The 72,089-nt window shown below is 34.8% G+C and overlaps 2 protein-coding genes across 6 annotated transcripts; one reads left to right on the plus strand and one right to left on the minus strand.

Annotated features, from left to right (window-relative positions):
- The first annotated feature begins 25,925 nt into the window (after positions 1 to 25,925).
- Positions 25,926 to 39,577, plus strand: LOC131148346 (uncharacterized). Of its 2 annotated transcripts, none has more exons than XM_058098061.1 (5): positions 25,926 to 26,168; positions 26,328 to 26,398; positions 26,539 to 26,619; positions 26,716 to 26,759; positions 39,207 to 39,577. In XM_058098061.1, the coding sequence occupies exons 1-5, from the start codon at positions 26,129 to 26,131 to the stop codon at positions 39,304 to 39,306; spliced, it is 336 nt and encodes a 111-aa protein (XP_057954044.1). In that variant the 5' UTR covers positions 25,926 to 26,128; the 3' UTR covers positions 39,307 to 39,577. The 2 variants fall into 2 exon arrangements, with proteins under 2 accessions (XP_057954044.1, XP_057954045.1); XM_058098062.1 differs by lacking the exon at positions 39,207 to 39,577 and adding an exon at positions 32,044 to 34,029 and having other exon boundaries at positions 25,960 to 26,168.
- Positions 39,578 to 40,640: 1,063 nt separating this feature from the next.
- On the minus strand, positions 40,641 to 55,437 carry LOC131149252 (histidine kinase 2). Of its 4 annotated transcripts, none has more exons than XM_058099537.1 (15): positions 55,002 to 55,437; positions 54,449 to 54,879; positions 53,228 to 53,503; positions 51,659 to 52,150; positions 49,677 to 49,952; positions 46,967 to 47,136; positions 46,618 to 46,830; positions 46,354 to 46,540; positions 46,109 to 46,160; positions 45,797 to 46,026; positions 45,566 to 45,664; positions 44,426 to 45,093; positions 43,309 to 43,815; positions 41,898 to 42,323; positions 40,641 to 41,226 (listed from the first exon to the last, which is right to left on the minus strand). In XM_058099537.1, exons 2-14 carry the CDS (start codon positions 54,758 to 54,760, stop codon positions 42,074 to 42,076), a joined length of 3,732 nt encoding a protein of 1,243 aa, XP_057955520.1. In that variant the 5' UTR covers positions 54,761 to 54,879; positions 55,002 to 55,437; the 3' UTR covers positions 40,641 to 41,226; positions 41,898 to 42,073. The 4 variants fall into 4 exon arrangements, with proteins under 4 accessions (XP_057955520.1, XP_057955518.1, XP_057955519.1 ...); XM_058099535.1 differs by having other exon boundaries at positions 54,449 to 54,914; positions 55,002 to 55,436; XM_058099536.1 differs by having other exon boundaries at positions 40,641 to 41,229; positions 54,449 to 54,914; positions 55,002 to 55,430.
- Positions 55,438 to 72,089: the final 16,652 nt, after the last annotated feature.

Raw genomic sequence — 72,089 nt, forward strand, 5'->3', positions numbered from 1 at the left:
AAAAGGACTTTCCAAAACAAATCCTGTATAAATAATAACCTATTTAAGTTTATAAATCCTAATAGTTTATCCACAACTACTCAAACAGTTCCAGTATGATCAAAGCAATAAAACAAAAAATCCATCATTAATGTGCAATAGATATAGGAATTATACACACAAGCAATAATCAATATTCACAAAGTCTAAGGCAATAAGACATATCAACAATAATATTAGTTGCTAAGATCTGTAGACTTCACTTGAGAGCTCCCCCTAACTTTATGCAAACTATGAAACGTCTAAGAAGCCTCTCTACTGTGCATTAGATCTAACTCACGTCTAATTTGTATGAACCTATCTTCAACAAGTGATTTAGTGAATATGTCCGCCCACTGTTCATTAGTGCATACAAACTTAAGTGCAACATCCTCTTTCTACACATGATCACGAAGGAAGTGATGTCTAATCTCAATGTGTTTAGTTCGGGAATGTGAGAGAGGGTTTTTAGAGATGTTGATTGCACTAGTATTATCACATTTAATCGGTATTGTATCATTGTGCAATCCAAAATCCATAAGTTGTTGTTTCATATAAAGAGTTTGAGAATAACAACTTCCAGCCGCAATATATTCTACTTCAGTTGTGGATAAGGCAATTGAGTTTTATTTCTTGGATAACCAGGAAACAAGACATTGTCCTAAATAGTGAAAAGTGCCGCTGATACTTTTTGTATCGACCTTACTACCAGCAAAGTCAGCATCAGTATAACTCACAATCTCAAAGGTAGTATGCTTAGGGTACCATAAGCCTAATTCTATAGTCCCAACTAGATAACTAAGGATTCGTTTAACTGCTTTTAGATGGGATTCCTTAGGGGCAGCCTGAAACTTAGAACACATACACACACTAAACATAATATCAGGCCTACTAACAGTAAGATATAGGAGACTCTCAATCATGCCACGATAATATTTTATGTCAACAGGGATCCCTTGCTCATCTTTATCAAGCTTAATGGAAGAGTTCATAGGTGTACCAAGAATTTTATAATCTTCCATATTAAATTTCTTTAGCAAGTCCCTGATATAATTGACATATGAAAGTTTCATGTTTAGCTTGTTTAATTTGTAGCCCTAAAAAGAAACTAAGTTCACCCATCATGCTCATTTCAAATTCACTTTGCATGCACTTGACAAACTCATTATACAACTCATCATTAGTTGCTCCAAAAATGATATCATCCACATAAATTTGAACAAAGAGCATATCATCATTTTTGGATTTGATGAAAAGTGTAGTGTCAATTTTGCCACGGGTAAACCCATTTTCTAGTAGAAAACCACTAAACCTCTCATACCAAGTTCTAGGAGCTTATTTTAGTCCATACAAGGCCTTAGACAACCGGTAAACATGATCTGGATATTTATGATTTTCAAAATCGGGTGGTTGTTCTACATGTACTTCTTCATTAATATAGCCATTTAGAAAAACGCTTTTAACATCCATTTGAAACAGTTTAAAATTTTTAAAAGTGGCATAAGCAAGTAGCATATAAATGGCTTCTAACCTAGCAATAGAAGCATATGTTTCATCAAAGTCAATCCCTTCCTCCTGATTATACCCTTGGGCAACTAGTCTACCCTTATTCCTAGTTACTACCCCATTCTCATCGTTCTTATTTCTATATACCCATTTAGTTCCAATAATTGTGTGATCATTAGGCTTAGGAACTAGAGTCCATACTTTGCTTCTTTCAAATTGATTAAGTTCTTCTTGCATGGACATCACCCAAGACTCATCCTTTATAGCTTCTTTAATATTTTTAAGTTCTTCTTGAGATAAAAAAGCAGAATGATTCACTAGATTTCTCAAGGAGGATCTTGTAGCTACACCACAGGATGGTTCACCTATGATTTGATCTATAGGATGATTTCTAGTGAATTTTAAATCTCTAGGCAACTCTTGATTTTCATTATCTTCAGATGATTTTTCATTTACTTCTGGGTTTTCACTTACATTGTTTTCAATAAATAATTTATCTAAGCATTTTCTAATATCAATATCATCATCATCATCTTTCTTAGAAAATGAATTAGATTCATCAAACACAACATGAATAGATTCAATGACAGTCAATGTTCTTTTATTGAAAACTCTATATGCTTTACTATTAAGTGCATAACTTAGGAAAATATCTTCATCAGATTTAGAATCAAATTTCCCTAGGTGTTCATTGTCCCTAAGCACAAAGCATTTACAATCAAACACATGAAAATAGGAAATATTAGGTTTATGGTTGTTCCACAATTCATAAGGAGTTTTATTAATTGACGGTCTAATCAACACCCTATTCATAACATAACATGCAATATTTATGGCATTGGCCCAAAAATATTTAGGTAAATTATGTTCATTTAGTATAGTTCTGCCCATTTCTTGTAGTGATCTATTCTTTCTTTCTACCACTCCGTTTTGTTGAGGTGTCCTAGGTGCAAAAAAGTTATGTGATATATCCTCTATGTAACAATAGTTTTCTATGCCCTCATTTTTAAATTCTGTGCCTCTATCACTTCTTATATGAGTTATCTTATACCCCTTTTCATTTTGAATTTTCCTACAAATTTTGGTAAACTGTTCACATGATTCATTTTTATGTGCAAGAAATAACACTCATGTGAACCTAGAAAAGTCATCTACAATTACAAAAACATATGATTTACCACTTAGACTTTGCACAGAATTAGGACCAAACAAATCCAAATAAAGCATTTCAAGTGGTCTAGTAGTAGATATGAATTTCTTTTTCTTGAACCTAGATTTTGTTTGCTTACCCATTTGACATGCATCACAAATTTTATTTTTAACAAATGATATTTAAGGCAAGCCTTTTACTAATTCTTTTCTAACAAGTTTCAATAACAAGTCCATGCTAGCATGCCCTAAGCGCCTATGTCATAACCAACTAGTTTCATTTACAGCAGAAAAGCAAGTCACTTATTGTGAAGCTAAGTTATCAAGAGAAGTAGTATAAACATTTTCATGGTGATCGGCAGTAAAAAGTACTTTGTGATCTGATTTATTTTATACTATGCATTTATCATTTTCAAAGGATACTTTATATCCTATGTCACACAATTGACTTATGCTTAGTAAATTATGCTTTAGCCCATCAACTAATAAAACATTATCAATAGTAAGAGAGGAATCCTTACCTACCCCGATGATGCGTCCTTTTGTATTGTTGCCAAATGTCACATAGCCTCCATCCTTAGGAATGATTGAAGTGAATTTTCCCTTGTTTCTAGTCATATGCTGTGAGCACCCACTATCCAAGTACCACCTGTCCTTGGAAGAGGACGATCTTAGGCATACCTCATCATCGTGTGCCATCAAGCACAGGTTAGCGACCTCTGAGTCACTGTGGTCTGATTCTGAGTCAGTGCTACTTAGTTTGTCCCATGATGTCCTAGCCTTCATGGCTTTCTTCTTTTTCTTACCCTCCTTTTTCAGTAGTGGGCAATCTGGTTTGATGTGCCTGACTTTGTTGCAGTTATAACACTTGGGAGCATTTGATCTCGGTTGTAGACTCCCTGTATCTTTTATATGGCTTTCTGTCCTTCTTGAAGAATCCGCTAAATTTTCTAGTTAGCATGGTTATATCATCATCAGTGTCAGATTCACTACATTCACTAGATGTGTTAGTGGAGGTTTTCAATGCAGTCATTTTCTTTGCCCTATTATGTTCATTGAGTCTCTCATTTATGGCCAGTTCATAAGTGATCAAGGAACCTATCTGTAACGCCCCAACCTGGGTCTTCCAGGGAGCACTGCATCTCTCCTTCTCCACCTAGACCAGACAACAAGAGGGCGGGCCTTATCGGACTAATGACTGGCCCCACAGATCAACACGTGTCATTTTCAATGTGTTTTGTCCTCACTCACACACTTCCTGAGAAAACTTCCCAGGAGGTCACTCATCCTAATATTGCTCCAAGCCAAGCACACTTAACTATGGAGTTCTTATAGAAAAGCTCCCGAAAAGAAAGGTGCACCTTGTTGATATGGGTAGTAATATTTAATCTTTTAAGTCTTTCATCCATGGGGTATCACATTCTCCCCCACTTATAGAATGCAACGTCCTCGTTGCGAACCCACATGTCCAATCCCAAGCAATGTGAATCTCATCACACTTCCGGTTGGGTGTTGGCTCTGATACCATTTGTAATGACCCCCCTTTTGGGCGTTGTCACTTTCCCTTAGGGGCCTTGCGCCCATGGCAACAATAGGTACCTATTAGAGCACTCACTGAGATTGAGGCGTTACATATCGCCGTCCCTCAATTCAGCAAGCCCCCAGGCGGAGAGTCTTACGTTGCCACAATCATTCATAAGCGAAAGTTCCTGAGGATCGGGGGTAACTACCCCTTTGCTCTGACACCATCTGTAATGCCCCGAACCCTTAAACCCGAGTCTGACGCGTTATACTTGATAAAATCTCTAATATTCCATAATCAAACCATACATACACAGCGAAAAACACAACTATGAACCTCAATCATACAAATAATACCAGAGTTTCCTAGTTCTATCCATAGACCATAATATCCTTCAACACCTGTATTTCCATAATTACATATATCTCCAAAACATTTCAATATGTTCACAAACTTTCTTTTCTCCATAGACTTAATATATAAGGACATAAAATATAAATATTTGCATCCCAAAATTAACATAGAAATATACCATTTTCTTTTTCTATTCCCCAATAATGCTATAAAAACCTCGAGCTCTTAAAGCTCAATCTCGAGGAAATCCTGAAAAGGATAAATTCATATTCGGGTGAGACACATCTCAGTAAGGGAAGAAACTATATATTAAAATAGTGTGTGACCAACATGAGTTTATATATAACATAATATTTAACATTTAAAAATCCTTAACATAATTTCCGAAATCATTCGCTGATCCTAATCAAACACATGCAAATGTTTAACCCATGAGATTACCCAAGGATAGGGGTGATTACCCGCCCATACAAGTAGCACCCCTCTGCTCTGATACATTTGACAACCCAAAGGTCACAACTAAAGCATATCAGGGCACTCACTTTACTCAGTAAGCCCTCAAGTGATAAATTGATCTCGTACTCACACAGTTCATACAAAAGTTTACCGGCAAAGGCCCTAAGGATAGGGAAATCTACCCGCCCATACAAGTAGGTTCCCTCTGCCCTAATACGTTATGCGGCTACTGCCACATCTTTAGCTACTAGTGCACTCGCCTTACTCAGCAAGCCCTCAGGCGAAAGGTACGCCTCGCCCAATCGTAACATGTTCTACGTACATACATACTTCTAATATCATAATACATCATTCTTTTCATCATTATACATTTATTCCTGTTCATAACTTAACTTTGCATTTAGTTTCACTTTAAGTGACTCTTTCTCATTTGTATCATTCACATTTCACATTTCATTTCATTGCATTGTCATTCATTGTCATTTCATTTCATAACATTTTTATTTCATTCATTTGTACTACAACCGCTCTTTAGCCGTCATTTGTTAGTCCACATAGAAATGCGCTAGAATCTGCTAACCCGGCTTTCAGTTGTTGTACCTTTACATGGTTGCATTTAACATACACAGACAACATTGTCCATATCATATTTTATTCTCATTATTTTACTTACTTAGCTCGCATCTCATACATTTAACATATATTTGCACACAACATTCTATTTAATCATGCCACACAATTTAGCAATAAAATTCATACACTGCCTGTAAAATAAGCCAACCAACATTTAATATTTATATACTGAAAATACCTTTCATTTCTTATATAATTATCCTAAAAATATTTCCCACTTTCATCAGTTCATTTTCGCATATACATATCTAATAAACAATCCTAAACTTGAAAAAAATATAATTTAAACAGTTGGCATTTTACCCATACCGAAAAATTAAACATACATATAACACAATTTATTTTTCATTTAATTCATAAAAATTTTGATTTAATATATATTTTTCTCCTTACCTGGTTTCTTAAATTACGCCAACAGGGACTCCGAAATATACCTGCGGCGCTCACCCGGACCCTGAAATTAAATTCCTAGTTCCAATAAATTATTCCTGAATAAAATATTATTTAAATATTTCCTAGGGCCATAATTCCTAAATAAATAATAATACCCTTAAATTTAGCCAAATTGCCAAAGTTCTCAAATTCCACTCTCGCTTTGGAGTAGGGCCTAAAAAACTCCGATTGGAAAATTACCTACGCCAAAATGACGAAGACGACGACTAGGATCCCGTGGTGGTGTCCGTTTGTCGATTTAACAACATATTAACAGCGAAATTGAGAAAATGGGAAAAAATTACCTTTCCCCAGGAGCAGTGCCTAAGCCATTCCCATGACCAATCTGCTCCAGTAGAAATGTCGGCAGTGGAACCAAGAATCCAACGGCACCTTCCATTTCCCGATCTGCTGCAAATTCGCCAAGAAATTGAGAGAAGGAGAGAGACAGAGACGGAGTGGCTGGCGCTGCGCAAAAACTTGCAGAGAGAGGGGGAAAGTAAAAGAAAATAAGAAGAAGAAGAAGAAGAAAGAAGAAGTAGTGCTGTGCCCCCCCCCTTCTCTCTGCAAGTTTCTGCACAGCGCTAGCCACTCCGTCTCCGTCTCTCTCCTTCTCTCAATTTCTTGGCAAATTTGCAGTGGATCGAGAAATTGAAGGTGTCGTTAGATTCCTGGTTTCGGTGTCGACATTTCTACTGGAGTAGATTGGTCGTGGGAACGGCTTAGGCACTACTCCTAGGGAAAGGTAATTTTTTCTCATTTTCTCAATTTCGCTATTAATATGTGGTTAAATCGACAAACGGACACCACCACGGGATCCTAGTCGTCGTCATCATCATTTTGGCTTAGGTAATTTTCCAATTAGAGTTTTCTAGGCCCTACTCAAAAGCGAGAGTGGAATTTGAGAAATTTGGCAATGTGGCTAAATTTAAGGGTTTTATTATTTATTTAGGAATTATGGCCCTAGGAAATATTTAAATAATATTTTATTTAGGAATAATTGATTGAAACTAGGAATTTAATTTTAGGGTCCGGGTGAGCGTTGCAGGTATTTTTCGAAGTCCCTGTTGGCGTAGTTCAAGAAACTAAGTAAGTGGAAAAATATGTATTAAATTAAAATTTTTATGAATTAAATGAAAAATAAATTGTGTTATATGTATGTGTAATTTTTTGGTATGGGTAAAATGCCAACTGTTTAAATTATATTTTTTTCAAGATTAGGATTGTTTATTAGATATGTATATGTGAAAATGAACTGATGAAAGTGGGAAATATTTTTAGGATAATTATATAAGAAATGAAAGGTATTTTTAGTATATAAATATTAAATGTTGGTTGGCTTATTTTACAGGCAGTGTATGAATTTTATTGCTAAATTGTGTGGCATGATTAAATAGAATGCTGTGTGCAAATATATGTTAAATGTATAAGATGCAGGGTAAGTAAGTAAAACAATGAGAATAAAATATGATATGGACAATGTTGTCTGTGTATGTTAAATGCAACCATGTAAAGGTACAACAGCTGAAAGCCGGGTTAGCAGATTCTAGCGCATTTCTATGTGGACTAATAAATGATGGCTAAAGAGCGACTGTAGTACAAAAGAATGAAATGAAAATGTTATGAAATGAAATGACAATGAATGAAAATGCAATGAAATGAAATGTGAAATGTGAATGATACAAATGGGAAAGAGTCATGTTGGCCTTATGAGGCTTAAAATCTTCTTATCTTATTTTCATGCTAATAAACAAGTGGAATTTAACATATTTGTGTGAGTAATGTTGTTTTAGGGCTCATATATGAGAAAGCAAGGTTAAAGTGCCCACAAGGATTATATATGAGAAAGCAAAGGTCAAAGTGATAAAGCTCAAAATTTGAAAGCTTGAAGAAAAGATGGAAGCTTGAAGAAAGACAGGAATGAGTTGTTGAAAGCCAAGGAATACTAAAAGATCCAAAGAAAGGTAAAGTGATAAAGCTCAAAGAAGATGGAAGCTTGAAGAAACAAAACATGAAGACTTAAGAATGAGAAAAGTTATAAGAGTTTTCATGTAAGTACTTTAAATGTTTAAAATATCGTTTGCAATATTTTGAAGCTCTTAGGTTAACATCTTGGACCTAAATACCTTTTAAAATATCTTTAAAATAATTTTATAAAATCAAAAATTATTTTAAAAGGGTTAGAATCATTTTTGGAATATAAAGCACCAAAAAGGGGTTTTTCTGTTTGTTGTCAATTTTGATATAGCCGTATTCAGGTATATTTTTCACTATAAAAACTTCATTATTTTAAAAAGTGATGAACATAAAAGTTTTAGGATTTTCTCTTATATTTCTTTTGACACCAAGCACACCTAATTTGGAGTTACACATAAAAAGTTATGGCTAAAACACTGAAGGGGGGTCACTGCTGTCACTCAACTAAACACTGTTCACGGGAGGGACTTCAGATGACTGAACAGATGACTTCGGTCGACTGAAGATTAAGTTTAGTCAACTGAAGATTTTTTGCACAGAATATACAGCAGGTAGTAGCAGTTCAGTTGACTGAACTTATGACTTCAGTCAACTGAACACTGTTCAACGGGCAAAAATTTTTTTTCTCATGTTTTAAAATATAGCCGTTTGAGCTCTAAACTTTCTAAAATTTTGGGAAACTCTCAAAGGAAACTTTTGCAACATGGAAACAAGTTTGAAAGCCTATAAATACATGGTTTTGCAAATTAAAACATATCCAAGAATTGAAAAATCTGCTTGTAAAGCTGAAAGCACTCTTGTTCTTCCAAAAGCTCTCTTGCTCACTCATTGCAAATCTATTTTGCTGAGAAATTCTGAAGTGCTAATTATTCCTCCTTTGAATTCCTACTTCTAATCCTCTTCTAAGAAGGATATTGGTGAATTCTACACTTGAGCTTCATTGTATTTCATATTGGTATTTTACATTCAAAGTATATAGTACTAAAATTGTACTAACTTGCTCTTTGAGAGAGTATACTTGTATGCAAATCTTATCTTGTGTTTCTTATAGTTCTTTGACGTTCCAAGGGTCGTTTGGATCGTTGGCTAAGCAAGGGGACATTGCTTAGAGAGGCGGACTCTAGCCTCTGTAAGGAGTGACCGAACGAGGGAATATCGTTTGGAGAAGGTGGGCTCTAACTTTAACCAAGGAGTGTTGTAATCGGCGTTGTTTCACCTGTCAACGAAACTGAACTAGTGAATCCTTTGGTGGTTTGCCCAAGGCGAGGATGTAGGCTGGGTATAAGCCGAACCTCGTAAAAATCTCCGTCTCATTCTCTCTTTCTCTTACTCTTTGTTTTCAGCATATTTAAATTGTGTGGATGGTTTAAAATTTGGGAATCATATAAACTACATATATTTGGAAAAACAAACAAACTTAAGGTTTAATTTTGATTTGGGTTGCGGAAACCGAAATGGAGTACGTTGGTGACACCATATCTTGCGAAAACCTTACGGGAGTACGTTACTTGGTTAACATCCCAAAGATAAATTTACCAAGAGTTTATTTGAGTTCTAAATATTTGGAAAGAGTGATTTGATTCATCTATATAGGGCAAGCATAAATTCTCATTCATTATAGGGCTTGGTTCAAATTTGGCAAATATAAACAAATAACCATCTTGAATTGTTATATTACCAAAGTGTTGAATACTTTATATCTTGGTTTGGTTGTTTGTTGTTTGACTTATACTTGGAAAATAAATTGATTGAATATTGCTTTTAATTGATTGGTTGTTTAATTAAATTGTTGTGTGATTGGTGAAATTAAAAAAATAAGTTAAAGAATTGGTTAAGTGTTTAAAGAAGTTAAGGATTCTTAAAAGAAGTTAAAAGAAAGTTTTAAAAGCCAATTCACCCCCTCCCCCCCTCTTGGGAAGCTATTTCTAATTTCAATTGGTATCAGAGAGGGGTTATAGCAACTCTTAACTAGAAGTTATAAAAAGATCGTAATGGCTAACTTAGGCGTAGCTCCCTTTGGAGAGGGACAATCTTCAATTAAGCCACCTATCTTTTGTGGTTTGAACTATACCTTCTGGAAAAAAAGAATGCAAATATATCTTCAAACTATGAATTAGAAAGCATGGGAAGTTGTCATGGAAGGTGATCAAATTCCCACTAAGATAGTTGATGGAAAACAAGTTCCCAAAGAGAAAAATGATATGACCGACCTAGACTATAAGATGCTACAAGTTAATGATAGTGCCATGAATGCGTTATATTGTGCCTTGAATGCTAATGAATTTAATCAAGTAATGACTTGTAAATCAGCTAAGGAAATATGGGATAAGCTAGAAGTTACTTATGAAGGAACAACGGATGTTAGGGATAATAGGGTTGACATGCTCACAAGCGAGTATGAAGCCTTTAAGATGAACCCGGATGAATCAATTACAAATATGTTCACTAGGTTCACTCACATAATCAATTCCCTAAATGCCTTAGGAAAAACTTACACTACTTATGAGATGATAAGAAAAATTCTAAGAGGTCTTCCCTCCATATGGGAACCAAAGGCTACTGCTATCACGGAAGGTAGAAATCTGAAAAATACATCCTTAGATGAGCTTATAGGTTCTCTCCTCACATACGAAATGGCAATGAATGAAAAGAGTGGGAAAACCAAAGCCCAAGAAAAAATAGCCTTTAAAACCTCACAAGAAAACTCTAGTAGTCAAGAGATGGATGAAGATGAAGCAGCCTTTATATCTAAAAAGCTAGCAAGGATGCTGAGAAGGAGAAACAAATTCAAGAGAAGAATTCAAAAATCTGAATCGGATGAAGAAGAAGAAGAAGTTAGTAAGAAATCAAAGAATAAAACTCCTACGTGTTACAATTGCAACAAAGCTGGACATATCAAACCGGAGTGTCCACTACTAAAGAAAGAATCTAAGAAGAAAAAGAAGAAAGCCATGAAAGCCACTACTTGGGATAGTACAAGTAGTTCGGAGAATGAAATAAATGACCAAGAGGTTGCTTACATGTGCTTTATGGCATGGGATAACGAAGAAAGCTCCCAAACTAAATCTTCAAATAATTCTTGTAATGATGAATCAAGTGATGAGGGTATGCCATCTTATGATGAACTTCAAAATGATTTATTCAAAGTACATAAGATGCTTATCAAAGAAAATAAACGAAATACGTCATTGAAAAATATGAATGAAGGAATAATGAAAGAGTTAGAATCCCTTAAGACTGCAGAAAGAGAAAAAGAGTCTAGAATCAAGAAATTGGAAAGTAAGAATGAAACTTTGACAAAGGAGTTAGAAGCTAAAAATCTTGCTGAAAAAGAGAAAGACTTGAAAATCAAAGAATTAGAAAGCAGGAATGAAAAGATGATAGAAGACCTTCGATCCCTATCCTCTACCATATATGAGAAAGATATGCATATTTCTGAATTAGAGGATAGAATAAAAAAATTATCTCTAGAGTTAGAGAAATCACAAAAGAAGGTTGATAACAAGAAAGAGATAGAAAATCTTAAGAGTCAGATTGAAGATAAAGATAAGATCATTCAAAACTTTACTAAAGGAAAGGAAAACCTTGATAAGATGATTGGCTTACAAAGAATGTCTCTAAATAAAGAAAGCATTAGTTTCAATGGAATTGAAAATAAAAAGAAAAAGAATTCTTACTTGGGATATTTCTCGAAAGAATCCAAAGACTATACTTGCACATCTTCTAATGCCTACACAAACACCATATGCTATCAATGCAAGAAAAAGGGGCATATAAAGTTTGAATGTCCGTTTAAAAGGAAAGGTGTTAAAACCAAGCAAATATGGAAAATAAAAGAAACCTTCCTTCAAAAATCCTCTGGACCCAAGAAAATATGGGTGCCAAAAATGAAATAGTGACTTCACACATATATAAAATAATAAATGGCATTGTTGGCCAAAATCTTAGGATGATTTTTTTTTAAGGCATAACTTAAGGAAATATATAAAAAATATCAATTCTGAGCTTATTATATAAGCACCTTGATGTTATATGTTACATGCTTACTTGCTTATGTTATGTGCCGATATGCTATATGCTACATAAGTATGACTTGACTTGACTTGACTTATATTGATAATTTATGGCTCATTATATTGCAAACTTGAGCATGAGCATGAATCTTGATATAAAGTTAATTTTTGACTATGCATGCTAATAATGAATCAAGTGGATAAATTTGTCTTGTGTTGCTCTTTATGTTGATATCCATAAGCTATGAATGATATTTTTTTTATCCATGAACTATACATTATGTGATATAAAGCTTTGGTATCTATAAAGTATTTTTTTTTTTGGTATCACATGTTAAAAATTTCATCTAAAAACTCACTTGGTATCACAAAGTCAAATTATTTATGAGCATGATATTGGTATTTGATGAGTGTGTTCATGAGAACATACAAGATATGAATCAATATATGAAGCATGAATAATAAACTTAAAAGCGTAATTGGTATCAAATCTGAATGTATTGAATTCAAGGGGAGTGTTATGAATCATTAATTAATTGATATCATGAATTAAATTTTAAATTTTAAATTGGTATCATCTGGTATCATCAAATTAATAAATGCTATGAGCTACACACTGCACATGCTATATTGAAAAACAATAACTTGAGTGTGTACATATGTTTGGAATACATGGTTATTGATATGCTTAAAATAATTTGTATTTGATCATTTCTTTTCTTTTTGATTGATGTCAAAAGGGGTAGAATTTGTGAAGCAAAAGTTGAGCTTAATTTAGCATGAGCATGATTGATTGATAAGATGAAGCTTATTGAAAGGGGGAGCCTTTTAAGGCTTACTCACATTTTTGTTCCATGTTTGTCATCATCAAAAAGGGGGAGATTGTTGGCCTTACGAGGCTTAAAATCTTCTTATCTTATTTTGATGCTAACAAACAAGTGGAATTTAACATATTTGTGTGAGTAATGTTGTTTCAGGGCTCATATATGAGAAAGCAAGGTTAAAGTGCCCACAAGGATTATATATGAGAAAGCAAAGGTCAAAGTGATAAAGCTCAAAATTTGAAAGCTTAAAGAAAAGATGGAAGCTTGAAGAAAGACAGGAATGAGTTGTTGAAAGCCAAAGAATACTAAAAGATCCAAAGAAAGATAAAGTGATAAAGCTCAAAGAAGATGGAAGCTTGAAGAAACAAAACATGAAGACTTAAGAATGAGAAAAGTTTTAAGAGTTTTCATGTAAGTACTTTAAATGTTTAAAATATCGTTTGTAATATTTTGAAGCTCTTAGGTTAACATCTTGGACCTAAATACCTTTTAAAATATCGTTAAAATAATTTTATAAAGTCAAAAATTATTTTAAAAGGGTTAGAATCATTTTTTGAATAAAAAGCACAAAAAAGGGGTTTTTCTGTTTGTTGTTAATTTTGATACGGTCGTATTCAAGTGTATTTTTCACTATAAAAACTTCATTATTTTAAAAAGTGATGAACGTAAAAGTTTTAGGATTTTCTCTTAGATTTCTTTTGACACCAAGCACACCTAATTTGGAGTTATACATAAAAAGTTATAGCTAAAACACTGAAGGGGGGTCACTGTTGTCCGTCAATTGAACACTGTTCACGGGAGGGATTTTAGATGACTGAACAGATGACTTCGGTCGACTGAAGATTAAGTTTAGTCAACTGAAGATTTTCTAGACAGAATATACAGCAGGCAGTAGCAGTTCAGTTGACTGAACTTATGACTTCAGTCAACTGAACACTGTTCAACGGGCAAAAATTTTTTTTCTCATGTTTTAAAATATAGCCGTTTGAGCTCTAAACTTTCTAAAATTTTGGGAAACTCTCAAAGGAAACTTTTGCAACATGGAAACAAGTTTGAAAGCCTATAAATACATGGTTTTGCAAATTAAAACATATCCAAGAATTGAAAAATTTGCTTGTAAAGCTGAAAGCACTCTTATTCTTCCAAAAGCTCTCTTGCTCACTCATTGCAAATCTATTTTGCTGAGAAATTCTGAAGCGCTAATTATTCCTCCTTTGAATTCCTACTTCTAATCCTCTTCTAAGAAGGATATTGGTGAATTCTACACTTGAGCTTCATTGTATTTCATATTGGTATTTTACATTCAAAGTATATAGTGCTGAAATTGTACTAACTTGCTCTTTGAGAGAGTATACTTGTATGCAAATCTTATCTTATGTTTCTTATAGTTCTTTGATGTTCCAAGGGTTGTTTGGATCGTTGGCTAAGCAAGGGGACATTGCTTAGAGAGGCAGACTCTAGCCTATGTAAGGAGTGACTGAACGAGGGAATATCGTTTGGAGAAGGCGGGCTCTAGCCTTAACCAAGGAGTGTTGTAATCGGCATTGTTTCACCTGTCAACGAAACTGAACTAGTGAATCCTTTGGTGGTTTGCCAAAGGCGAGGACGTAGGCTGGGTATAAGCCGAACCTCGTAAAAATCTCCGTCTCATTCTCTCTTTCTCTTACTCTTTATTTTCAGCATATTTAAATTGTGTGGATGGTTTAAAATTTGGGAATCATATAAACTACATATATTTGGAAAAACAAACAAACCTAAGGATTAATTTTGATTTGGGTTGCGAAAACCGAAAGGGAGTACGTTGGTGACACCATATCTTGTGGAAACCTTACGGGAGTACGTTACTTGGTTAACATCCCAAAGATAAATTTACCAAGAGTTTATTTGAGTTCTAAATATTTGGAAAGAGTGATTTGATTCATCTATACAGGGCTTTACATGAGCAAGCATAAATTCTCATTCATTACAGGGTTTGGTTCAAATTTGGCAAATATAAACAAACAACCATCTTGAATTGTTATATTACCAAAGTGTTGAATACTTTATATCTTGGTTTGGTTGTTTGTTGTTTGACTTATACTTGGAAAATAAATTGATTGAAGATTGCTTTTAATTGATTGGTTGTTTAATTAAGTTGTTGTGTGATTGGTGAAATTAAACAAATAAGTTAAAGAATTGGTTAAGTGTTTAAAGAAGTTAAGGATTCTTAAAAGAAGTTAAAAGAAAGTTTTAAAAGTCAATTCCCCCTCTTGGGAAGCTATTTCTAATTTCAAGTCACTTAAAGTGAAACAAAATGCAAAGTTAAGTTATGAACAGGAATGAATGTGCATGAATGTATAATGATAGAAAAGAATGATGTATTATGATATTGGAAGTATGTATGTACGTAGAACATGTTACGATTGGGCGAGGCGTACCTTTCGCCTGAGGGCTTGCTGAGTAAGGCGAGTGCACTAGTAGCTACAGATGTGACAATAGCCGCATAACGTACTAGGGCAGAGGGAACCTACTTGTATGGGCGGGTAGATTTCCCTATCCTTAGGACCTTTGCCGGTAAACTTTTGTATGAACTGTGTGAGTACGAGATCAATTTATCACTTGAGGGCTTACTGAGTAAGGTGAGTACCCTGATATGCTTTAATTGTGACCTTTTGGTTGTCAAATGTATCATAGCAGAGGGGTGCTACTTGTATGGGCGGGTAATCACTCCTATCCTCGGGTAATCTCATGGGTTAAACATTTGCATGTGTTTGATTAGGATCAGGGAATGATTTCAGAAATTATGTTAAGGATTTTCAAATGTTAAATTTTATGTTATATATAAAGTCATGTTGGTCACACACTATTTTAATATATGGTTTCTTCCCTTACTGAGATGTGTCTCACCCGAATATGAATTTATCTTTTTCAGGATTTCCTCGAGATCGAGCTTTAAGAGCTCGAGGTTTTTATAGCATTCTTGGGGAATAGAAAAAGAAAATGGTATATTTCTATGTTAATTTTGGGATGCAAATATTTATATTTTATGTCCTTATATTTTAAGTTTGTGGAGAAAAGAAAGTTTGTGAACATACTGAAATGGTTTGGAGATATATGTAATTATGGAAATACAGGTGTTAAAGGATATTATGGTCTATGGATAGAACTAGGAAACTCTGGTATTATTTGTATGATTGAGGTTCATAGTTGTGTTTTCCGCTGCGTATGTATGGTTTAATTATGGAATATCAGAGATTTTATCAGGTATAACCCGCTGGACTTGGGTTTAAGGGTTCGGGGCATTACACTATCAATTTGTCTAGAGTCATGGCCTTAAGGTCTCTACCCTCAACAATGGTCGTAGCCTTGGCTTCCCAAATAGGAGGTAAGCCTCTAAGGATCTTCCTAATCATCTCATATGTGGGATAGGTCTTTCCTAATACATGCATTGAGTTTATGATGTATGTGAATCTAGTGTGCATGCTCTAAATGGACTCATCTACGTTCATCCTAAAGGCCTCATACTCACTGGTCAACATATCTATCCTACTATCTTTCACATCTCTAGTACCCTCATATGTGACCTCTAACTTATCTCATATTTCTTTTGCAGTAGAACATGCCATAATTCTATTAAATTCACTTACATCAAGACTACAGTACAAAATATTCATAGCAGTGGCATTTAGACTAACAGCTTTCATATCATCATCATCATCATATTCATCATCAGTCTTAGGAACCCTAGTTGCACCCTCAGTTTTCATAGGGACATAATTTCCCTTAGAGACAATCCTCTACACCTTCCAATCAGTATTCTAAAGGTAGATGTGCATCCTCTGTTTTCAGAAGGTGTAATTAACACCACTGAAAATAGGAGGTCTTGTGGAAGATGGTCCCTCAGGGAAAGGGGTCACGGAGCTATGAGCCATATGTGATCTTTTGCAAAATAACAGCTAGTCTATGCTATGTGGCTCTGATACCAATTGTTAGCTTTACTGTGATCCTAAGAAGGGGGTTGAATTGGTACTTTTAAAATTTAATCCCTAGGTAAATATCCTAACAACAGTATATTCACAACCCTATGGTCAATCTAGTGCAAGTAATGTAAATATATATACCAGAAATTAAATAAAGCAAATTTAATTAACAACACATGCATAAGAAAGCAGTAAAGTAAGAGTGACACGTAGAAATGTTATCGAGGTTTGGCTAATTGCCTACATCCCTGCCTTGGCTAACAAGCACAAGGATTACCACTATAATTGCTCACTTAAACGGGTGGAGCGGCACCTAAACAAACGCACAAGGCTGATCTCAACCTTTACAACCAATCCTTACCAGGCTGGATTACCGCCCCCTTAGGCCCCGCCTGGAAACACTCAGATTTTACAATCAAAGAATATTGGTACAGTGATTATGCTTTCATGTAAAGCAGATTTGTACCCAATTACCCGCAATCACATACACCACCAATATGAAATAATATGTAAGCTCAATGTGGTTTATTATATCAACTCTCAAATATATATGCAATCGATGTAATCAGTGCGTGAGAGTGCAAGCAATATACTTTTTGTATCACAAGATGTTCAATCAACGTGGTCAAACAAAGATATCAATCAAATCTTAAATATTTCAATCAGCAGGTTATCTCAATCATATAAAGCTCAAGTAAAGTATATGCTTGGTTTGCAAAAGAAGCTTAATCTTTGTATTCAGCAAATGATAGATAGATTAATGAATATTGCAACAAAGATTTTTATCACATAAACAAATATCTTTTCAAAGGTATGTCAAGATAAATCACACAAGATATTTGAAGATGTATTGAAAAGATTTTGCAATCCAAAAACAAATATAAACTTCACAAGATATTGCAATGAATATGCAATACTCAAAATTTTAATGGAAGTCTTCTTAGGAGAGACTTATAGGCAAAGTCTCATAAGAATACTTAGGTTTGGCTCTTAAGAAAAATTGTATCAATCAATCACAAACTAGGGGAGAGCAAACCTTTAGAGCAAACAATCACTCAAAACAAACTTACAAAGGATTTTGGCAATAGTCATAGTAAAAGGTAAGTATGAGTGAATGGAGCTTAGAAATGAATAGTAGGAATTTTGAAATTTAAGAGAAAATTTTTAATCAAGTTTGCTAATCAAGTTGCTAATCATTCCAAATAAAAGGATATTTATAGACTTCCCCTGAATTATAACCGTTAAGGACATGTTTGGAATAATTAGAAAAGTTTTAATATTATTTAATTATTTTAACCCTGCTTAAACGAGTTAACCACGATAAAAAAATAGGTCCAACCCTCGAGCAGCGGTCGACCAGGACAAGTTCGACTGACTCAAGTTCTTGGGGTTCGATCAACTGAGCATGAAATGTACTGTGGTCTCGGTCGACCGGACATATAAGTCCAAAGGTGATTTTTCAATTCTTGCGAGGTTCGATCGACCAGGGTCAATTTGAACTGAGTCTGTCGGTCGACTAGACCATTGAGTTCCCACACATGGGAACTTGGTCGACCATGTTGGTGCAATGAAATTTTCTCTCAGTCGACCAAGAAGTCAAAATGTTGACTTCCTATGAGGTTCGATCGACCGGGGCCAAATGAACTACAGGATTTCGGTTGACCGGGCTATGGTTAACCAGTTGACGCGGTCCTTGGTCAGGTTTAGTTGCTCATCTCTCACTAATCTCTCTCTCTCTCTCTCTCTCTCTCTCTCTCTCTCTCTCTCTCTCTCTCTATGTATATATGTGTACATAAACGTCAATGTATAATATTTTCAAATTTTCACCAATAAATTGTCATGCAAATAAATTGATCAGGACTTGCTAGTCCATGTGCTTGTGTGTCATTGCCTATGTACTGAAATAGTTTACAATTTTTTATTGAATTTTACATCTCATCTCTTTTCCTTCTTTTTTTTTGGTGTTTTGTATTATCTTTTAATGTTTATACCTTCTCTTGAATTTCATGTCAAGAGCTCTTGATTTATTTTAACGTGACATGTTATCAATTGTATTGCTTTTGCTAATTCAATGTTGTGGCAAACAGTTTAATTAATGGCCAAGTCATGCTTAAGGATAAAAATTATGATGAAATTTGATTTCTTAATAGCCACATTATTGAGTAATGAAGAAAATAATGAATTACATTTTTTGCTTTGCTTGGTTTATTCTCCTTCTAAGAGTACTATGCCTTTATCTCTGATTCGTCTAGACAAAATACAAGAAAATGTGCACAACATATGCATGCATGTTTATATATATATATATATATATATATTATATATATATATATAAATGTATATAACACTAGAATCCATCATAAAGGTGCGAGATTGGTACACTATCACACGAATGTAGATATCTTACAAGATTGTTAAGGCACCATTATATAGAATATCAATTGATTCTAGATTATGATTTCAACAACACTTGTAATTTTTGTTTTCATGCCAAAGTTGCACTATTATAAAATTATTATTCCCTAACATTTTTTTTTATTGTCAATAAAATATCCACTAGAGTGATCATTTTTACCAATGATTTTTAACATACCACCAGATAAAATAAGATGAAAAAGATTCTAAAATAGCAAAAGTGAAAAATAGTAATGAGTTGGGCCCAACCACTTGTAGTCTTTCATTAAATATCAAACGACCCTTTGCGGAGCCTCTTAAAATTCCTAAGAAATCTATTTCAAGAATGTGTGTGTGTGTGTGTGTGTGTGTGTGTATAGACACACGCACACATGTATATATTCGTGAATATATATATATATATATATATATATATATATATCCATTTCTATATAGTTTGTTCAATACCATAGGTATAAGATTTACCATATTTGATTGGATAGGTCACTAGAGATGTGCGTGTCATATTCTACCATAGGTATAAGATTTACCATATTTGATTGGGTAGGTCACTAGCTCCTCCATTGGGACCATGAAATCATTTGTTATGGCTTTCTTGTCCATATCTTGAACATTTCATTTTAACACCTTTCCTAGAGACTTTAGTGGGTTGGATTCCTCTGCCTCCATAACATCTACTCCTTAATTTCTACCTTTTGCCTCATTTGGACCCAACCCTCTGTGGTGGTAGCACTGGTTCTTTCCCACCCTTTTGTCATGTGTCAGAGCCATTGATGAGATTAATAGTATGGCTATATATCCTTTAATTTTCTAAATTGTGTATCATGCATTCATATATGATTTAACACTTCATTTGTTATAAAGCTAGGCAAGAAACTACATATGGACGTGCTATGCTAGTGAGATCCAACTTCCTACATTAGCAAGATTGACTCTCTAAGTCCACCACGTATTAAGTATATGGGCAACACACTTGAAACCTAGGACTGCTATACCATTCTTTGGTGCAAAATAAGCTCTCATTGGCTTTGTCCACCTTTATTTGCACTTTAGGACATAATGGGCAACCTATTTCTTTATCAAATCCCTCTTCAACTATAGCCTACGTATTAACTCGCATCTAGTTTGCTCCAACATGGTGAGAATGTTCTTCTCCCCATCCTCAATAATCAAACTATTGAAACACTCAAAGAGATTGTTCAAAAGCATATCACACTTAGGCAATGTGAAAAAATTAGATGTAGACCATGTTGTGTTGGTCAATAGTATAACAATTCATGAATTGCAAGGAACAGTTCCTCGACCCTAGCCATCCACTTCTCAAATTCAACCACATGGCTAGCCCTTACCACATATTGTAAATAATCTCTCAAGATCTAATCTCGATGCTCCTTTTTTAAGTTAGTGCACAACACACAAAACCTATGTTTTAGCTCTTGCAAACCGCTCCTCTAATATTTGCACTAGTCCTTACATTCATAATGAATAATTGTTGAGGTTAGTTCATGGTATTTCTACAAATTCTACAAGAAAGTAAAAAATTAATAGCAAGCATATATTACAAGTGATGTAAGAAAGCAAAATTAATAGCAAGTATATGTTACAAGTGCTATGAGAAAGCAAAATCAAATTCAAGCATATGCTAGAAATGTAACTATCTTCTACTTATCAAATAAGGAAATCCATAACTGGCTACTTCCAATGCCCAGTTCCTCAATTCCAAGTGTAAGAAACCAAACCCCAACTATCTTTGCCTTCAACTTTAACAATTGCATAAGTAATAGGAAATATATAGTGATTGGCATCTATCCTAACAACTTCCAATAATCGACCTTCATTCCTTCCCTTAAGAAAAGACCCGCCTAGATTGACCACCCTCACATACCTAGCAAGGAAATCCCTTTTGCAAGAACTAAAACACACAATCCTTTGGAATATGGAATTCTTTAGCTTCATAGTTATTGTGCTCCCTAGATTTGTCCTTTATATCTCTCCACAATACTTATTAAGAAAAGCATATTGCTCCTAATTATTCCTGTCAATCATTTTAATAGCTATGTTTTTAGTTCTCTATGTTTTGGTTTGAAACACATATACATTGTAGTCATGTCTCATCCCTCCTATAAAACCTACCCTTGACCATTTTGGGTGAACCTTAAAAGCATTAAAATACCTCTCTGCCATCCATTTGGCAGATGCAGACTTTATTTGGAAGTATTTAGAAGAGTTGTTGGTACTATTCATTGACTTTATCTACGCTATGGGTTGATCTCTCATGTATGATGCCTATAGAATCCATAAAAACCCTTTTTTGCAAACAATTTTCATCCTAGTCTGGTAATTTCTTTCAAATCTCATTGAGAAGGTAGACTTTTAAAAGAATTTCCTAATGGCCTCCTTCAAATCATTAAAGGATATAAAATAGCATCCCAACTTTGAATTAGGGTGCTTAGATGTCCACATCATCATTGAACTTAATCAACCATGTAGATAGGCCAATTAGAGTCAAAGTCAAATGCACTATAGAGATCATATGAGGCAACATAATCTGATTTTAACTCACTAGCAGCCACAATTGCACTAGCATCCACACCCACAAACCTTCCTTTATTCAAGACATGTTTATAAACATTTTCTTCCCTTAGTTGGGTCCACATGAACCTTATACAAATCCTTGTCATCATTTACATCAAAATCACTTCCATTGAAGTTATTTTCTTCATAAACTAGTTCTAGAGCCAAGTAAGGATCCACCACTCCATCCTCTCTCTCTCTCTCTCTCTCTCTCTCTCTCTCTCTCTCTCTCTCTCTCTCTCTCTCTCTCTCTCTCTCTCTCACATCTTGAATCAGATGTTCTCTAGTAGGTCTGCTGCATTATGGAAGGAATAGAAGTGTTCCAGAGCCAAGTAAGGATCATATGGTTATGACTATCTCATTCAACTAGGTGAGCAGTGAATGCAGTAGCTTCTTCAGCTGTCCCCTTGATAGGAATAGTGATTGTACCACTACAATATTGCCAAAACATGGACCCTTAAGAAAATTGTGCATAGCTTGAGACCAAGATAAATAATTCTTAGTCTCCTCCAATGTAGTATTAATGGGACAATAAAGAAAAAATGTCATTTTTATCCATTTAGAGACACAATATGCAAAAATAGATTGCAAAAATGAAATCTACGTGAAAAACTGGGTAAAGAGAACCTAGCTTAGAAAAGTCAACAGTCAATGCTTGGGGGGTCAACGGTCAACGGTGCTGATGTGGTGTGTTGACATGGCAAGCTAGCGTGGTGTGCTGTCATGGCAAGCTGACGCATGGGTGTAGGCGATTGAGGATGCGGTGGTTTGTGGTGTGGTTCCTTGACGGGAAGCTGAAGCGTAATAGGGAATGAGCAACACCAAGAAAACAAGACTACTAAGAAAAAATCAAAGCAGTGGCTCTGATACCATGTTAGAAATACTGAACAAGTATTTTTGTATTTCTTATCTATAAGAGTACACATGGGTGCCTATTTATATAGGAGGCACGAAGTGCTTTACAAGTGTAGTACAAGTGCAACACAAGTATAGTATAAGTGCAGTACAAGTATAGTACAAGTGCAGTACAAATGTAGTACAAGTAAATAAGGAATACACGTTAACACCCTAAATGTTATTTCACAATAACTTGTTGGAGTATTGATAGGGCACAACTTCACAAACCATGTCTTGAATATTCACGAGGGATATTTCATCACTACCAACCCAATCATAAAAATCAGTTCTACCATAACTATAAAATTTTTTACCCTTGGATAGCATTAGCTTACCACCATAGTGAAATTGCAAACTAAAGTAGTCATCATAATTGCCTAGCCAAAAGTAAATAAAACAATGCTTATGAAATACATTGCAAAACATAAGACTACAACATATGTTACTACATTTGTCATTAATATCAACATAATGCTACACCTTATGTTCTTAAATACATATTAAAACATAGGACTACAACATATTAACCATTGTTTTTATTATAATCACATTTTCTATGCAATAATCCTAATTCCCTTATTTCTATACATGTTAAATGCAATATGACAAGATATTAAAATGCATTGCATGCTAACCATCAATAGAATAATTTTAAACCAACTTCGGCATTGGGATTTTCAATTTTCTTATTTTGTACTCTTCTTCTACTAATCCAAAACTTCAAACATTTTTTAGTATAGTAGAAGTAAATGACACTTGAATGGACACCAATGTTATTGTGTTTTGAGGATATTGTGTTTTGAGGATTCTACACTATAAGAGATTGGAACTTACTCTAACCATCAAATTGGAGTCATTTGTAAATGAAATCCCTAATGTTTATCCAAATGCTCGAGTAGGGAGTTAGGTTATGTTTGGTTCCTGAAAAGTCTATTCTTAGGAATGGATTAGTTATAATTGGTTAGCTACAATTAGTTATACAAAAAATAATATTGTTACTATAAAAGAAATAACAAAGTGAAATTTTTCATAAATCCATAACAAGGAATTGATAAAGAGTAGTCATTCTCAAATTTCATTATAAGAATATCTATTTTTTTCTCATTACATGTTGGATAAAATACTAGTGAATATATCAGCAATGGCTATTACCTCTATTCTAATTCCTGATTGTATTCCATTTTGTTTTAAAAAATAAATATTTCCCCAACCAAATGTATCCTTAGGGTTCTTTCAAGATCTAAACTTCAATTACAACTTCTCATTTATTTTTATTATATTGGAATGTTTGACAAAATAAATATTTATTAAATTTTGTGGGATGTTGATTGGAATGACATTGCAGGCTAGCAATATTATGTTAGCCACTGTTTGCGAGCATTTTTTAAAAAGTACTTATGACACTTATCACTCAAAATAAGCATTATTATAAAAATGTGATGTTGACTTGTAACAAACACTTATTGCAAAAAAGTGCATTTCTAAAATCACTTTTTTGTGAATATGAGAAGCAATCTAAAATAACATTTTGCCTACTTATAAGTGATACTGTTCATAAGTAAATATAAGAAAATTTAGTAACTATTTTGTAATTTTAAAAATATATTAGAAGATAACAATATATTATTTTATTTTGTATTATAACATATTAGTTATTGATGAAACATAATTTAATTCTAAAATGAAGAAGAAGAATAACCATCTATTAATTTAAATCAATATTAAAAAATTAAAACTACTAATTTAATTTAAGAATATTATTTTAACATAAATTAATATGATAATCAAATGTTATAAATATACATTAAGAACAAGATTATTGTTAATAAAAAAATATTATATTAATTTTATTAATAAAAATATTTAAATAATTAAAAACAGCAATTAACATAATTTTGAATATTTTACTTAAAAATATTATATTTTTAATTATAAATATATAATATTTATAAATATTAATTATTAATAAAATATAATTAAATTTTAGAATGAATAAAAATAACCATATGAAAATCTAAATTAATATTTTAATTTAGTTATTAATACAATTTTTAACATAAATAAATTTGGCAATCATATGTTATAAATATACATTAGTAGCAAAATTATTGGATAATATTTATTTTTCTTAGTAGAAAATATTGAAATTTTAATTATTATATTGGATAATATTTATTTTTCTTAGTAGAAAATATTGAAATTTTAATTATTAATTATAAAATATTAATATTTTTATTTAAAACAAATTTAAAATAACTATATATTATTTTACTATGTATTGTAACATATTTAGTTATTAATGAAATTAATAAGATAGTAATGTGCTATCACAAATTAATACGATAGTATTATGTTATAAGATGGTTGTTAGTTAAAAATAATAATTTTATATTATTTTATTTAATAAAAAATATGAAAATTTTTAATTAGAAATTATTAAAATTGTTATTAATGAAATTATTGCTTTTAAAAATATCAATATTTTTAACTTATAATATATTTAAAAATAAATATATAACATTCTGTAATAAAAATAAATATCCAAATACCACTTATTTTAAATATACCCAAACATCAATTATAATTTTCAACACTTTTTTAGTTCAATACTTTTTTTTTTCCGAAGTAAATTACATGAATGGTTCCAATTGGCTACTTGATATTACTTAATTTTCAACACCTTTTCAGTTCAACACTTTTGATAAAAATTTCACACATAGCTCTGCTCGGGGAATAATCTTTAATAGCATAAGGAGGATTCTCTCATTGGTCTCATCTTTCATAAATATCAAATTTATCTCAACAACAATCCATGAATATTTCAAAATACTTTTTTAACTACCCATAACTATCCCAGCGTATTTCTATAAATATATCAAATTTATCCCTATAACTACTCATAATTATTTCAAAATATCCTTATAATTATTTATAAGTATTTTAAAATACTTTTATATAAATTTTTATTATTTTTTTTCTATAATAATCCATGAATATTCCAAAATACTCTTTTAACTACTCACAACTATCCTAACATATTTTTATAAATATATCAAATTTATCCTTATAACTACACATAATTATCTAAAAATATTTTTATAATTATTTATAAGTATTTTAAATGTCTTTATATAATTTTTTTTTAAATAATTTTTTTTTAAAATTTTAAAAAATAAAGTCGCAGAGCTGCGTGTCCATGGCGAGTAGTAATAAAAGTATAAATATTTTGGAAAAATAGTCAAAAACTCACGAAATTGATTTGCAGGGAGCAGACTTGGTCGGCAGCTCCAAATCCATTTCGAGTCCTCCTCTTCTTTCCTCTCGGTGGTGGAGAGCGTTGTCTTCAGAACCCAATTCAGCAAAGAGCCGTCTCAGACTAATCGCTAGATTGAAGTAACAATGGATCCTCGCCTCTGGCACAAAGTTGCTGCTGTCTCTGGTCCTCTCTCTCTCTCTCTCTCTCTCTCTCTCTCTCTCTCTCTCTCTCTCTCTCTCTCTCTCTCTCACGCACACGCACACGCACACAGCTCACACCCACCCAGATTTCGATTCTGTGCGGACTTATCGGACAATTCCCCTTTCTGACATATGGAAACAGGGATCGCTGCTCTTGGATTGGGCACCTATGGAGCTCACGTCTTCAAGCCCAGCAACCCCAGCTATAAAGATGTAATTGTACTTTCTTTGTTTATTTAGTATTATTACATTCTTTTGAAGTCTTTTAAATTTATCTTTACTTTGGGGATGGGGGGCGGGGGAAACGGTAGAAACCCTGGATTTAACCCACACTTTGTTGTGAACAATGGAAGGTCTGGCATACAGCGTCTCTCTACCATTTGGTTCACACAGCAGCCTTGCTTGGCGCTCCTTTCACAAAACACCCTAACATTGTGAGTTCCCTTCGCCGCATATTCCCTAATTTTTTGTTCCAGTTTTTTTTTGGCTGTAATTGTGATGATCTTCTTCTATGTATGTTTTTGTTGTAGTTTGGAGGTCTTTTGACAACTGGAATTTTGGCATTTTCTGGAACGTAAGTCCCTATTTCTGTTATTGGATATTCTTGATTCCATTTGAATATAATAATTTGCACGGAGTAGTGCTTTGAATGCATTGGAAGAGATTTTGTGTTTTACCCAAATGTAAGTCTGGAGACGAGGACACTGTTAACAGAACTAGGCATTGACATTGTTCTTTTCAAACTATAGTGGCATGCAAGACTATATGCACTTGTATGCACCGGCAGTATGTCGTAAATTAGATAGCTTTTCAAATGTATAGTTGGTGTAGCGTGCATGGAGGAAAGACAATGTAGAGTAGGATAATTGTGGCAAAATCAAGATCCGCTTGCACAGAAATGCATTGGCCCCGAAGGAGCCACTGGGTGAATCCTCAAACAACACTTCCTAGTTCTGAGGAAAATAATGAACAAATTAGAATAGCTAATTAAAATAGAAAGAGGAAATTCTATACTGCCTTATCATTACTTGGACTAAGATAAATATAAGTTCACGATAACCTTGCACGTTGAATGAGCCTTGGAAACTGAGTATCACTTACTGAACTTTTCTAGACTCAAAGACATCATAAACAAATTTGGAACTAGACTCATAATAAACTTTGTAAATAATAAACTTGGACTTAGGAAATGACACATTTTGTTGGACTATAATAGTGACACACACACACACACACATATATATATAAAGGCCGTACTCAGTGCATAAGGCTCCCACTTTGAGTGGGGTTTGGGAGAGGTGGATGTCGGCAAGCCTTACCCCCTTTTTTGGAGAGGCTGTCTCGAACCTGAGACCACCCGTAAGCGAGGCAGAGGCACTTGCCATCGCACCAAGGCACGGCCTCTACACACACACGTATATATATATGAATAATTATTATCATAAGTAACAATATTAACTATGCTTTTACTAGGGTGACAGTACTGCACTATTCCCCTGAGAAGAAACTCACTGACCGCTGTGCAAGTGGCCTAATTTTGCAGCCGACACTTGCTAGCAATCTCCAAAGATTCCTTTAGAAGTGGCTGAGGGACTTTGAATCTATATTGGATTCTATTGTCTTGGGCAAGCCATGTAACTTGAAAATCTCTCAGACAAATAGGTGTGCTGCATGAGTAGCATCATATGTCTTTTTGCATGGTATGAAATGAGCTATTTTTTGAAGGGATTAACCACCGCAAATACAGAATCAGTACTTTTACTGCCTTTGGAAATCCCTCCATAAAATCCCTACTTATGTTAACCCATGGAATATTAGACTCTGGTAAAGGTGCCTAGAAACCCACATTTTGCTACTAGCTTGTGGCCCTTGAATAGATATCCATCTTGTAGGACAAATGCAGCAAGTACCTTGTTGTCCTTCACTACATGTTCTCCTAAGATGCCTTTGAAATAGGGGTCTTCCATGTATTGCTCCTTTGTAGCTTCCTTTCCAATAATACCGCTAGGCATGATGCAGTACTGCCAGTAAAAGCATAGTAAATATTGTTAGTTTTGATATTTATTAACCACTGTTATCTAGGTGTGATTATTACGTTCCAGTTAAGTGTGTCATTTCCTTAGTCTATGCTTATTATTAACAAAGTTCATCGATGAATCTAGTTTCAAAGTTATTTATGAGGTCTTTGAGTTTAGAGAAGTCAAGTCAGCAATAGTCGTCTTTGTAGGAACTGTTAATGTACAAAGCTATCATGTACTTATATTTATCTTAGTCCGGAGATACATTACAGAATTTTCATTTTGTATTTTGGTTGTCAATTCTAATACGTTCGGAATTCTCTTGAGAACTTGGTAGTGCGGCTTGAGGATTCACTCAGTGGTGCCTTCCATAGCTTCCAGTGCTGAGTTTTTACTCAAATGGATCCCTCTTTTGCCCCTGTATCTCCCCATAATGTCCTAATTTCTATTCTGACACATTCTACATTGTCTTTCCCTTCACATGCACTGCATCAATAATGCTTTTGGGTCTTAATCTCAACTCTGAAAACTTGTTGCCACTTGCAAACTAATAACTCATGAAATGGAAGTTGCAAAATGATTGGTCTGCTATATACTCTTACATGTATGATGTTTTTTATTTTTTTTGTGGTGGCCCCGGGGGGGGGGGGGGGGGGGTGGCGGCAAAGCCTCCTTGGGAGGTGCTAGGTAAGTGACACCATAACTTTAGAGCTACGCTTGCTTCTCCATGTCTAATGCAGTTGGGTCTTGAGAACATGCGGGCCTTGGGAACCATACAAAGGGCATCCCTTTTTTGAGATCAGAAGGGGTCTAGGGTTTGGAAGTAGAATGCACCCAATTTTTAGGAGTATGTTGTTTATTTATTTGACTTATCCATTGCTTTGATTATCACTTGATTTTTTTTCTCTTTTAATAGCAAATTATTACAAGCTTTTGGAGCACACATGATGTGTGTGTAATATTCCTTTGCTTAGTTTATTATGAAATTGTTAATTCTTTAAATTTTATTTTTATCTATTTTATTATTCATTAAAATCCTTTTTCTGTCTATCTTTTACTGTACGCCCGCAATGAATCATTGTAAATTCTTAGGCAAATATGGTCAAGCAATAGTAACATTTTTTAATTGAAATTTAGAATTTGTATAGGGATATATTAGAATGTTAAAATAATGGACACTAAAAAAAAGTTGTAGGTAGTTATGGGTGAAGTTATGAAATTTATGTATTAGTTATAAATAGTTATGCATGAGTAGCTTTACTAGTCATCAATATTTGTACAAGGGTATTTTAGAGAATAAAAGGAGGAATCCCCTTTATATATGTATAAATAAATGACAATTCCCTTCTTTCATCAACAATGGTTATGGACTTCTATTCCTTATTTTGTCTTTGATTAAAATTTGAAACAAGTGTAATGCATATGTGCTACTATTATTGTCATTATTATAATTTTAGGTAACTAGCATATGCCTTATCGAAATCAAAATATTCCTTCTATCATGAGCGCCGTTGTGGAATTGCAATCCAAGTCCTTAGATTCTTAAATACTTGTTTGAAACTATAATAGTTTTGTTTTGATGCTGTCTGAGTGATGCACTTGGAAGAGGATGAGGTCCAACTATTTTGAAGTTCTTATATAAAACATGAAATATTGATTAGTAATGAGCAAAATATTCAACCTGATTTCTTATAAAAAAATATTCAACCCTATTGAATAATCCTTATTAGTGTTTTAAAAGATGGAGGTGGGAGGTGAGGCGTTTTAACCCTAGTGAGCACCTCCAGGCACTGAGGTGTAAGCCTTTTTGAGAAATTAATTTTTTAGTTAAATATATAAGAAATAATTAGATTACCAAAATTAATATGAAATTTATTAAAATAAATTATAAATTTGTTGTTTGAATTTTAAAATGAAAAAATAGTATGGAAAAAAAATCTACAGATGCAGCCATGTGCCCATGGACTATAATGAGATATTCACATGCATTCACGCGTAGTAAAAATGAATCAAGGACACCAAGGGTTGGGGAGCAACTAAACTGCAGATTGGAGGTGGGGGGGGGGGGGGGGGGGGAGAGAGATGACTGTGACCGAGAAGTAGTCTCCCCGAAGATCAAGATCTTCGTTAGAGAGAGGCTGGTTTGTTAAAGGGGATGCTCCGCCGATGGGTATGCTTCAAGGTAGTTGCTTTGTAGAGGGAGATGCTTCTTTGAGGGGCTGCTTCGTCAAGGAGGGATTGTGGAGCTTGCATGAATGAAGGGCATTCATGCCCAAATTTGATTTTTTCTTTTTTATTTTTATTAATATTTTTCATATTTTGGAAAATAGATTGATGGTGGGATCAAAAGGTGTATATGCCTTACTTTGAGGCATGAAAGGCTCAGTTTTTTTGCAAAAGGCTCAGTTTTTTTGCTGAGGCATATGCTCAGCTGCAGAGGGTGTAGGCATTGGGAAGTTACACATATTAAAAGATACCTTGGGCATTTTTTCTTGAAAATGCATTGAAGTGTGCCTCAAGAACACCTTTTAAAACACTGATCCTCATAATTCATTAATTAGATTGGTTTGATTGAATGGCTTGGATTGAAATGGATTGAAAATGGGATTGAAGTAAAATGTCACTGATTTTTTTCTAGGCCATGGCTGTAAATTAGCCACCCACTCTTGGCACCATTGTACCTATCACAGGGTTTCAGTTCACACAGCATGTCTTGAGATGGAACCAAGTGGCATACTTGGTTAAGCTAGTGACACAATCTCAAACTTGTTGGTTAATCCTGCTAGTTTGTAAAGAAGTATAACATACACAAGCAACAATGACATACAAGAGAACAATTTACAAGAGCAACAACTTCAAACCTTATTTTTATTCAAAGACAAGGATTACACACTCATTACATGTGTAGAAACATGATGCACGAACTCCCTTTAGCGTCCCATGCCACCCACATGTCATAGTAATGCATAGTTGACACCCCCAACTGCCTAGGGTCTGCAGTTGAGAACTCCAACTGCCTAGGTTGTGTTGAAAGCAGCCAACATTTTCCATCAAGGCATAACTAACTATGTTTACAATTATGTTGCTAGCAACATGTCCAAATGTCAACCCACGAATTCATCCTTTAGACAAGCCTATAGGTCAGCGGTTAGCCTTACAAGGAAAACTACGAAGTAACTGCCTTGCCTGGTCAACATGTTAATATTGCTGCATTTGGCATTGACACAGCACACAGCCCATAGGTCAACATCTTGTGTTATGTATGGTTTCCCCTTAACTGGGCTTATTCCACATACAAGCAGCTCCATATGTGAATGAGAAACTTGAAATACTCAAGTTAACCATTTAAATATGTCAATTGAAACTAGCCACCATAAGCAACCTTGTCAAGGACCATGGCGCTAACCATGTCCATCCCTGACCATGTTAAGTAGGCAACTTGGCATCTATATGCACCCTCCTTAGCAGCATAGATTGTTAATTCACCAAACTTCAAGATAACCCATGACATGCCATCTCATGTTACTGCCTTCGCACATGAGTTGCCAACACCATGTGCCTTGGCAATGTCAAGGTAATCAAGGGTCTAATTGTTACCCTATAGGTACTAGTTAAATTATGTTAGCACTAAATTCTGTTTAATTGGAGTGTCTTGTTGATATTTTTTGTTCCATTGGACGTCCACACTTGCTAGGCTACACAATGGTAGTTAGCCCATCTCCTCCCACGATTTTTACTTGAGACTTCTAAGATGGAAGTCTTGAGGTTTAACCATTGGGATATTTCGGATAGAATGTCTTATTGATATTAATAATGACAACGAACCCTAACCTCGTGTAGATGTGGATGTGAATGGGAGGCAATGTCGTATAAAGTAATGAGATGCAATGAAGATTGTCAAGAGAGGAGAACGAGGTAATCTTTGGCATTTTTCTTAAAATAATAGTAATGATCTATGTAATGGTAATGATTGCGTTGTAACAGTTGCGGTCATCATGGACGTTAGGTAACATACAATGGGTAACGGGTGACTCACTCTAAAAATGAGCAGTTCGGAAGCTATCTCAACTATAGGAGTTCTGTCGTGTAATACTTAGCCCAAGGTCCAGATCGTCTCCTCAGGGAATGCAGTTTAATCTCAAATTTTGCATAATTCCAATCAGAAAATAAGAAACAAAAAAATCACAGAACATAGTTCAGATTCGGTTTCTTGATGTTTTGAGATTTTTTTTTTTTTTGCAATAAAACTTAAAGAAAGTAAACCCTAACTAAAAATTAAATACACGTGGGACAACTAAATGAAAGTTAGACTTAATACCAGAATATTAAAGTAAATAAACCTGCAACCATTCAACTAACCAAACAAGAATAACTATGCTAATCAATGATGAAAATCCAACCAATTAAAAATACCAGATTTTATTTCAAGATCAACCAGACCTAAAATCTAATAGATTACTAAATAAAAATACTGACTTTATTAACAAAATTACCTAAAGACAATCTTTAAATACCTGCAAAGATCTTTTTGAACAAAAGAACAAAAAACAAAATAACTTAATAACTCAAATAAAAATTAAAGAGACACTTTAATACTGTAAATAAAAACTAAGTAAGATTTGAAGCAAAAAGAGTAATGAGATGAGAGAAGAGAGAAGAGAGAAAGAGAGATTAAAATAAAACTACTAAATAATTTTAAATAACAAAGCAGCAAACTGACTCTTTGATTTTTAACAAAATAGATCCCAACACTTATTTAAAATTCAAATAAAGAAAAGAAAATAATAAGGAAGAGAGATATATATGAGAGAAGATAAAGAAAGAGAGAGATGAGAGACTGCCGCCGGATGAACGCCGGAGAAGTTGAGACACAGAGAGATGCAGCCGCAAATGGGAGAGAAGGGGCAGCAGCCAGCAACGTCTTCTCGGTTTGCAGCAAGTTGGAGAAGCAGCAGCAGAGGAGTGGGGAGCTTGGGCCTTCACAGGCTTCAGCAGAACAGGGCAGCAGGATGGCTTTGGGTACCTCCTTCAGCAGCAGCGGCTATGGGACTTCGGCTTGGAGGACAGCAGCTGCAGCAGCTGCAGCAGGTACACGCAGTAGTAGCAGCTCTCAGTTGAAGGCAGCAGTGAAGGAGCAGCGATGGCTATGGCTTTGGGTCTGAGGGTGTTGAAACAGGGCAGCAACAGAGAGTTCACAGACAGAGGAATCAAGAGAAAGGGCAGCAGGGCAGTGGCAATGGAGCAGTGTAGGAGGAGCTTCTGCTGGAGTGGTTCTCGGGTTGCAGCAAGGGTACGCAGCAGCAGGGAGAGAGCAGACTGAGAGGGAGAGAAGAGAAGAAGAGAAAAAGGAAAGTTAAGAGAGAAGATTGGAGAGAAGAGGAAGAGAGCAGGGAGCATGAGAGAGGTAGCTGGGAGGAAGGGAAAAGGAGAAGAAGAAGAGGAGAGACGGCCAAGAGAATCAGGCAGAGAGGGAGATTGCTGAGGGAGAGAAAGGAAAGGAGAGGGGGCTCGGGGTTCCTCTTGCTGGAGAAGAAAAGAACAACATTTAAAGGGAGTGAGAGGGGGTAGCCCTACCCAACGCATGGAGGACCCGGACCTGGCTGCATGGCCGGGTCACATCAGCATATTATATATATATTTTCTTTTCTTTTTCCTTATTTCTTCTTTTTGTTTCCCAGCAAACATGGGCAATTTTGACCATCTTAGAGCTCGTATCTCTCAAAGCTTAAAACACGAAAGTTGTAGGACACTTTCTCAGCGTTCTCTAGAATTTTGAATCGTTTCGATCGGAGTTTGAATGAGAAAATTACGTACAAATTACGAAGCGGTGCCGGTTTTAGCTTCCGATAATTGCCCTGTTATAAAAAAAAACCAAAAATTCATAAATTATTCAATAAAACCCAAATATTATAAATAGGACACCGTGTTAAAATATTGAGAGTAATTAGGTATTTAATTAAAAATGTAGGCCTCAATGCATGAATTAAACCACTTAATTACGCAATTTAAGCGCATAATCAACGGGCATTGCATCTGTGAATTCATTTTTTGCATTAGCAAACTTGTTAAAAACTTATAGATTCACATGTTTTTATCCCAAAATCCTATATACCAATGCTTTATATGAATTTTAGTATATTTTATCAATTTAAATATGACATATCCTACAAGTATTGGATATCATATTGATTGCTTTAGTTGCTTTTGGCGAGAAGAAGTATGCATTTGCGACTTTTCACTACTTTATTGATATAAGTGAGGATTAAACTCAGAAATCGTAAAAATAAAGAAATATAAAATATGTAATGCCATCTTTTGTATTCTTTTAATCTTTAATGAAATTTTTGTTATTCAAAAACTAAAATATAGAATGGTCATATTTTAAACAAGAACAACAATACATAGCAAAGAGCGCCATTTTTGTCTCCAAATTAAGTGAAGAAAAGAACCCCAAAAAAAAAAATTTTGAAAGAATTTAGAATAAGAATATATGTAATTTAATGAGAGAAAAAGTGGGTTATTTAAATGCTAGTTATTTAAAAAATGCATGCTAAATGTCCAGGAAAATAAATGCAAAACTAATTTTTTTTAGTAAAAAAATTGCTAACCAAAATAAACCAAATTAAAATTGAGTATGTAAGCTTCAATAAAGGTCTTGGAAGCCATTGATACTGCTATGTAACAATGATTATGTGTTGATTTTCAAAACTATGATCATTAGGACTTAAAGTGTCAGATGTTGAGAAGATTATGTAGGAATGGTGAGAAGTTCTAGAGAGAAGCTCCGAGTTGAAGAGGTAAGAGTCTCTTATGAGAAATGGGGCCAATGAGAAGTCCCTGAATGAGGTAACAAAGAGGGTATTACAGTGCTAGATAGGGATATGGCTATTACTCTTTTTTTTGGGGGTTGGGGGGGGGGGGGGGGGTGGGGGGTATGGTTGTGCATAAGGCTTTAACTAGGAGAAAAAAGGATTTAAAATCCCAATGGTTTAGCTACATGTAGCCAAAAAGAAAAAATAAGGAAATGCACATGTCATGGGTGATTCTAGCTGGCTAAGAAAGGGTTAAGGGGGTTAGGGCCATCCTTAACAGGGTTTGCCATCCTTAACAGGACTTGGTTCGTGCTCACTTTCTCTTCAACATCCAAGGACCTAGGATTGATCAATATCGAGTGTGCATGAAGCGTTGAGATCGTTACAAAAATTATGGATTTGAAAGTTAGTACAAGTAATTGATGTTTGATTGTAGACCAAATATAATATTATATTATATTATTGAACTGAGATAAGAGAAATCTACATTTTGCCCCTTGCGTTAAACATTTTGAATAAGTATGGAAAACTTTTTTTTTTCAGGCACTAAGAAATTAAGTGGGCTCCCAAAATTTTATAAACTTGTATAGTATGATATTGCACATAATAATTTAAACGTAGAATTTTTTTCTTTCAATGAACATGTGGCTGACTTTAGTGCCATCACTACTTGTGGGTTACACACACACAAAGGCAAGTAGTCAAAATCAATGAGGCAAATGACACTCACCTCCCTTGTGGTTTGGCAAAAAGACACGAATCTTTCTAAAGTTTCAAAAGTTCCACAACACTTCCTTAAGGTTTGACAAAAAGACATGCCCCTTGAGGTTTGGCAAAAAGACAAGAGTTTTTTAAGCAAAGCACCCATTGAATTATTAGTAGAATTCAGATAAGAGTCTCACGGGAAGATCTTTAAGAGACATTGTTATGGCGGCAAAGGTTTTCTTTATTTTCTCAAAAGCCTACCATTGTTCCTCACCCGACTCAAAGGAAACACTTTTTATTAGTAAACACTAGAATGGTTGGAGATTTTGGCTATAGTAGGGATAAACTTCCTTATGTAGAATTCTATATCATCCCTCTCAATTAGAAATTCTCCATCTTATATTTTCGTCCTGAAGATTCTATTTAGAGTTCTACAATCCTTTGTTGGGTGTTTGATCACTCTTTGAAAATGGCATTATTTTAGGGTTTATACATTAGGAAGGTGAACAAAACCTCATCCTTAAACCCATTAATCAACGAGAGAATTCACCTTGTTTAGAACACAAAGGGCTCGGGGGGGCGGGGGTTCTTGCCAAACCTAGAATCCTCCCCTTGGATGGCATTTAAACTCGTTCTTCTCCTCCCTAAAAGTGAATTGTCATTCTGCAATAGAAATGTTGATCCTTCTTGCGACCTCTACCAAAGTGACAAAGGATTGTAGAGCCAAATTTTCTAGCTGAAGTCTGTATTGAATGAATATCCCTTCAATGCGATTTTCACCAACTCCTTTACTTAATACTATCTTGGAAGTCTAGGATAGTTTCTCTAAAGCATTCAACATAATCCATATGGTCCTACTTCGATCTTTGGTGTTTCATTCCCAAATTCACTAGTGTCACTTTCTTTTTGAGTTGAAATGAACTTTTCACACAAAATAGGTGGCACAACTATTCCCAAGATTTCGTAGACCCAATCACCCAGGTTTGATATTGACACACCAATTCTATACCTTCATCAATGTTTAGGTCTTCATCTAGTCCATATACCCAAATATCTCCATGAACTTTGTAATATATTCCTTAGAATTGTTAGTTTTGCCATCGAAGAGCTCCAAACTTGGGGATATAGTCTTTGGGGGTAGGATTTGATGGCAAGTTGCATTGTGTAGGGAATTTGAAATCCAACCTAGAAATAAGGGATTTTCTTGCTTTTGCTAAGGAATTTGTTCATCCCCTCCTTAGTGATGTAAGGAGTGAAGTTGGTGGTTCTAGTGGTTAGAGGCATAGGTGTGAGGTTTAGTGGAGCAAGTGGGATGAATCCTGTATGTTGCCTTCGTGGGAGTGAAGTGAGGACTAAGAATGTGCTAGGGATGGCGGGTAGGCATTTGGGAAACCATGGGGAGGGTTTTGATTAGAAGGGGCTTCTTAAGCCAAAGTAGTGCTGTTGTCATGGTCTCCATATCAAGTAGGAGTGAGGGTAGCATTTGTGTTCTTGCTTGGGGTGGAGCTAACTAGAAGAGTTGGAGTATTGATTTGGGCGAGTATTGATTTGGGGTTGGATAGTGGGAGTCCGTGTGGGAAGGATTTGGTTGATGGTGGTTACAACTTGATTAAGAAACTTGTATTCTTGTGAAGGACATTAAACAAATTTTCCTGCGAGGATTGAATATCTATACCATTTGAGTGACACTTGAGCTAAGCGTGGGTTAAGGTGGTTGGGCCACCTTTAATGGATGTTCAAGCCCATCAAACCAAAGCTCTCTACAACATCCAAGGACCCAAGATGATCGGGAGCCCCACTGTTTATCCAATTCCATGCACGCAGAGAGGGTTTGACTCCTTGCAAAAATTATGGAATTAAAAAAGTTAGTAGAAGTAATTGACATTTGATTGCAAGCTGATTGGAACAAGAAAAGGAAGTAATTGATATGATTGGACTGAGATACAATTCCTACCATGTGGAGTCAACCATATGAATCCTTTTCATTATTGGATTATCCAAGATACCCACTTTGAAAGTTATAGGACTATCAAATCCTTAGTAAATTCATTGAAGTTAAGCCTTTACTATCCCTCTTACTCCTCTAACCTCTGTTAAGTCACATTTAGGGCCAAATGTAGCATCGGACAGTGAGGTCTACTGCCCCCATTGAACTTTTGAAAATTTTGGGGTAAGTATCCTAAGTTTAAGATTTTTTTTTTGATATTTTAAAAATTTGTCCCCATTACTTAATTCTACCTTTGAATGAAATTTCTAAGTTTTGGATTCAAAAGTAAACATGTCATATTGCAGTTTAAAAAAGTATGGGGCGTTTTTCTATTTTATAAATAATGAGATGATTTATAAGAGGGGGCGAGAACACTTCATCTTTCTCATTTCACTACAGCAGGCAGCACACACAGGCTCTTACACAGGCTCTTAGGATGCTGGTGAGGATACTGGTGCTGTGATTTAGTTATTTATTTATTTTAATATTTGAATTTTTTTAATATTTATGTTGCATATTAATAATTTCTATATGTTGAGGATGTTAGGTGCATTGATACACACACACACACACACACATACAGATATAGTGATGCATATTATTGTTTTGATATACAGAATTGTTTTATCATTTTTTTTTTTTTTTGAGTTTCGGTGGTATTTTGATGAAGCTCTAGACTGGCCTCTGATACTCTCCCATGCACATTGCAAGTGACCCAGCAATTCTAATGCCCTTTTCTTATTTCATACAAGTGAAACTCCTACCTTGCTATGGCTATATATTTAATTATGTGGACGCTCAACTGAAATGGCATTGATATTTTTGTAAATTTGGTTTTGGTTATCTTATATGATGAGTGGTATAATGTTAAACGATCAGATAGTTTGGACATTTGCGACGTAGGCCAAATAAAGCAATAGTGAGGGGTGAGCTACTTTTAGGGACAATAGAACGGGATAGACCTAAAATAACTTGGAATGAGATAGTAAGGATGTAATAGTCCTAAATTGGTTGGAGGAAATGGTCCATGTTCGCATAAATTGGGGCAAAAGAATTCATGTAGCCGACCCTACCTTGTGGGACCTAAGACTTGGTCTTTTGTTATTGTTGAGCATACATGATAACGTGAAAAACTAACTGCTGTAGCATAATAAATGATTTTCCTTACAATTTCATGATTAGGGTGGCCATGTTGTCATTTTAAAATAATTGTACATTCGTATGAAATAATACCAAAAGAAGTTGTTCATAGTAATTTATAGGGCAAAAGACACTCACCTCCCCTGAGGTTTGTCAAAAAGACAAGGACCTCCCCTGATGTTTCAAATGACACAGACCTTTCTTGAAGTTTGTAAAAAAGATACAAACCTATCCTTGAAACACTTTATCTTTTTGCAAAATTTAAGGGGAGGTTTGTGTCTTTTTAAAAGAGATCAATATCTTTTGCCCTAATTTGTATGATCTGAGTCGAAGAATCGATTGGTTTTTGGTTTTTGCAGGTGTTATGTTGTAGCCTTTCTTGAAGATAGAAAGTACTCTTCCTTAGCTCCATTTGGTGGTTTTGCATTTATTGGTGCTTGGGCAAGCTTGCTTTTCTAAGTATTTCATCAGCCTCATACTAGTGGGATGACTTATGCTGGATTTATTGAAATGATAGGTCATTGTTCTAAATCTTTAAAAAAGAAACTAATGTAAGCATGTTTTCCCATCTGGGAAGCCACTGTATACAGACTGTACCCTTTCTATGTCTGTCACAAACTACAATTTCATTTGATGCTCTTCTCAAAGATGATGATGGTTGATAAAGTAGGTTTCTGTAATGTGTATATGCCATGTTTTTGAATGAAATATACCGTTTTTGTTTTTGGAAGAGAATTAAGAACCTCAATTTAGAGCTATGATACTTCATGGCAAGATCTTAAGATGGATTGTCTATTCTGTTTGACTTCATCAAATCTGGGCATGTTTGTTAGATTTCATGAGGAAGCTTACATGATTTCAACAACAAATCTAGGTGAGAGTCAATTCTCTGATGAAACTTAACTCTTCTTTTATACCTTGCTGCCTTGGAGGTCACAGGACTTGAGTGTTCCCATTTCATGTTTCCCATTCCATCCCCTCTCACAATTAGATTAAACCCTGGACTCTCTGAAAGCCAGAACTCGAGGACAATTTTGGTGTTTTCAATCATCTCAATATGATTTTATTTGTCAAAGGCTATAATTCGAAGAAATTTTAAATCAAACAGATTCATAACTGCAATCCCTATTTTAATTGCCTTGATATTTGCCAATTTGTATGTTGCTGTAAAGGGGGAAAACAGATGCCAAATTCGAGACAAGTAAACGCCAAAATAGTTGGACAAAAACAGAACGACAGAACATCTGCCATTCCTTTTAGAAGTGCAGTGTGTTTTAATGCATTCCCAATTCAGAGTATCATGCAGAGCAACATCCTTGCCTGAGCATCAACACCATTTGTTTTATTTATTTTTATTTTTTAATAGGACAGAACCTCACTTAAAAGGGAAGAAAAGGATACTTGAACAAGATAGAAACCCCAATTTTAACTTGACGCTGTAAAAGATGGATTTGCATTCAATCAAGAAAAAATTATCTTGACGTGAAAGAAAATGTCTAGAATAAAGATCATCAAACATGCCGAGAATCAGAAAGAGAGCAAATCATGGTATTTTCAAAAAGTCTCAAGTTCCACTCATTCTATAATCAAAGCCATTCAACCAGATAGGAGCATTGCTTTAACAAAACATTAGAGCGTAAAATTATACACAAAACATTATAAACTGCTATGTCAACTAAGCTAGCTATACAGCTCACCAAACTACAAAAAAATTTACAATGCAAGCCTGAGAAGGTTTCAACAAACAAAAACCTAACAAATGCATCGGTAACATCATCATCATAATAATAATATTAATAATAACCCTTATATTTATTTACAGCCAATTGGGATAATACAAAATCTTTACAATAGTCAAATACATTGGCCAATCGTAGCGAAATTTCAACCTTAAAATGATTTTTAGTGCATAAACCTTTTAGTTGCGCCTCCTATATTAATCTCTCCTCTTAGATGAGTACATTCTAAAACGATATACTGTCAAAACAGCCACAATTGATTCTAAAGGAACAAATAATTTGATCTTTCACCTTCTTGGTATTTGGGTTATCTGTACACATTTTCTCACAAATCCCAAGAAGATTAAAGGATAAATCATTGATTTTATTAGAATTTAAAATATGGTTATTTCTCTCATTATAGCATACTCATCTTGCTTGCACACGCTTCATTTAAAAGCCACACAAAATACCACAAGGCATTTAAGTACACAAACAAAAGAAGGTGTCTATACGTATAATCCCCATCAATCTTGCTGGCTGAGGCTGATTCTGATACAATGCAGAATAGATTACAACTGGCTACGAGCTGCTGCTTCATCTCCTCAAGTACCCACAAAGAATCAGTATCTTTCATCGTGGTCGTATAGGACCAGCATTCCTGCTAACAGATAGAAAATCAGCAAACATACAGAAGAAAATAGGTCTTAAAACAATCATTGACTTCTGTACTTGAATACATTACAACAAGAATTTTAATTCATTTTCATCATTAGTCATGGAAAGAAAGGAATATACAATTGTATCTTTTTCCAGTCATCAAGGCTGATGTTAAGGCCTATTTTTGTTTATCATCACTCTGTTGAAGGCATTCAGCAATCAGCATAATTGACAACAAACGCTTTTTTAAATATACAGATCTCAAAACCTTATATGCAGGTATAATGAAATTATTATTTATTTCCAAATTAAATATGTAGACATGATTACAAGAGTGACTCTTGGATAAATTGATGAGCCAAAAAACTATGACTTTTATGGATGGGGAAGAAATAATAAACACAATACTCCATTTGCCAGTTGACGGGGGTACTGTAGCAGGGAGGGTGGGTGGGTGAACACGAGTTCTCAAGCATGTGTGAGCAACTACTACTATGTTGCTCAAAAACATGAGAGCCGCCCTAGCTTGTTAGAAACAAGCATTAAAAGGCTGCATAGGGGACAAAAAAAAACAATTTTCTAGAACATGAAATGTAGTAGACCATGCGACACTGATGATTTTATGCATGTGTAAGATCACAAAATCATGAACTAGTGTATGTAACAAATTACCATATTGATGAGAGAAGAATGGAACTGGGAATTGTTGATTGTGCCACCTTGTAGCAGTAAGGCTCACTACCATGTGGACAACCCAAATGGTTTGAAGGCCAATCTGCAAATGTCTCAAATCAACCCCTAGGCCAGAGCACCGAATGAACCATCTCTGCCAGGCCAGTCCCACTCAATCAATCAGACTCGAAGAATCGCGCCACTGCTGAATAGAGTTGCCCTTCTTCAAATGGCTTTGACACATAACCATCCATCCCGCACTTCATGCACTCTCCATTTGTTGCTTGAATGACATCGGCTGTCATTGCCAATATAGGAGTATGCCAGTGTCCCACATTTGTAGACATCTCTGTCGAAGCCTCCTCAGGCACAATTTTTTCATTAGCCTTACTCTCCATATATCGAATTTTCAGTGTTGCTTCAAATCTACATAATTTGAGACAAAAACCAAGTTATGGTTAATATTTAAATGAGGTCATAGCTGGGACACCCCCTTAATAGAAGCTTGCTAATTAAGTATTCACTGAATCACCATCTGTCTTTTTATATTGCTATTCTTTGCTGTTGGTTGTATAGCATATTTCTAAATCTTCCAAAGATTAAATTTTAAGGGATGGTTAGGACCGGAGCTCTCAAACCAGGTCATTCAAACAGAAAATGAGAAAAACCCATGGAGATTCTCAAGTGGGCTATCCATATACTTGTTTCACACTTGTTTTGAGAAGATAAAAATTATGAGCGGGCATAACCACCTAGTTGAAGCAGCTTATGAAAAACATAATTATAAAATAAAACTATATTCACCAGCAAACAAGCCACCTACTATAACAAAGTCTTATTTCCAATATAATCACTGAAATCAGAAAAATAGACCAATTTCAAAGGTTTAAGATGGACCGGGGCTAAATCCCTTATTCCCCCGCACCTTCTTTGGAACTTTGTATGGGAATTTAGTGGATTGGGAATCTCAGTCTAGTCATTCCCTTTCCCAGGGAATGGGAATGACTTCCATGAATGCATTTGGAACTTTGGATCATTAAGTGGCAATTGGAATTATTAGGACATTTCAAGTACTTTTTTGTTATTATTTTTAAGGGGTAATATTGCCATTTTGAGGCAAAAAAAAAAGAAGTCATTCTTTCCAACTGGATTAGCATACCCACACCCCCTCTTGGGTTTCCAAGTCCAAAATTTCAAGAATGACAAATCAAGGTACAGAGATGGAGCTCATTGGGAATGATTCCCAACGTGCAAGGCCCAGAGGTTGGGTTCATTCCTATTCCAAATGCAATCCTGTTCTGGCGGAATGATTCCAGCATGCCAAATGTTGCCCCCTAGGAGTACATGAGTTCCTCTGCACACATAAGTTAGAAAAGAAATTAGAAACTAAGAATGCAGGCAAGTACATTACCCATCCATTTCAGGCATTTGGAGATCCATGAAGCAAGCATCAAAGTTGTGAGGTGGTCTAAGCATCTCTAGAGCAGCCTTCCCACTGTCCACACAGGTAACAACTGCTCCATACTTTTTTAGAGCGCCTTCTGCGACTCTCCGGTTGACAAGATTGTCATCCACCACTAAGATTTGTTTTTCATTTAGTAAATTCCCCAGAGTTGTTGGTTTGCCTCTACTCAGCTGCCTTCCCTCGCCAATTCCATGGGTTTCATGGAAGCAGGCAACTAATATGCTTAAACGAAGAGGCTTCAATAGTACGTTATCCACAACACCAGCAGATTTTATCTTGCTGCGCTTGCTAGGGCTAATGGAATTTGCCAAAAGGAATATCTTTAGAGGTATATCTGAGGCTTCTATTCTGCCATTCAATCTGATTTCTTGGATCAGATGTTGGAATGCTAGGCCAGTGTCCTTATCCCAAACATCTTCATCAACGAGAATCATAGCTAATTGAGTAAATGCACTGCAGACACAACAATTGACAACAAATTAGCTAAAATTAAGAAAATGTAATCAATGCATTGGTAGAATTCTTTAAATTCATATAAAATTTCCTATGATTATCCTAACCTGCAAATGAGACAGAAGAATATTATTGACAAGTACTGTTTTGATGTAGCTACACCCTAGCCTGTTTCATCAGCTATAAAAACACAAATACCCAGTGCACCAGGCTACCACACCATACTGAGAGCCTAGGAAAGGTATAATGTACAATTCTTACCTCTTTGGAAAGACAATTTCCACAACTTAACCTATGACATTCAAGATTAGGAGTAAGACCCCTAATCTTCACCCTCTGTTTATTAGCTACGTTCTCCAAAATAAAAAGTCCAGATGAATAAAGCGTAATGAACTGACTATAATTATATATATATAAGAAAAACACACAGGAAAGAGAAAAGGAGAGGGAAAAGGAAAGAAGTAACAAATTGTGCCCCCAGTCAAAAGGACTTCTATGTTGGCTTGAAGCTATGTTAGCATTTTCAGGCCCTAAATCTCCCTAGCTCAGGTAGAAATTCAAGCCACTGTTAATCTTTGTTATAATTATTCAAAGCAGATATAGAATCTACCTTGCTTTGCAGATGCTAGATATACACACAGATGCACATTTTAGACTGAGAGCCATGTCAACGGATATTCCCAATCTCTGCAGATGATATCTGGTAACCTCAGCTCGGATTCTTCTTTCATCAACCACCAATGCCCTCAATCCCTGGAACTCTGAAACTGCTGGATTATGAGACTGCTGCTTTGAATCCAACAATTTTCTATCTCCTTCTCTGAAAGCTGCATAAAATGAAAAGGAACTGCCAATGCCAGGCTCACTCACAAACCCAATCTCCCCATGCATAAGATCAACCAGACACTTGCTAATGCTCAGTCCTATACCAGTCCCACCATGTGTTCGGGAAGTGGAACTATCTGCCTGCATAAAAGGTGTGAAGATGCGTCCTTGTGCATCATGAGGAATTCCAATTCCAGTGTCCTCAACTGTTACTAACAATTTGATGATTTCAGGTTCCTCTGCAGAATTTGTACAACTCAACTTCTTAAAATTCTCCCAGTTTTTCCACCTGTCTACAACTGGAAACCCACTCAATGTATTATGAGTGTTATTTGACCTATCTTGAACCAAAGTCAAACTCTGTCTCAAAACTTCATCTTTAACATCATGTCGGTCCCTTGCTTCATCTGCCAGATGCACAGATACAAATATGTGCCCTTTGTTACGAGTGAACTGCAATTTAGACATGTAGTAAATTAGCAGACTAAAAACATGCAACCTGTAAGACAACAAATTTGAGGCAAAAGCCAAAAGCTTAGCCACAAAGTGTTGACAAATTGAAAAGTTGTGGGACATCCATGCCATCTGTTAAACCTTTAGGCTTTAGTATAATCAGTAACTTGAGACATTTTCCATTTTCGAGTCTACAATGAACACTTTCATTGAACGCCATTTGCAGTGTTGTAATCATTTTTGTGAATCTGTACCAGTGTTATTAATGAATTACGAATATTCTATTGCTTTAATCACACAGAAGTAAGGGAAGTTTTTCCACCATGAGTCTAAGGGGTTTAAAAATCTGAGGTACCAACAGTATCAATTGTAGGCTGAAACCATCAAACAATAAGGTAATGAGTTGCACAGGATTTTTCACTTTTAGAATTTGAAGAAAAACAGAAGGGGAGAAACTAAGAAAAAAGCTTACCTTAATAGAATTTCCAACAAGATTTGTGATTATCTGCCGGAAACGTCCAGGATCTCCAATGACAACTTCAGGCACTTGCTCTGAGACATAAACGGCCAACTAGGCTCACCAAAAGAACATACACAACCAAGTTCATGTGAGAAAAAGGCATCAAAAGGAAAGAAAACAACCGCCAAGGACAAATTGGAAATCAAGAAACTACGTCAACAAGGAAATAACTTTGTTTTTTACCTCAATCCCTTTCTCATGAGATCTGCCTGAAAAAAGAGAAAACACATTATCAAGGACACTCCGCATATCAAAAGGCACAGCTTCAAGCTCAAGCCTTCCTGATTCAATCTTAGCCTGATCAAGAACCTCATTAATCAGTGATATTAGATCTTTCCCGCTATCATGGGCAGTCTGCGCAAAGTCTAGTTGATTAGCATCAAGATCTGTGTCCATCAGCATTTGCAGCATACCTGAAAAGGGAAAATCTATGATGGGCTAATTCTAAAAGATAAGCACTGAAGTAACGTTGAACACAAAAGATTCTTTCGTTACCTAAGACACCGTTCATTGGAGTCCTGATCTCATGTGATACGGTTGCTAGGAACTACAAAGGAGAAATAATATATTATTTGAAGGATCATGGTAGAAATATAATGGAAGGAAATCAAAGTCAATAGAAAGGAAAAATGAAAGGTGAGAAGAAGAAAAGTTTAATCAGTTACTATAAATACCATATTTCCATAAGAAATAGAGAAGGCAGTTCACTAATTGCTAGTGAAGGAAGAATTAGCATGCACCTGAGATTTTGCCACATCAGCAGCCTCAGCACGAACTTTGAGTTCCATCATCTTCCGATAGTCATTCTCCACTTTTGCAATTCGGTTTATAGCTGCATGAAAGATATGGCCCAGAAGCAAAGTGATCACCAAGGCCCCCACAGAAGCTATTATTGCAGTCCAAGGTGGAGGAGGTTTCTGCTTGAACCTATTAATCACAGGAGGATTAAGTTGGACTCAAAAAACTGTAACCTACATTGTTGTTCAGAAATGCGAAGAGCTAACCTGCAACACATCTCATGTTTCCGTGATGGGTCCCCAAAATCAAGGGAGCTAATGTGCAATGCTCCAGTATCAATAACTTCAGGACCATACATGTTGATGGGTGCAGATGCATTGGTTGTATCATAAACATTTACATCAATTGTTTGTTTGCTGGCGAGCTGGTGCAGAAGCTTCTCCACTAGTGAAGGGACATCATAGGATGCACCCAGATACCTTTTGGAGAAATGAGCCCGAGTGTAAAGATTACAGATTCAAATCTTCTTTAAATAACAAAAAGCAAACATGACCATATAAATCTTGAATCACGGGCTATGTAGAATAAAAAATAATTACTAGGTGATAAACTTACCCCACAGTAGCTTCGATACGTTGCTGTGGTGTCACATCTGCAGGGAGATCAGTACCGTAGACAGCAAATGTCAGGACAACTCCTAGGTGGTTGGATTTTAATAGCTTAAAAGGAGACGTTAGCACTCCCTTCCCAGATGCCCTTGCTCGCAAAATATTATTACGGTCTTCCTATACAATAATGAAAATAACATCAATCAATAATTTTTGTATGAGCATAATCATCATGCTCAAAATTTATTGAACGCTGTTACTAAAAGTTCTTTCAGATATAGAATTCTCTAGAGTTTTAATACGACGATTTTGTTTCCCAACTGGGCCACCATCAAACATGGTATGGTTCAGCAATTACGGAACACATCACCAGCCCTATAAGGATAAACATTGTGCATATAAACATGTTTGAATAGTCCAAAACTTAAACACACCTCAAAAAGTAACAAAACACTTCCATAGAATCGGATTTCAACCCAGACACTGAAATACCAGGCAAAGAGTTTCCTTAATGGATCTTCAATCATATTTCTTCTCAAGATCGAAACAAATGCAATACATTAGATGTTTGAAAGTCAAAACCAAGTCTATAACCCAGTAACCAGCCAAATTCATAATCTATGAGTTCTATAACCATGAATGCTGCGGCCTACAAGGACAGTAGACCTGGCAAAATGGATCAGAAGCCCCCTACATGGATAATGAGATGAGAAAATCACAATTTAAATTTGATCATAAAAAATGATGGATTAATGTTGATTTGGATGGGATAAGTCATTCAGCACGTATATATTCTTTATTTCACCTATTAGAAAGAAACCTACATTCACAATAATGGACAAGCTCATTGATTACGACAACTGTTGTTGCTATAGAAGCAGATTAATAGTACTCTTATCTCATTAAATGACTTCAATTTAACCATGCATGAAAGAGTATGGAAGGGTGTGTGCGTGTAATGTGTGCTGCAGGTGATATTGTGATTGCAAGTGAATAACTTTGAATAACTGTATTAAAATTATTTAACTTCAAGTAATAACTAAACATCATATTTAGACAATATATAATATAATATAGATGTTTATTATACACATTAATAACATAGTGTTGTAATCAAGTTCATAAATTAATATAAAAATACTCTATGATATTTATATTAAATTTGTGTTTCCTTTGAAATAGCTAACTGTGATACTTATAACATATAGTACTAGTGAGATATATTTTTAAATTAAAATCATCAAAAAATTAAATGTGTTTACATAAATTCACCGTTTAGTAGAATTCAATAGTTTTAATACGTAATTCCTCAACAGTAGCTTAACATCAATGTAAATTGTGATTTGTTACCTAAACTTTTTAATTTGTACCTGCTATTTTTTGTAATTGGTTAATGAGTATGATCTTTTTGAACTAGAACAAAATTGACCCTATTTTCTTTTGAGGATTCTTTTAGGTTTGTGATTTTACTCCTTCAAGTTTATTGTTTCATTCAAATAATGTTCAACACATGTTTATCTACTTTAAAATTTTTCAGCACGTATATATTCTTTATCAGCATTTATGACCCTACTGCTTTTATTTTGTTTTCCAACAAAATGGAAATTTTTTTTTCCAGAAACTTATATTTTAATTTATAGTGATAACTCATGATAGCAATGAAATAGTTGTTGATATTCATTAACAATAGGTCACAGAAATTTTAACTGCAAAAAATCAATTAAGGCTTTATAATAGAAACAAAGCCCCTTCAGCTCTCAAATGATATAGGAAACAAATCAAGCCACGCACAAAGTTTTTCAGTGTCAAAGCATCATCTATTGAAAATAAATCTCCAAATGCAATGTTCTCAAATTTGGATGAAACTTATTTCTTTTTTTAAGAATGTTTTTGTTTTATTTTTTAAAGGTATAGGGATATTTTAGTTATACTGATTGACTCATACTTCTATACATATTGAGTGCATGTGTTTTTGGGGGTCGGGTGGGGGGGGTGGGCATCAACACTCCTCGTCAAAAGGGGAAAAGGAAAACCGTATCAGTAGTTGTATCAGAAAGAAAGTAAAACAGGTAACATAGTGTGTTACAAGGAAGAAATCATAACTATGGATATAACATAGGGGGCATAAGTCATTCCTATTTACTGTCCCTTTACAGTGTGCCTTTTGACACAGGGGAGGGGGCTGGAAATTATGTATTTGGGGCAAAACACCATACACACTTGCATTGATACATGTACAAATATGTCTTTTGACAATACACATATATTGTCAAGTCTAAAAGATAAGCACACTTCTGAAAGTTCATTTTCCAACCCCAATAGAAAATCTCACAGGTATTGTACTTAATCATCTAAAGTCAGCTGGTAAAACATACTTGTCGAATCTTGTATTTGACTATCATTATATGTGCCAGAATTTTTCAAATCACTTCACTTGAAGACCAATTTGTCAATCAGCTGGCTTTTCCTCAATTACTGCCTTTATTCCACCAGTATTCTGACAAAACTTGGTACTTAAGATGGACAAATACATTTTTCAGGAACCATATTTCATTTATTAACATTAATATGGACGCATCTAGGTGCCTTTTTTTTTTTTTTTTTTCAAGGACATCAAATAGTGTAATAGAACGAAATTGTAATTGTTATTTGAATGAGAAAAAATCTCAACAAAAAGGGGGCAAAAGGTCAGAATGAACCTCAAGTTAAATGCTCACCTTTCCAGACATCATGTCAATGGAGACAATATGGGAGACAGTTTCTTGAGAAAATATAACAGGTGCATATTCATCTCGAACAGGTGAAGGATCCAAATTGTCTGGATTACAATCTTGGACTAACGTTTGGTCTTCATTTTCCATTTTCTTTATTGTCCAGCCATGCTCCTTCTCAAACTGCTCTCTCTCTGAGTGCAGCACTTTCAAAGCATAGGCTACACCACTAGTAAGCGGTCTCTCAAAAGCTGTCCTCTCAGTATACTCTCTGAATGTTTTCTGTAAAATTGAGAAGAGAGAGAATTGTCAAGGTGAACATAATTTTGACAACACACACATATCACAATTCATGATTTCTTTCTATGTAAAATATATTAAAATAGTCAACCAATGCATTTTACTCCTATTGCCAATTCTTCCTTCTGATATCTTAAAGTTTACATTATCAAACAAGTAATAACAATCCATTTGGTTTTATGCTTGGGAGATCTACCACAAAAGCTATATATCTTTTAAAAAGATTAATGGAAAAGTTCAGGGAAAAGAAGAGGGACTTGCATATGGTATTTATTGATCTAAAGAAAGCATATGATAGGGTACCTAGGGAAGTTCTATGGTGGGTTTAGAAAAATAGGGTGCATGTAGTAGCCTAGTAGATATACTAATGTCATTAAGGATATGTACGATGGAGATGGAGTAATGACTAGTGTAAGAACTATAGATAGAGAAACTAAAGAATTTCCAATCATCATAGGTGTACATCAAGGATCTACTTTGAGCCCTTATCTTTTTGCTTTAGTGATGGACCAACTGACTAAGAGTATTCAAAATGAGGTTCCATGGTGTATGTTGTTTGTAGATGATATTATATTAATAGATGAAACTATGGGCAAAGTCAAGGCTGAGTTAGAATTATAGAGAAAAGCCTTAAAATCTAGAAGCTTTAGGATAAGTAGAAATAAGATAAAATAAATAAAATGTAATTTTAGTAATGGTAGGAGGAATATTGGAGACAAAGTTAAACTTGATGATGAAGAAATAAATAGCACTTGTAGATTTCGATACCTTAGATTTATTATGCAAGATGAGGAAGAAATGGCAGATGATGTAATGCATAGAGTTAAAGTAGGTTGGGTAAAATGAAGAAGTGCTTCAAGTGTGCTTTGTGATCGTAGATTCGTAGAATACCCTTAAAATTAAAAAGGAAGTTTTATAGGATGGCTATAAGACTAGCTATGCTATATGGATCAAAATGTTGGGCGACAAAGAAATAGAATATCCAAAAAGTAAAAGTCGCCGAAATGAGAATGCTTAGATGGATAAGTGGTATACACTGAAAGATAAATTAAGAAATGAACATATTAGCAGTAAGTTAGGTGTAGCTCTTATAAAAGATAAGATAAAGGAGGGACGACTCAAATGGTATGGACACTTGCAACGTAGGCCACAATAGTGCGCCAATGAGGAAGAATAAGTTAGTTACTGTATGGAGTAGTAGAAGGAGTAGGGGTAGACTTAAAATAACTTGGAATGAGATAGTAAGTAAGGATTTAATAACCCTAAATCTATAAAAAGAAATGATCCATGATCGCATAAATTGACGGAAAATGATTCATATAGCCAACCCCATTTAGTGGGACTTAAGGCTTGGTTTTGTTGTTGTTGTTGTTATGTTGTCAGTTGTCTACATACTTTTTTGTTCGACTTGTATAGTCAGGCTCACTGCTATAGGGAAATGCAACCATGTTTGCTTTAGTTTGTAATGCATGCAAACAAAACCCTTAAGCCTAAAAAATCAATCAACAAAACAAAAAGAGAGTTTCTTTTTTCACCATAAACTAAGCGTAATGATCATCTTAATGCCATTCCATCAAATTGGTATACTGCAAATTGCAAAAGGCCCAAAGCATTAACTAAAATTTCTAATCAGGTGCACATGTGAGTAAGCAATATCAAAGTACAAAATTATGCAGAGTAGAAATGACCTGATCAATAGCAGAAGGGCTTTTTCCATGGTGAAATGTGGAGATTAGAATAGCCAAGGCATGGACGTGGTTCATGCTGACATTAAACTGATCTTGCAACATCCGGGCTCGCTCGTCACACATGTTTATTAGCATTTCTGTCCTCCTCATAATAATATCATTATTCAAATGACAAAATAGCCAAATGGATCCAATCAACCCACCTATGACAAATACTACTAGAAGCTTCTTCCTCCACTTCCCAGCACCTTTAGAAGGACCCTGTGCCAGCTCTTGTTGCTTTTGCTGGAGCATCTGCTTCTGCTGCATCATAGGTTTCTCCTGAACCAGATTCTCCTTTCGATTTCTTCTTACTTGCACATGAAAACTGGATGTCTTGCAGGTGACTATCACTCCCAGCAGGACCCAACAAGTTATATTAACCAAACAAAAAGAAACACTCTCACAATGCTCTTTTGCCCCATCCACTACTGCCCTTGCTTGCAACACTTTCTGATCAGAGCACAAGAAAATACATATATCAAAAGTAATACATGATACTGTGAGTTTAAAAGAATACATGCTTCCACATGTTCCAAATCCTGTTAATCTCTATCAACGCATAATATTGTTGAAGAAAATGTTATCTAGATGAAACTCGATAACAAAATTACATTGGCAGTTTAATAGTGCATAAGGAGGTCAATCTCCAAATCCTCAGATTTATATATATATATATATATATATATATATATATATATAAATAGTGGATACCTTAGGGCCTATTCAGTTATGAAAAAAGATTTAGTTTTCATTTCTGATTCTCTAAAGAAATACAAACATGCCACCTTGTTTTCCAATTTTCCAAAAGTTCTATAGAAAGTTGAAAAATGCCTATTACTGTTTTCCAGCTTTCCTTTACAGAAGTTCAAAAACTGGAGCAAGGTGACAATTTGTAATTCTTTAGGAAACTAGAAATGTAAAAATTGCTTTCCACAACTAAAGAGGCCCTGAGTGTCTAAAAGATGCTTTCTAACTCTATTATTTACAAATCAATTAGGAAGAGAAATGTTGATTGAAACAGTGACAAAGAAACACAATGAAGTGGAAGTGCCCGAATAATTTACGACTACATTAGTGCTTCTAATCATTGGACCAACTATAAAGAATTCAAAGCAATTTTTTTTTTTTTTTTTTCAATTAGCAAAATTTCCAATTCCTCTTCTGGACATTCAGCTAAAAAAAATGTTACAACATATGCAAATTTGTATACAGTGTTGTCCCATGTCTCCATTCAGCAGACTCATATTTCCCTTCTCCTTTTCTTTTTGGTTTCTGTTAGCAACATATTTCACTCATATGCATCCTTTGAAAATCAGTTTCCACACCACAAAATTAATGAATCTGAAACTTCAATTACAAGAAACTCAAATTTAACTGTTCCAAACAAATGAAAATGCAGAGGCATACACACAAACATGAGCAAAATTTAATACATAGTGACAATATAGGGTGCCCATCTCATAATTATTTTGACAACTAGGCAAAATTGAAGAAGCTGTGGACTGAGAAACACTATCGGGTGCCCACCTCATAATTATTTTGACAACCAGGAAAAATTGAGGAAGCTGTGGACTGAGAAACAAATGATACAGATTTGTCCCCCAGTAATGATAGGTCAGACTTCCAAGGAATGATTTCCTCCCGAACACTGCATTGATCCTTTGGTTCATCATTTTCTTGAAAACATTCATGCTGCTTTTCGAATGCCTGCTTCTCTGTACAGAGTACCTTCATAACACAGGCAATGCTATTACTCGGAGCCATGTCAACTGTCAGTTTCGTAGCACATTTCGCGGATCCTATCTGCAATACCCAATCTAACAAAAATGAGGACAAAAACATGAAAAATTTAACAGTCCAACATATAATTTAATATTTGTAAAACATATCATTTTCAGTCTTCTGATATAAATGCACTATGGAAAGATTGCTGGACTCGGTGGAGTTTCACACATAATTTCCTCAACGAAAAACACACATTTAATATAGAAAATTTTGGCACATTCCGAATCAGTAGAGGGGCCAATCCTTCTGTTTAATTGAATATAACTGTGGGGAAAAAGGTCCATGTCTGTTCCACTCAGCCACAATATACTGATGCTATTTATAACATCAAAATCCAAATCTAACAAGTAAAGGGAAACAACAGGAAAGAAAGTCGAATAAGAAAACCAAAATGTATTTGTACCAGCCTATGTTTTCCTAGAAATCTTGGCAAGAACTCTAAACTTTACATTGTAATGAGTAGTAACTTGGGAGTAATTACATATATTTTCAATATTTGCCCATCAGTTCTCCTTTGTAGCATGACCTTACTACCAAGCTAATGAATTTTTCGTCCAGAATGGTTCCACCCCACACATTTGATCTTAAGAAGACTAAAGCAGGGTTGAACTCATAATCTAGGAAAAGTGTAAAAATTAAGGAAAACACACAGCTAAACCAATTTCTATTCACGAACTAGAGCAAGGATTTCAATATTACGACATAAAAAAATTCATAAACCAGAAAGCACAAGCGACAGATAAAACTCTGCTCAAGCTCTACTTTTTCCCTGCAAATTTATTTAATATACATCAAATCTGACATGCAGATACCAGCAAAGCAAGAATTTAAAAAACAAGAACATCTGGTGCAGAAAATTTTTTTTTTTAAAAAAGCCACGACATAAGCTACAAATCAAACCAGAGAAACCACAAGCAGCAAGATTGGCTAATAAATATAAGTTCAAGAGACGTAGACGCACACCTGATCCGCCTCAGAGAACCAAGTCGCCCAAGCACGAAGCTTGTTCTTGCTGACATTGAAGTGCTGTAGCCAGATTCGACCCTTTTCTTCAAACAAATTTGGAGTTTTCTCCTTCCCCCGCCAAGCCGCGTAATTGAAACTCGAGGAAAACCATAAGAACCCAAAAACCCCACCTAGAAACCAAAGAGAGAGAAGCACTCTCCTCCATTTCCAGACACAGTGAGACTCATGCACAGTCTCCTTTGACTTCTTCAGCTTGTAATTAGCTGGTACCCTACCAGTAAAGCCAGAAATCTTGCAATTTATAGACATCTTCAGCAAAACACACCTACTTACCTTCAAAAAAATGCCTTGGGAACTCGAGAAACCCGCAGCTACTGCAGAAATTCTCTTCACAGTCAAACTTTTAAGAGAAACCCACAAGGAGAAATCTGCAATTCCAGAAAACCCAGCTCGCGAAACGCACCTAAAGTCAGAAATTGCAGGATAACAATTTAAATATTCAACAAACCCAACACGAATTGGACTCGTACAATGAACACAGGGGTCCCACCTCTTTGATCTCCTCTCTGTCTTTTACATCAAGGTTTCCATTTCCACACTTCAGTGTTCCTCCTGTTCTGCTTGCTCCGGTAAGCAATAAAACACATCAACACCATACCCCTTTCGACGAACGCAAAGGACGGGGAAAATGATGGCAAGGAAGAAGGTCACTCCGGCCCAGTTACTTATTTGGCAGACCGTGAGGGAATCACGAGCGGGATATGATAAAATTGATGCTTTCCTATAACTGGTTCTTTTGCTCTCCCACGGTTCTGTGTGGCCGAAAGAAGCATCAATGTTGAGACTTTTTCAATAAAAACGCATGGTGAAGAACAAATTGATGAAGCCCAGTTGGTTTCTCAGCAAGCCCAACTGGAATCTGTGATCAGAGTATAATAGAAAGAGCCGCCCCTGCCCCTTTTTTCACCTTTATCGACACTCCCCCCCCCCCCCACCCTCTCTCTCTCTCTCTCTCTCTCTCTCTCTTCTCTCTCTCTCTATTTCTCTCTCTCTCTTTCCCCCCCCCTCCCCTGCCCCCCCTGCGTATGGTGTCCAGCATTTGTCATTTGAGGATGGGAACATCATTATCTCATCATCTAGTGGGAGAGATTAAGGAAAAGCATACGACACCAAAAATCTTGCCCAAAAAATCAATCAAAATAAGCCAAATATAAATTTTTAAATCTGTAAAGTCCACGTCCCTCCTTGCTCCCCTGCTTCTAACCTTTTCTTCGACTTCGTCCCTACTGCTTCTTTGAAAGAGAGAGAAGCTGAAACAGGCAGCGGTACCACTTCTTGTTTGTTTGGACTTTAAAGATATGAATTTCTTTTCTGCCGCTCGGGCAGATATACGTATGGTCAGGGACGAGAGAGAGAGAGAGGCCGTGGGGACAGCGGGGGCAGGGTATTCAGTTCAGATGTCAGTAGAAAAAATATGCATATTAGTTTACTTCCTCGGTAATTGCTGGCCATTTGCTGGCTAGGATGCTTGCTAACATGCGCCCTATGTTTCGAGGTGCATACACCACAAACAGTTGATTAGACTATTGATGTTGTTGCCTGGGGCCACCCATGTCCATGCATATAAATTATTGAAATAATTTAGAGGCCAGACGACAGACTCATAATTACCGAAAAAAAAGCAATGGAGTTGTACAGCATTGAAGTCTAAACTGAACTAAACTAAATTAAGATCATCATTAATTTAATTGTAATTTAAATATATTGTATTAAGGTGGCATATTTTATATGTAAGAGCCTAACAGTTGCGAACTCGATTTCAGCTCATTTATTTATAACCAAATTCGTACTCGAGCTTAAACTTTTTTATTTGATTTTGACTCGTTAACATATATATAATTTGAGTTCAACTCAACTTAAAACTCATTTTACATATAAATCAACTTAACTCGAGTACAAGTTCGAGCTCAAGCTCGACTAAAACTCATTTCAAACTAATAAACGAATCAAATCACTAATTAATTAAATTAATTGATAATTAATAAATATAATTTAATATATATATTTTTTAAAGTAAAAAATTTAAAATCAAATATTAAATATGATTAATATTGAGTTTGTTCACGAGCCTAATATAACCTAGTTCACGAGCTCAATATCGAGTTTGTTCATAAGTTACTAACAAACTAGTAAACAAGTTAGCTCGCGAATTGTTAAACAAACTATCTCGCAAGTTGTTAAACAAGCCAACTTGCGAGATGTTAAACGAGCTAGCCGTGAGCTTAACAAGTCGAGTATGAACCAACTCGAGTTCGCCTCATTTAGTTAACGAACTCAAATTTTTAGCTCGATTAACTTAATAAACGAGTTTGAGTGAATCATTATCAAATCGAGCACCAAGTAGCTCGCGAGCAGTTCAACTCATTTGCAGCTCTACTTATGTGTATTCAACAAAAATGTGGCGACGACTTTGATCACTCAATTAAATTTCATTTATGTTGTCCTTCACAAGAAAAAAAAAATGATGAGAAAAAGAGAGAAGGTCGGATAATTTATTTTAAATAAGTAGTAAATAAATTTTGATTAAACATTAGTCGAGTTGAGTATAGTGAAAAAAAAAAAAAATGCAGGAGGTTTGATAAGGACAAGTCTAACCCAAACTTATTGATTTAGATTAACAATGATAAGTCAATGATAAGTAAGTTTATCATAGATAGGTCATGCAAGCAAATGCACATAGATTTGACAAGGGCCAATTATTTGTTAGTGTACCTTGGATCATTTAAAGAAACATTAGTTATATTATATTGATATGTGTTCATAGTGAACGCAAAATATTCAGTTGCAAACCCCAAGTAAATCTCTTGACGCAATGAGTATAAGTCTTATGGGTAAAATTAAAAAAGTAGAAAAATTCAAATAGCAAGTCATCATATGTTTCAGTGGTGTGAGGTGAAATAATTTAGGCTTAAGGAAGACACATTAAAAAGGTCTCAAGGGCACAAGCCATAGCACAAGACGTAACAACAAGATGAGTAAAGTAGCTAAGAAAATGCTCAATGTAATGATAAGTACCGTCGGGCTATAGATTTCCAAGGCCACAAGGAATCACCCTTCATAAATATGCACAAAATGTGGTAGAATCACACTCATACAACAACAAAACTACACCAAATCTAGTTTAGCCTTACGCCTCGTTCATGGAAACACTCCAATGTCCAAGCCAATAGTCAAGTCTCATAGTACGACACCCTTTGTCCCAATTGAGATTGTCACTAAGGAACCATGATTTGAACAACAAAGGTGTTAAACAGACATTCCACCAATAGTATTGAGAGTAACTCTTATCTCCATAGTACAATCTTCATATAATAGCACTTGCAACTTACCAACCAATAGTCAAAATTAAGGAAAGTAACACCATAAACTAATCAAGTTTAACGTATGAAGAATCAACATTCCTCGATAGTACAATTGAGTATGAGATGACACCACCCAAGATTATACTTAAAAGTCAACATGAGTATAAGTCTCAACCTTCACCACAAGTGTGATACATGACTTCATTCTCTAATGAGTTGTCCATGGGACTCCCAATCCACATGGAGGCCTAAGACACCGCTTCGAGGATGTTAAGAGTCTGCCCTTGAGTGCTACTCAAAATTTCGAATTAGTACCGGAAAGGATAATAGGGGAAGTAGGATGTTCACCAAATCTTCTCTTAAAAGAAATATCTTTAATGCATTCTCGCTCACACACAAGTAAACTATTATTGGCCTAATGATCATACATCTTCCCTCACTCTATTTTATGAATTTCCTTGTTGATTAATACAAATATGTCTTCTATTGAAGCATTGATAAACCCCAACTAAGAACACTTAAAAATAGTCAAGCTTCACTAACCCATCTCCTTATGACAATTGACTCATCTTCATTACATGTAATATATTTAAACCCAACTTTTATTTGAAGATCCTATTATAACACATTCTTGAGCAAAATGTTTTTCTTCTCTATTCGCACCTAGATTCATATTTAGATTACTCTGAGAATCATGGTCTAATCTTTGATACTTCAACGAAATCACCATGTCCAAGAACATTGTTCAACCTTTGTACATAGCTATCTACGAACCTTATATTATTACAAGTTTTCAATATAAAATATATACATCCAAGAACTCCAATCCACTAGTTCTTGATATAAATCCACATTTTATCGTTCTCTCTCAAAAATCCAAACCCCCTTATTAAAGTGTAGAAGACTTGTAAAGTAATTCCCTAAGGCAAACTCCGTTCTAGAATCAACCTCACTATTGAAATTAGCCGACCCACACCAACTTAACCCACTACAAAAAATAAGGTTATTAGTGAAGGATCAAAATAATCACTAATAATAAAAAAATCATCACTAATAGTATTAGTGACGGGTTTGTAAGTATTAGTGACGGTTTTGAATTACTCGCCGTAACTGTGATTACTAATAATTATTAGTGACAAATTTTAAAAGTGTCACTAATAATAGAGTATGAGTGACGGATGATAACCGTCACTAAAACCTTAATGCCGTCACTATAAATGTTATATCGGCTCGCCTCAAAATGGTCACTAATAATAGAATATTAGTGATGAATTTCAAAATCGTCACTAGTAGTAGTGTATTAGTGACGATTTTCAAAACCATCTCTAATAGTAGAGATGGTTACTAATAGTATATTATTAGTTATGGTTTTGAAATTCGTCACTAATACTCTAATATTGGTGACGGTTTTGAAACCTTCATTAATACTTAAAAAATGGACAATTATTAGTGACGATTTTAAAACTGTCACTAATAATTTAAAATTAATCATTTTTTTAATCATTAATTCTTGTAAAAATCTATAATAACATTTTTATACATAACATTAAACCATAATTACTAAAAAATTCATAAATTATTCAAAATTCTAATTCAAATACAAATACAAATACATTATACAAATTCAATTAAAATACTGAAATTCCATCTATTCAGATAACAAAAAAAAAAAAATACAAAAAAAACTCCAAATTCAAATACAAATACATTATACAAATTCAAATTAAAATACTGAAATTCTATATGTTCATATAACAAAAAAATACAAAAAATAATAATCAAAAGCTACGTCTGACTGTAGTGCATGACATTGTGCTGATGTTGTGACAACCGCAAATTTTACAAATTAAGAATTATAAAAAAAAAATTAGTATATGATTTTTGAATGTATATGTATACGTACTATAAGTATCAATAATTTGATAGCAAAATAATCAGACATTCGGACATAATTAAAAAAATTGATACAGTTTTAAATAACTAAGTTTTATTAGTTTAGAAAAATTTTGGTAGCATTTCGCATGTAAATAAAACATTTTTCATAGAGATATGCTCCAAATCTGGGTGTTTACAATAAACAGTTCACAATAATCCAATCAGTAATGAATTTTATGAGTACACAAAAGTTTCATATAATAAATATTAAATAATGTAATGTGTTCATGCATCCCACAAACAATTTATATTAGAATATAGTTTTATGAAAAAATGGAATGTGATGTTCATGGTTTACATGACTTCTTTAAGACTCAAAAACCACTATAATAATCAAATAATGTCAATGAGTTCATGATTGATAGAATTTTCACTTAATATATGTAAAAGTAAATTTAGAGATGAAGTTCAAAATTCATTTGAACTTCACTCATCCTTTCAAAAATGTTTTAACATTCAATACACTATAATCATTTTCACAAATATGGTATATGATTTTGATTATTTTGGGGAAAATTTAATAAATTTTCGGCAGCATACCGTCTGTAAATAAAACATTTCTCAAACCTGTAAATCCTAGATTATATGGCTAATCTAAGATGATTGTGGCTAAGCAACAATTTTCATTTAAGATTTTCAATAAAACCATTATGTTTAAATCATTCAAGCCACGTGAAATTTCTAATTTAAAACCTAAGCCAAGCGTCTGGGTGAGCACAAAAATTATAACTTTAATTTTGAAAGCTCCTATTGATTTGAAAAACAACCTTGGTAAAATAAAATTTATTGGATATTAATAATGTCATTTGAACCAATCAGTAAAAATATTACCATGGAATACACATATACTAGAGAATTTATAGTTAGGCCTTGCAAGGTGTTCCTATGCTCTAAGAACAATCCATATCAATAATATGCGATAAAAATAGGATATGATGTTCAATGTGCTCAAGACAACCTTAGAATGTTTATTTTAGATAGGTTAAGGCTTGAGCTTTAGGAAAATGTCATTAACCTTAAAAGGAACATTTAGCTAAAAACATCCATACTCATTATAAAAGTATGAATGGTGCAATTTATTTTGTGGTAAAAAAAAATTTATCTTTTAAAAGTAGGAAAAATAATCTAGAAAGAATAAAATTCAACAAAATTGAGACAATACTTCAGTTAGAAAGTTTATTTTAGATAGGCTAAGGTTTGACGGCTTTTAACCATTTAGTTAAAAAAAAAAAAAACTATACAAGTATGATAGTGCAAATCATTTTGTGGAAAAAAAGTACCCTTGTCTTTTAAAAGTAAGACAAAATATTCTTAAAAGGAATTTAACTAAACAAATATGAGATAAAATGGCATTTATGAAGTCTATTTTAGATAAATTATGGTTTGAACCTTAAAAAGATAGGTAAAAAAAAAATTACATATGCATAAGTATATAGTGCAAATCAATTTGTGGACAAAAGTATCCTCGTCTTATAAAAGTAAGACAAAATATTTCTAAAAAAAATTAAATTAAAAAAATGAGTTAAAGTTGCTTATAAAAGTTTATTTTAGGTTGGTTATGGTTTGAAGCTCTAAAAAAACCCATTTAGTTAAAAGTAGAATAAAAATAACAATATAAATAAAAAAGGTGAAAAGAAAGACAGAATAGGCAAACCCCTTGAACTATGGCTACATTTTTGCAAAATGTAGTAGTGTGGAAATGGAATAATTACTGTACAATTAAACACACAATAGTCGACGAAGTAAAAGTGGGTTTTATTTTAAGGCGACATACAAGAGTTATTGTTCAAAATTCAAACTAATATGTAATAGCTAGGATACATATTCCCTTTGTAAATTTTTGGAATGGTCATCTATTCTCTATTCCACATTTATTGGGATACCACCAACATAATTTGCCTTGGAATGACACCCCTTCCTATTCATTTGTTCTACGCCTTGCCCAATCCATTTTGTGGACCATAGCAACCTATCTATTGAAAGTATTGATTTTTGCAAAGAGTGATATGCTGGGGCATGATAAAAATAGATGTGAGTTTAGGTTGCAAAGAGTGACAGGTTGGGGTATGATTTAATAGAAAAAAAAAATTTATATTAATAAATTGGAGCACTTAGACTTGATTGAGGTTGGTGTACTTGGGATTAATTTTATCACTTTTGTCGTACTATGTAACTGCGAATTATGATAAGTGCTTGACAAATTCTTAATACATGGAAACATTCATTTAAATTTGCTTAAGTTAAATCTGTTCATGTAGTAGAATTTTAAGAAATTGAATGAGAAATGTTGGCTGATGAGTAATTCACTGGACTTTAACAAAGGATAAGAAAGTCTGTTGCTTCTTTTTTATACAGCCGTCATGCTAATTCGTTGACTTACTCTCACTGAGATTTCCAAATGCTTCGGGTTTTACTATTCAAGGAGACTGGTCTTCACTTGGACCACCCTAGTAGGTTAAGAAAAAGTATGGTGGTCTGAATTTGCTTCTAAGACCATTGATGATATTTTATCAAACAAGTTTGATTATTTAGTAAAGCTGTATTTCCTTGAACTCTAATAGTTTATGTGTATGATAAGTGCATTTGAATAATTCTATGCATACACCTACATTCAATGGTACATAGCTGAGAAAAAAGGATATAAGAATCGACATTCTTTCTTGAACACAATATATTTCTTTCTTGAACAAATTTTGGCTCTTTTCGACATATGAGTGATAGGACTGGGAATCTTATGTTACTTATATCTCATGGTAGTGTTTTAGTGCATATTTTAAATAAAATTTTCAACACACTCCTTTCATACACAGGATGACATGCTTAACTAAAGTAGTTTTAGGTTGTGGAGTTATGTTTGCTATATATATTTGTATATTCACCTGGTCTTTCAAAGATTTTATTTCAGTAAGTTGTTTACCATATCGTGAGTTCATACAAAGAGCGCAAGCTTACAATAAAAATTACAATGCAAACAAAATTACCTCTTAAAAAATATGAATCAAATTGTTGACTTACATACCCAGTGAACAATGTTCCATTCAGCGCCATAATCTGTTGAGATGAGCTTTCTTGCAGAAATCAGTTCAAGGAGAACAACCCCAAAGCTGTAAAGTAAACATAACATAGTTGTTAAGAGAATTTCTATGTTGGACTATGTAGAACTGTCTCTTTGTAGTGTGCTGAGCTACAGAGCACTCTGTAGTTTGTTTATATCTATGATATAAGTACTCTTTTTATGATGCATGTTGAAATTGTTTTACAGAAATATTTGCATTTTTTTATAGCAGTATTGTTTTTCCATCATGCACAATCTTGAGCTTTTGTGAATCCTAGCACATGTAATAAGAATCTAAAAGACACTGATAAAAGTAATTAAAAAAAAAAACCAAATTTATCTTCCATGGTGCCTTGGCTTTAGCTATATATATATATATATATATATTGATTAACAGTTCACTCACTTAAAAATTACTTTTCCAGTTAACAATGCTGAAGGTATTTCACCACTGAAGGAGTTGTCCTGCACATACCTGTCACATATAGAATTTAAAAAATCATGAAAACATCCCTAGTTTGGATTTAGAGACAGTTTTGAAAAATAAGGTGTAGTCCAAGGGTGGGGGGGGGGGGTTGAATTGGGTTTATAAAAATTTCTTTTAATAAATCCTTTCCCAACTTATTTTATTCTTAACAATCACACAAGGATGGTTTTGAATTTCAATTACAATATTGAGTTGAAAATCAAATTCACTTTTAAATCTTAATTGGAAAGTATATCAACTTGATCTTGCAGCAATTTAAACCAACACACAATCAATCAATCAATATATCAATGCCATCCACAAGTTACTTAAATAATATATGAATTACAGCAATACTTTGAAGATTCAATCTTTGTTGTCAATTAGGTTCCTTGATCAATGCACTTCCTTTAATCAAGGTTTCTGCAAACAATTAATCAACGTACTCCCTTTAAGGTTTCCGCAAAAGATTAATCAACTTACTCCCTTTAATTAAAGTTTCCTCAATCTCAATATCAATTTAGTTTCCTGTACTTAAATAAACAACCACACAATTTATATATGCAGAAAATTAAAGAGTAAGGGAAGAGAGTGAGACCGAGTTTTTGCAAGGTTCGGCTATACTCACCTACGTCCTCGCCTTAGGCACACCACCTAAGGATTCCACTATAAGACTCCTTTTTGGGCGGAGCAAACCGTTACAACACTCCTTCAATAGGTTGGAGCCCTCCTCTCCAAGTGATACCCCATGCTCGGTACAACGATTCAATAGCCCTGAACCATCAAGAATACAAGAAAACAAGAACAATTTCTTGCGTACAAGAATTACTCTCAAACAGAGCAGATTAGTACAAGATATAACACAACTAATCAATACTTCAATGTAAATATCAATGAAGAAAAGAATTCAAGCTCAAAGAGTATATCACTGGGATCTTTCTTTGATTGATTCAAAACTTTGAAGTTGTGCTTAGAGATCGGTTAACAATAACTCAGTAATTCTCAGAAAATCTCAGCAAGTAGATGTGTGCAAGAAGGCTTTGAGAGAGTATGAGCAATATAGGCTTGAAATCAGATTCTCAATTCTTGTTATTCAATTTGATTTGAGAAATCATGTATTTATAGAGCTAAAAAGTCATATTTTCGTGTTGCCCTAGTTACTTGAAGTGTTTCCTAAGTTTTGACAAAGTTTCGGGTACAAGCAACTCATTTTGGAAACATTTAAACTTTGTTTTAAACTTATCGTTATGAAGGTCAGTCACCTGATCTTTAAATATAGCGTAATTTCAAGATCAAAATAGGGTCAGCCGCCTAATCTCATAGGAGTCAGTCGCCTGAGCCTATACTGTCTTCTAAATTTAATTCAACAAAATTGTCAGTCGCCTGACCAAACAAGGATCAGCCACTTGAATAATTAAAACACTATTTTTAAACTTTGTTTCCAAAAACTCATGCAAACTTGTTTTGATACCTTAGAAAGATATTTTCAAGGGTTTTCAAAATAAGGTTTCTAAGTCCATAAATAGCCCTAATGAGTTTCAAAACATTCATTTTGATATTTACATGAAGTACTTACACAAGACTTTCTTAAGACTTTAAAACTTTCTAAACTTGAAGTCTTCTTATATATCTTTGCTTTGAGTCCATTTTGTCTTGAGCTTCAATATCCTTTAAGCTTTCATAAGGTTTGTCTGTCTTTGTCCCTTTAAGCTTCCTTTTGATCACTTGTTGTTTGGAGTATGAACATTTAATGACACTTGTGATCTTGAACTCATGATACTTGGACTTTTGAACTTCATATACTTGATTTCTTGAAACATCGTCACTTAAACCACAACTTGTTAAATTTACCTTTATTTGTTATCATAAAAATAAGATTCGAAAGTCATGTTAGGCCAAAAAGTTTGATATTAGGATAACTGAAAACCCCTTCCTGTCTTCTTCGTAGCATTAAACTTGAATTTTTTAAAACTGGAAGTGTCTAACCCAATTCAATTGCTTAGCAAAGGTGAGGATTTCTGATTTACTACATACAACTCTTGTAAACTTCGCAAACTACCCAGATAAAAAGGTATCAGACCACTGAGTTTGTTGTTCTCTAAATGCCTACATTTAGACACACACACACACACACACACTCATGCCCACACACACACACACACTCATGCCCACACGCAGTCACACACCTACGAAGACACACACACACGAACACACCACACACGCTAAACCCATAGTTTACAAAAGAAGAAGAAGAAGAAGAAGAAGAAGAAGAAGAAGAAGAAGAACCTGGGAGCGGTGGTGGCAACGACGGTGGAATTAACTTAGGCGAGCGGCGGCAGTAGTGGCGGTGGAATGACCTTAAGCGAGCGGCAGCAGCAACGACGGTAGGAGGAGCTCACGCAACCAACAACAGCAGTGGGGATGGACGGAGAGGATGCGCACATGATAGAAAGAAGAAAGGAGGGAGTATGAAAGGAGGGAGGAGGAAAATGAGGGGGGATTGAGGCGGGAGATTGGAAAAAAAATGGAATTCTACGCGGATGCAAGGGTTTTACTCATCTAGAGTATTTGTGACGGTTTTAAAACCATCACTAATACTCTTAAAAATATTCACTAATAGTTAAATAAATAGTTTTTATATTTTTTAAATAAAAAATACTATTAGTGACAGGTTTTTTACTATTAGTGACGATTTTTAAATCGTCGTCACTAATACTCTGCCATTTAAAATAGAACCTAAAAATGTTGTACCAATGACCAGTATTGAAAAAAATACTACCGCAATGCAACCTTGACAATAACTACATTACTCAAGCCCCACTAGCTTAAGAGAGCGGTGGAGAGAGAGAGAGAGAGAGAGAGAGAGAGAGAGAGAGAGAGAGAGTTGTCCAATTTTGATCAACTGCTCCGATCAATGAGCATTCGTGGTCCGATTGAGCTAAAAATTTATGGGGATATTCATAACACGTAAGAATTCATTTTGAATGGTGGAGATTTTATCTGAGCATTCAGTGTAGGTTTTCAGCCCATGAACATTAGCCTCGATTTTTTCAGTTGCCACAGAGAGAGAAAACTGTTCAGTATTGATCAAATGCTCTGATCAACGAGCATTCGTGGTCCGATTGAGCTGAAAATTTATAGAGATATTCATGACACGTGAATCTTCATTGTGAACGGTGAAGATTTGATTCTGAATATTTATTATTGTTTTGTTTCAGCCCGTGAACAGTAGTAGCCTATGTTTTGGTGAGATCTTTCTTTAATTCTTGTAGAAGTTGATTTATGCTAAGGAATTCTATTTCTTGAAGATAGTTGTTAATTGTATGCATCTAGTTGAGACTAAAGAAGACTCACGTATTCTTATAATTATTGATAGTGGAATTGTGTGAGTGGACTACGGTCCCGCGGCTTTTCCTTCTCACATTGAGAAGGTTTTCCACGTAAAATTGTGTGTCTTGTACTTGTGGTGTTTGGATATATATTTTCTGCATATATATTGCTCTACTTTATAGTTTCCTGTAGATTCACACAAAGAGGGTGTAACACCCCGAAAATTTCAGCTATATTTTTTTTTCATTTTATTTAATAAATTCTGATACCACTAACTGTAAAAAAAATCAACCCGGACCCAAAGTGGAGTACTGGGGATACTCTTGTCCATATTCACCTCCTATCTATGCAGTGGAAAACATAACACATCAAACTTTATATACAATACGAGAGTGCTACAGTCTCTAAAATATACATACAAACGTCCCAAAAATCCATCATAAATCCCAGGGATTTTCGAACATAACCCCAGACCCCAAAATAAACACATACCCTATATTTTTGAAACTACACCCCCACTATCTCGGAGCTCGCTCTGTGTGGCTACCTGGATTACCTAAAATATTTAACAATCCTGGGGGTGAGACACCTCTCAGTAAGATGAAATAAGTTATACCAGTGTGTGGCAGATGAGTTTTACACAAATAACATAACTATTAATGTAATTTGTAACTAAAATAGAAATTTAATACAAACACATAGTACAACTCACACCCACGCCATTTAAAATATACATTTTCTATTTGAGCATACTTCTAACTGTACTTCATCGTTCTGTTTCTATAAATCTATGTATGTATGTATATATATATATATAACTTTGAAAACTTCCCTGGATGGATAACTGTAATCATAAATTAACCCCGCATGATCGGATTGTGCGGCCCATGGGCTAGACTTAACCATGGCTGGCCTACCAAGTTAAGTCAAACTATACTCGTCTGTAGTACGATTGACCTAGTCAACCTAGTCCGGACTACTAGGGAGCTCCTCTACTCTTCACTGAGGCACAATCGACTGCCATCACCACACTCTATCTAAGATGCGTGGTTGCACTATCTATAGTGTGTTTGCTATGGCACCGTGCTCTGTGTTCTATTATGGTCCATGAGGGTTCTGATACTGTCTAATATTATTTCTGTATATTACCGTTTTACCATGATTCTATATAAACTGAAATACCATGATTGTGTAATAACTGTAATACCATGATTCTATAATAATTGTAATATCATGGTTCTGTAATAACTGTAATATCATGGTTCTGTAATAATTGCATAAAATTATGTAACAAAATTATGTACTAATTCTAGTATTTCTTACACCACACATTTTGAGTAATGCTCATAGCTCATAATACTATATTCTGTATGGGAAAACTGTATTTTATTACTGTATAGGAAAATTATATTTCGTGTTGTATGAAAATAGTATATCATCTATAGACAAAACATTTATCCAAATGCGAATATCTCTCATGCATCTTTTCCTTTAATTCCCACGAAGCCTCTTCAACTGCGTGATTGCGCTTGAGTACTTTTACCAACGGGATCTTCTTTGTGCACAATTCTTGTTCCTTTCAATCCAAAATTTTAACGAGCACTTCCTCGTAAGACAGAGTATCTCTGAGTCCCAGTCATTCATAATTGATCACATGTGAGGGATCTGGGATGTACTTCCTCAACATAGATACATGGAATACATCGTGAATCTTAGACAGCACTAGAGGTAGAGCTAACTTGTAGGCGACTGGTCCCACTTTTACTAATATCTCAAATGGTCCAATAAACCTAAAGCTCAGCTTAACCTTTTTCCCAAATCTCATTTCTCCTTTCATTAGTGCTATAACGACCTCAAAATTTAAATCATTTCATATTATTATTATTTTTTATTTCTATAAACACATATGAGCTACTTTGATACCCTTTCTATGAAAATTTCAGGCCTCAAAAGGACACTGGGATATTCCTGTATACAGTAATCATACCTATGCAGCGGAAACATAAATTATACATTCATATATACCATGCAATACCAAGAATCTGTATTTCTAAACTATAGCTATATAATACATCTCTCTCCAGTAATTTCCATCCCAAAAATACAAAACCCTGCACCAACTTACCCTGAAACTAGGGTAACCGAGAAATTTCTATCCGTGAGCCTAATCTACTTGCCTAACTGGCTCACCTGAAAAATGTTAGAATAATAGGATGAGAAGACGCTCAGTAAGTGGAAATATGCTATTACTGATGTGTGGCGACTAAGTTAAATATATACTTTAAATAACGTCTGAGCTATAATAAATGATAGATCTGTAAAGCATATCTTACATTTTTTGCAGTTTAAAACATAACTGTATCATCTGAGTTTTCTACTTTTCATACTGCTAATATCATACTATATTTATCAAATACTGTAAAATTGTATACATATATATATAACTGTGCTTTATCCTTGGAACTCTGTATGTCATGATTTGACCCCTCATGACAGGGTTGTGTGGCCTGTAGGCTGGACTTAACTTGGTTGGGCCTCTAGATAAGTCACTCTACTCTACACTACCTCAGTCCGGCCAAACTGCATCCAGTCCTAGGCTCGGGATTGGCTGCTACCTCGTCAAGCTAGCCCCATAGTTTGACGGTACCTACACATTATCTAAGATATGTGGTTGCACTCTATCTGTATTAGCAACAGTATCGTACTCTGTATTCTGTATCTGTATCTATCTGTAATCTTTTCACAGGGATCTGATACTATATGCATACATATATACTCTTTTATTGTTTTCGTCATGTTTTCAAAATAACCATAACACTATAATTTTGTATTGTCAATACTGTAATATCTGAATAACTGTAGCATCTTGATGCTATACTGTATAATTTATCTATATCATTTGTCTGTATACTCTGTTTGTATAATCTGTCTATGTACTCTGAGTGTTATGGCATTTAGGAAAACATGACATATTGTAAATACTGTATAAATTGATCTGTGTAAAAACTATAACGCACTGATTCTGAATAAACTGTAATATACTAATTTGAATAAACTTCTGTATATGTATACTGATCTGGATAAATATCTATAATAAACTATTCTAAAATATACCGTGATATACATCAATCTTTATCTGTAAATACTGTATAGTATGATATGTTGTAAAAATCTATATATGTTCTATATCAAAGAAATATCTACTCAGGCCACACAAGCATTGAAAACTCTTATTCTGTAAAAGCTGGATAATAAATTGGTATATATACACATTTGTAAAATTTCTATTAATATAATCAAATCTCTTAGCATAGCATATTTCCCTTACCTAGTTTCTGAAAAGCCCTCACTGAACTCTGGCCCTACACCCACAGGGTTCTCCACTCAATCACCCTGAAAACGACATTCCTCATAACAAAACATCAGTATTTTCCTACATACAACATTTCCTATAACTATAGGGAAAACATATTCTAAATAAAACACCTTACCTTGAATTTGGGATGAATTTCAAACCACTTCCACCATGATCAGCTCCAGAAGACTTGTAGAGAACTTCATCTGGAGCGTCGTGGTGGTCTCAGATCTTCAATCTTGCGAGAAATGGACTCGAAATCGAAGAGAGAAGGAGTGGGAGACGTTTTATAGAAAGAGAGAGAGAGAGAGAGAGAGAGAGTGTGTGTGTGTGTTTGCTGCTCCATTTTCTGCAAATTAATTCAGGTTTTTACTATTTATAGAGCCGGATTCGTCGACGAGACATGTCACCTTATTTACGAGTCCTGAAGAAGTTTCGTCGACGAGCCTTCTCTCCTCGTCGACAAATTTTAGACAGTCATATACCCCCTTTCGGTATCTTCTCGTCGACGAAACCTGTCATCGTCGACGAGCTCCTCTTGTATCCTCATCGACGAATCTCCTATGTTCGTCGACGAGAACCTTATTAATTTCTTGGGTTGTTACAAGTGCAACTTTCAATAATGCATGATCCCCCATGCCAAAATCCAGCTCTCGTCGACGAATATTGGCGTAACTTTTCTGTCGACTCTGAGCTGCCCTAATTATTTCTCTGATATGCTTGACTTTATCATAAGTCTGCTAGACTAACTTGGATCCCAAAATCTGTCTTTCACCAATTTCATCCTAATATAATGGAGATTGGAACCTCCTACCATATAACGCCTTATGTGGTGCCATCCCAATCCTGGCCTGGTAGTTGTTATTATATGCAAATTCAGCTAATGGCAAAAAATTTATCCAACTACCTTCGAAGTCCAGCACACAAGCTCGCAGCATATCCTCTAATATTTGTATAGTCCTCTCTTTTTGTCCATCAGTCTGAGGATGAAAGGTCATACTAAATGTCAGCTAAGACCCCATAGCCCTCTGCAAATTTCTCCAGAATTGTGACATGAACTGGGGGTCTTGGTTAGAGATGATGGACATAGACACTCCATGTAATCTCACTATCTTCTATATATATATATTTCTATCAACCTACTCGTGAAGTAGTTAACCCTGATAGGAAGGAAATGGGAAATCTTCGTCAATTGGTCAACGACTACCCAGATAGCGTCCTGTCCATGCAATGTCAGCAGTAAACCTGTAACAAAATCCATCGAAATGTGTTCCCACTTCCACTTGGGGATATGAAGTGGCTGCAATGATCCCGCCGGTCTCTAATGCTCACCTTTCACCTAATGGCATATGAAACACTGCTCTACAAATTCAGTGATTTCTTTCTTCATATTACTCCACCAAAAAGATTCTTATAAATCCTTGTACATCTTTGTGCTTCCAGGGTGCACTGTATAAAGGGATCAATGTACTTCCTCCAGGATAATTATTTTAATCTCAACATCAGCAGGCATACAAAGTCTTATATGGAATCTCAAAGTTCCATCATCTAAGATATTAAAACTCTGCTCCCTAACCATTCCGCACTTTATCCATAATCTTTAATAATTCAACATTTTTCATTTGAGCAGTTTTAATTCTTTCCTGTAGTGTGGGCTGTATAACCAGATTAGCGATGAATTCCTAGTGAATACCCTCTACAAACTCCACTCCAAGCCTTTCCAAATCCATTCTGGTCTGATGCTACCTTACCACTGCGGATACTGAAGCACTTCCTAATATTTGACTCAATGCATCAACTACCATATTTGCTTTTCCTGGGTGGTAACTAATAGTACAATCATAATCTTTAATTAACTCTAGCCACCTCTTCAACTCCTTCTGTGTGAATAAATATTTAAGGCTCTTGTGGTCTGTGAAGATTTCATACCTACCCCCATATAAATAATGCATCCAAATCTTCAGTGCATAAACCACCGTTGCCAACTTCAGATCATAGGTAGGGTAATTCTTTTCATATTCTTTGAGCTGTCGGGAAGCATATGCTATGACTCTCCCTCGCTGTGTCAGAACACACTTGAACCCTTTGTGTGATGCGTCACTGTAAATTACAAAACCTTCTTCTCCCATAGGAAT

The sequence above is a fragment of the Malania oleifera genome, chromosome 2, assembly GCF_029873635.1.
Source record: "Malania oleifera isolate guangnan ecotype guangnan chromosome 2, ASM2987363v1, whole genome shotgun sequence".
Classification (NCBI taxonomy): Eukaryota; Viridiplantae; Streptophyta; class Magnoliopsida; order Santalales; family Ximeniaceae; genus Malania; species Malania oleifera.

Bases quoted from the DNA above. Each gene is read 5' to 3' on its own strand.
- LOC131149252 (XM_058099537.1), bottom strand. From the start codon at position 54,760: ATGTCTATAAATTGCAAGATTTCTGGCTTTACTGGTAGGGTACCAGCT. The intron at 47,137-49,676 runs GTGAGCATTTAA...ATTATTGTATAG, and splicing joins TTGACATGATGTCTGGAAAG to GAAGACCGTAATAATATTTT. The intron at 45,665-45,796 runs GTAAAAAACAAA...TGGTGAGCCTAG, and splicing joins CTCATGAGAAAGGGATTGAG to TTGGCCGTTTATGTCTCAGA.
- LOC131148346 (XM_058098061.1), top strand. From the start codon at position 26,129: ATGGATCCTCGCCTCTGGCACAAAGTTGCTGCTGTCTCTG. The intron at 26,399-26,538 runs GTAATTGTACTT...GAACAATGGAAG, and splicing joins GCAACCCCAGCTATAAAGAT to GTCTGGCATACAGCGTCTCT. The intron at 26,620-26,715 runs GTGAGTTCCCTT...TTTTTGTTGTAG, and splicing joins TCACAAAACACCCTAACATT to TTTGGAGGTCTTTTGACAAC.